Consider the following 62,821-nt stretch of genomic DNA (forward strand, 5'->3'; position numbering starts at 1 on the left):
TGGCCAAGACAAACCTAAAGAAATGTTCAACATCCTTAGTCATCAGTGAAATGCAAATCAAAACAACCCTGAGATTAACCTCACAACACTCAGAATGGGTAAGATCAAAACTCAGGTGACAGCAGATGCTGACAAGGATGTGGAGAAAGAGCAACACTCCTCTATTGTTGGTGGGATTGCAAGCTAGTACAACTACTCTGGAAATCAATCTGGCAGTTCCTCATAAAATTGGACATAGTACTACCGTGGACCCTGCTATACCACTCCTGGACATATACCCAAAAGACGTTCCGATGTATACAAGGACACATGCTCCAGTATGTTCATAGCAGCCTTACTTATAATATACCCTCACTGGATATTTATAGTATGTACTCACCGATGAGTGGATATTGCCCAAAAGCTCAGAATACCCACAATACAATTCAGAGACCACATGAAGCTGAAGAAGGGAGACCAAACTGTGGGTACTTCAGTTCTTCTTAGAAGGGAAATAAGAATACTCACTGGAGAAAATATGGAGAGAAAGTATAGAGCAGAGACTGATAGAAAGGTCATCCACAGACTTCACCCCCTGGAGATCCATCCAATATACAGCCACCAAACCCATAATATTGTGGATGCCAAGAAGTGCATGCTGATAGGAGCCTGACATAACTGTCCCCTGAGAGACTCTACCAGAGTCTTACAAACACAGAGGCAGATGCTTGCAGCCAACCATTGAACTGATAACCAGGTCCCCAATGGAGGAATTAGAAAAAGGACTGAAGGAAATGAAGGAGTTTGCAACACCATAAGAAGAACAATCACAACCAAACAGACCTTCCAGAGCTCCCAGGGACTAAACGACCATCCCAAGAGTACACAGGGATGGACGTATGGCTCTCCATGTAGCAGAGGATGGTCCTGTTGGGTATCAATGGTAGGAGAGGTCCTTGGTGATCTCAAGGCTGGATGACTCAGTGTAGGGGAATGTCAGGGCAAGAAGGTGGGAGAGAGTGGGGCTGTGAGCAACCTCATGGAAGAAGGGGGAGATAGTGGGTTTCTGGAAGGGAAACAAAGAAAGGGAATTATTTTTGAAATGTAAATAAAAATATCCAATAAAATTAATAGTAATCATACTTCAGATATCTGAGAGGCAAAGCAAAGGGATTTGCTGATGGACTTGGAATTGATAAACTACAGAGAAAGACTGAAATCTAGGTTCACTGACAGATACTCAGGAGCAGCAAAAAAAAATGGTAGAACTATTTCAACAATGGGATGTGAAAGAGAGAAAGGAAAATTGAAATAAATCCCGAGTTCTGCCTCAAAACATTTTAACCTGATAAATACTCAAATGAATGTCCTTCGTGGGTAGAAATATAATTAGGGATCCATGAGAGTCTAGTTTGGAAGCATATTAAGAGAAAATGGTCTTTTAAACACAAGGATTATATACAATATTCTGGTTAACAGGAGCGATGAAAAACTAGACTCCAGGATCTAGAGCCAAAAAGGTGAAGCCTGGCATGAAAGATAAAAGAATCCAGGCTGAAGAGGCAGGGGAAGTCTTGGCAGAAACTATAGTCAGACAAAAAATAATGAGAGATGTTATTTTTGAAAGACATGTGATGGGTTAGAACTTCTTTCTCACTTAACCTCTACTAAAACCAACTGGAGATGGCAGATGGAACATAAAATTATAACCTACAACTAAGATTTATATTTCAATACACACTCCCATTAAAGCGTAAATATCACAAAGTGTTTATTTAAAATTAATGAATAAAACCTGGACTAGCGAGGTGAACTACTTTCCATACAGTATGGTGATCTCATGTCAGAATCTGATGAACTATGTAAAGGGGGACACAGTAGCATGCGTCTGAAATTCTAGATGGGAGGCAATGACAGGAGGATTTTTAGAAGTTTGGGGGCCAACTAGCCTGGCATGTAAAGCAGCAAACAGCAAGGAGACTCTTCCTTAAACAACATCAGAACATGAGGGGCAACACCTGTATACACTGTGTGGCATGTGTACATCCAAACATGTACAAACGACCATGCTCACATGCACACAGCACACACACACACACACACACACACACACACACACACACACACACACACACACACACACAAGAATAAAGCCTAAGAGAAATCAAGAAGCAAGAGAAGTTAAAGAAAGATGAATGTGTTTGGTCCTAAGGATTTGTCCCTCCCCCTAAACTGCCTCAGTTTCCCCCAATGCTAGCTTAATCAGGCCAGAAGAATTACGACTTACTACTTAAGAACTGAACTCATTACTCCACCAATTATTTTTGGACACTGAACATTAAACATCTAGGGCTAAGAATATCTTTGAGCCTCAGACAGAGAGACGAATTGAGCATTTTCTTAACCTTTAAAACGTGTCAAGATCGTAAATCAAAATACACCAAATTGCCTTCAGAGAAAAGAGCAATTGTTTAGTACAAATACCTTGGCAATTCTGCAGGTAAGAGGTCATTTTCTTCAAAGAACGTTCAGAATGGTATGGTTCCTTCAATGTGTTGTACAAAAAAGAAAAAAAAATCTCCCATTCATACTGAACAGCTGACAATTTGAGGTCTTAGAAAAGCAAGATAAAAATGGAACCAGAAAAAGGTTATTTAAGAAATTCTCAACAAGATTTACTGAGCTCTTAAAAAAGATAAAAGTAACCGTGTAGCGTTTGAAAACTTTGTCTTGCATTTAAAGTGATTAGATTTCTTTTCAAGCTACTGACTGTTCAGGCACTGTCACCTCAGCACCTCTGAAACTCTTGGAGACTGACTATAAACATATGCCAGAAGGCCCCTTATTTAGCCTGAATAATTCTATGTCTGTTATTTCTTTTGAATCATAGGTTTCCTGATTCGGTTTTCTTATGAAATTCCCACAACCTAGAGTCTCCTGGGAAGAGGGAACCTTAACTGAAAAATTGTTTCTATGAGATTGGCTTGTAGACTTGTTTGTGGGACATTGCCTTGGTGCTAGAGAGCCCAGCCCACAGTGGGTGGCACCGTTCCTAAGCAGGTCGATCTTGATTGCTTAAGATATGTGGTAAGGTAGGTAGTCCATAGTGTCTGCTTCAGTTATTACTCTGAGTTCTCTCAAGAATGGTTGTAACTTAGAAGTGTAAGCAGAAATAACCCCTTTCCTCCCTTTAGTTGCTTTTAGTCAAAGATTTTAATTCTGGTTATGATTGTTATTATTGTTATTTATCATTATTGTTATTATTATTAATTAATGCCACAGAAAAGCAAGCTTAAACCAAAGGTCATGAATAAAACACAGTTAAACTACAAAGATATTTTTTGAGTAATAGAAGGTCACAGTCAAGCACAGATAATTCTATACTGATCTAACAGCTTCCATGTATGCACAAGGCAGTTGAAAGGCACTGAAATTTCTGATAGACAGATGAAAGAGTCAGATGCAAATACTTACACCAAATCGATAGACAGAAGCTGGAGGCCCCTGTGGTTGAATTAGGGAAAGGCTGGAAGAAGCTGAGGAGAAGGGTGACCCCATAGGAAGACCAGCAGTCTTAACTAACCTGGACTCCCGAGATCTCTCAAACACTGAGTCACCAACCAGGCACATACACCAGTTGATATGAGGCCTCAAACACATATATAGCAAAGGACTTCCTGGTCTGGCTTAAGTGACAGAAGATACACCTAACCCTTGAGAGACTTAAAGCCCAGGGAGTGGGGTGGGCTGGTGGGGTGGTGCTGGGAGGTTGGAACAGCCTCTTGGAGACCGGAGGAGGAATGGGATGTGGAACAGTGAGGGTGGTCTAGGAGGGACATAACAACTGGATTGTAAAAAACGTTTAAAGAATAATAATAAATATAAATACAAAATAGAAAGAATAATTACCATTAACTTAAAATGTTAAAAAAACAAAAAGTTTTTGCTTGGAAATGGCCTTAGTTGATTGAAGAGTCAAATCCAACTGTTGTTTCATCAGCCTCTATTAACAGTTTTTACTACTACCACGTGTGTATGTCTTTCTGACGTGTGCTCAGAGGGTAGGACAAAATCCTTTTTGTTTCTTCTCATGTCTATCATATATCAGTCTGTCTTCTGTCTGCCTTTCTCTCTATCTAATCTTGTTTTTTTGTTTTGTTTTGTTTTGTTCTTTACATCACAAGTAGTTCATGAAGGTCCAGCTTTCTTCACCTTCAGGTATTCTTCAATAAATTTTGCTACAATTTTATTTTAAGACATAAAGAAGCAAGCAACAAGAATATCGCCTTTAAGAGGGAAAATCTTTTGAAGTAAAAGAAAAGACAAGGGAAGATGAAAGATAAAAGATAAACCCTGTAAATGTGACTGCATTGGTCCATCAATAGGAGAGGGGAGGAGAGAGAAGAGAGAGAGAGAGAGAGAGAGAGAGAGAGAGAGAGAGAGAGAGAGAGAGAGAGAGAGCGCACCGAGTGACAATTTTTCCACTTGGTTTTATTATGAAATCACAATCTCATCCCAGGCAGCTTTTGCATGTAGCTGCAGGGCAAAAGACCTTCTCCCTCAGTAAAGGCCAGTTGCTATTGAATACATTGAAACTGCAGTTACCTCAGAACACAGAAAGAGGTATATCAGGCATCAGGCTCATTACCATGTGGAGAAAAGCACAGTTATTGTGCTTCTGAAAACAAGGCAAGATTAAATACTTCTCCAGTAAAGTCTGGCGTTACCTACCATAAGCATCGCTTTCAGCAGGTACCTGTGTTGTAAGCTGATGTGACTATAACATAAGGTGATTTGCTTCTGGCTCGGGACGCTTGTACAAGATTTCCCAGCTAATTTAGTCAGGGTTTTATCAGAGCTCTGGTCTGAGAGAAGAATGAAGCTGTTTCTAGTGAAGTGTTTTACATTAAGGGTTAAATTTACTTCGTACTGTCTTCAGCGGGAATCTGGAAACTGTGAGATTAAATGTATGCGTAAGTAAGCCTGAAATCCAAGAGAGTTATGAAAAGAGGGAAAAGAATAATGTTAGCAAATCTTTATTTTTCAAAATCTAGACTGTCAAAGCAAGAGATACCAGAAGCTAAGGGATTGGAGTATAGCTCAGGTAGACACGTTTCTGTGACTAAAGCTATAGCCAGATAACAATAAGGACCAGAGTTCCCATCTCCAGCACCTCATCAAGGTAGGGTGCACGTGGCTTGGAAGATGAATATAGGATTACCAGAGCAAGCTGGTCAGTGAAAATAGACACATAATTGAACTCTGGGTTTCTTTCTTTTTCTTTTCTTTCCTTTTTTCTTTTCTTTTCTTTCTTTTTTTTTTTGAGAGCTCTGCCTCAGTGAATAACTTGGGGTGGTTGTGACATAGGATGATTCTTCATACCCACGTTGAGCTTCCATGTCCATACCACACACACACCTGTACTCATACACATACACCTGTACACACACACACACACACACACACACACACACACACACACACACACACACACAGGAAAAAGTAAAAGGAAAGAATGTGTTACATAAATACACCCATTTTCTGTGTCATTTAAGTGTGCACATACATTCTAAGAATAGTTGGATGGACTTTGCAAAGTATCTTGCGTGTTTGTACATACTCGTATATGTACAAATGTGTGCATGCACACATGTTAACATGCATATGTAGGGGTCACAGATCAACACTGCTGTCTCCCTCAGTCACTTTAACTTCACTTTTAACACAGGGTCTCTCACTGACTCTCCAGTTCATCAATTTGTCTAGACTGCCTGGTCAGAAAGCTCAAAGAAGCTGTCTGTTTGGGTTGCTTTGGCACTGTGATCACAGACATGAGTTGCCATGCCCAGACTTTTGTGTAGTCCTGGGCTCTGGTGCTCATGTTTCCACAGCTCAATCCCCAAGCCTGTGTGCTAGCATCTTCACAGTCTAACACTTCTGCGTTCCATCAATAGTTAAAAACTTTGAAGCATTCAAGCATACTTGTATTGATGAAAGGGCTTGCAATAACAAAAACACCACTGGAACAAGAAAACCAATTCTAATTTGTGTTTTGGTATACGTGCCTCTGTGATACAAGTCATAGATAATGGCCGGGCTAGACTGCAGCAAAGCATACCTCCCATATACAAGAGCTTATAACAGTACAAGTTTATTTCTTGCCCATTTATCACATCACATGAGGGCTGGCTACACCTCTGCTCTGAGCATAATTTATTCCAAGGCTATAGCCATTTTTGGTATCCATTCATCAGTTAAAGAGCATTTAGGTTGCCTTGATATCCTAGTTTTTTTGTGAATTCGGAGCCAATGAATGTGGTTGAGCAAGTGTCTGTGGAGAATGTCAAATCCTTTGAGCATATGTCAAGGAGTAGTAGAGCTGAGCCGTATGATAGATTTATTTTTAGCTTGTGATGAGTCTCCACAGTGATTTCCACAGTGCCGGTACTACTTTGTAATCCCACTAACAGTGAATGGGTGTCCCCTTTCCCAGCATCCTCTCTGTCACTTGGTTTTGGCTGTTTTGTTTAGCTTTGCAATCCTGACTAGAATACAAGGCCATCTCAAAGTTGTCTTGATTTGCATAATTGATAGGTTCAGTAAACATTATAAAAATATTTGCTAGCCCTTCTTTTCTTCGTTAGAGAGCTTTCTGTTCATATCCCAGGCCCAGTTTTTGAATGAATCATTGGTTTTGTTTCATTTTTGACTCTGTTACTTTGAGTTGCTATTATTCCAGATATTTCCTGTTAGATGTAGAGCTGGCAAGATACTCTCCCATTCTCTGGGCTTCCTCTTTACTCAATTGGTTGTTTCTTTAGCTATACAGAAGAGTTTTAGCTTTAGGAAGTTCCACTTATCAATTGTTGGCCTTCATTCGTAGACAAATAGAGTCCTATTCAGAAAGTCCTTTGCTATATCTTTTTTTTTTTTATTTTTTTTTATTAACTTGAGTATTTCTTATATACATTTCGAGTGTTATTCCCTTTCCCGGTTTCCGGGCAAACATCCCCCTCCCCCCTCCCCTTCCTTATGGGTGTTCCCCTCCCAACCCTCCCCCCATTGCCGCCCTCCCCCCATAGACTAGTTCACTGGGGGTTCAGTCTTAGCAGGACCCAGGGCTTCCCCTTCCACTGGTGCTCTTACTAGGATATTCATTGCTACCTATGAGGTCAGAGTCCAGGGTCAGTCCATGTATAGTCTTTAGGTAGTGGCTTAGTCCCTGGAAGCTCTGGTTGCTTGGCATTGTTGTACTTTTGGGGTCTCGAGCCCCTTCAAGCTCTTCCAGTTCTTTCTCTGATTCCTTCAATAGGGGACCTATTCTCAGTTCAGTGGTTTGCTGCTGGCATTCGCCTCTATATTTGCTGTATTCTGGCTGTGTCTCTCAGGAGCGATCTACATCCGGCTCCTGTCGGTCTGCACTTCTTTGCTTCATCCATCTTGTCTAATTGGGTGGCTGTATATGTATGGGCCACATGTGGGGCAGTCTCTGAATGGGTGTTCCTTCAGTCTCTGTTTTAATCTTTGCCTCTCCCTTCCCTGCCAAGGGTATTCTTTTTCCTCATTTAAAGAAGGAGTGAAGCATTCACATTTTGATCATCCGTCTTGAGTTTCGTTTGTTCTAGGGATCTAGGGTAATTCAAGCATTTGGGCTAATAGCCACTTATCAATGAGTGCATACCATGTATGTCTTTCTGTGATTGGGTTAGCTCACTCAGGATGATATTTTCCAGTTCCAACCATTTGCCTACGAATTTCATAAACTCGTTGTTTTTGATAGCTGAGTAATATTCCATTGTGTAGATGTACCACATTTTCTGTATCCATTCCTCTGTTGAGGGGCATCTGGGTTCTTTCCATTTTCTGGCTATTATAAATAAGGCTGCGATGAACATAGTGGAGCACGTGTCTCTTTTATATGTTGAGGCATCTTTTGGGTATATGCCCAAGAGAGGTATAGCTGGATCCTCAGGCAGTTCAATGTCCAATTTTCTGAGGAACCTCCACACTGATTTCCAGAACGGTTTTACCAGTCTGCAATCCCATCAACAATGGAGGAGTGTTCCTCTTTCTCCACATCCTCGCCAGCATCTGCTGTCACCTGAGTTTTTGATCTTAGCCAATCGCACTGGTGTGAGGTGAAATCTCAGGGTTGTTTTGATTTGCATTTCCCTTATGACTAAAGATGTTGAACATTTCTTTAGGTGTTTCTCAGCCATTCGGCATTCCTCAGCTGTGAATTCTTTGTTTAGCTCTGAACCCCATTTTTTAATAGGGTTATTTGTTTCCCTGCGGTCTAACTTCTTGAGTTCTTTGTATATTTTGGAAATAAGGCCTCTATCTGTTGTAGGATTGGTAAAGATCTTTTCCCAATCTGTTGGTTGCCGTTTTGTCCTAACCACAGTGTCCTTTATCATGTAGATATTGCCTATGTTTGTTTGTTTGTTTGTTTGTTTTCTATCAGTGTCAGTGTTTCTGGTTTCACATTTAGGCCTCTGATTCATTTGGAGTTATTTTTTGTATAAATGACAGATATGGATCTAATTTCACTGTTCTGTGTGTGAACATTCAGTTTTCCCAGCACTTTTGGTTTGATATCTTTGTTAAATAGTAGATGGCTGAACTTAAATGTAATGTTTGGGTCTTCAGTTTTTTTTCATTGGTCCCCATGCAATGTTTGTGCCATGACCATATTGTTTTTATTACTATGGCTCTGTGATATACCTTGAGATCTGGAATTGTAAACCCTCCAGCACTGATGTGTTATCTCAGGACTATTTGCACCACATGGCTATATGACTCTTATGACAGTACTGTTTTGGGAATAATAACTTGGGATTTCGAATGCTGTTGCATTGAACGTATAAATGGGTTTTGATAGAATGATAATTTTACAATATTGATTCTACCAATCCATAAGCATAGGATGCCTTTCTGATTTCTAGTGTCTTTCTGTGTTTTTTTCTTCAGAGGTTTAAAGTTTTCATTGTATAGGTCCTTCACTTCCTCAAGTAGATTTATTCCTAGATTTGTTTTTGAGGCTTTTGTGAATGGGAATGTGTCAATGGTTATTTTTTCTGTATTTTTGTTACTGGTGTCTAGGCTGGTTCTGTATCCTGCCGTATTGCTGAATTTGTTTATTATATCTAGAAGTTTCCTGGTAGAATTTTTGAGATCTCTAATGAATATGATGTCATCTATAAACATGGATAGTTTAACTTCTTTTTTCCCCTCCTTTGTATAACTTTAATTCACTTCCCTTGCCTTATTGCTACAGCTAGTGCTTTGTGAACAATATTGAGAAGGATCAGAGCTATTGGGTAGCACTGTAGCATTCCTGATTCCAGTAGGGTTGTCTCAAGCTTTTTTTGAGTTAGGATGATTCTGAAGGTGGGTTCCTCGTATCTTATTTTTATTATTTTGAGGTGTGTTCCCGGTACTGCTCATCTCTCTAGAACTTCTATCAAGAAGTCATGCTGGATTCTGTCAAAGGCTTTTTCTGCCTCGGTTGAGATAATCATATAGTTTTTGTCATTAAATCCATTTATGTGTCTATAACACTGTGTGATTTATTGACTTCTGTATGTTGTATCTTCAAGATAAATCCAACTTACACACAGTAGATAATCTTTTTGATGCCTGTCTATATTCTGTTTTCAAGTACCCGGTTAAACACTTTTTAATTGATGTTCATGAGGTACATCGCCCTGAGGTTTCCTTGTTTGTGTGTTTGTTTGAGGTTTTTTTTGTTTGTTTGTTTTTGTTTTAATGTGCCAATACCTGGTTTAAGTATTGGAGTGATACTGGGTTCATAGAAGGCATCTAGGAAGGGAAGTACTCCTGGTTTTTGTTTGTTTTGTTTAACAGCTTAAGAAGGTTTGACTATAGTTAGTTTGGTAGAATTATCTGGAGTTGGATATTTGTTTTAATTGGTAGGCTTTTTGACACTATTTTAATGTCTTCTTTAGTTATAGGTCTGTTTAGGTTGCTGACCTCTTGATTTAAGCTTGGTATATTAGCTTATTGGATGAATATAGAAATTTATCCATTCCTCTTAGGTTTTCCAACTTAAAGGAGTATTGTTTGTAAACTAGCTCCTTTTAATACCTGGATTTATTTGATGCCTGTTTTAATCTTTCCATTGTTCATTTATGACTCAGTTTGAATCCTCTCAGTTGGTTTTTTTTTTTCTTTTCTTTTTTAGTTCATTGAGCCAACATTCTGACGATCTTGTTTACCTTCTGGAAGAAGCAGCTCTTAGGTTGGTTGACTCTTTGTATTGTTTTCTTTGTTTCTATGTCATAGATTTCTGCTCTGATTTTTATTGCCTCTTGTCATTGACTTGGTTTGGATTTGGTTTGTTCTTTTCCCAGTTCTTTTTTAATTAGTCATTTTATTTATTTACATTCCAATTGTTGCCGCCCATCTTGGTCCCTACTCCATGAGTTCTTCACACTGTCCCCCTCCTCTTTGCTCCTGAGAGGGTTGTGCGCCACCCACTCACTCCCACCTCACCCCCATCCCCTTCCTTGGGGCATTAAGTTTCTAGAGGATTACGGACTTCCTTTCCCACTGAGGCCAGACAAAGCAGTCCTCTGCTACATATGTAGCTGGGGGCCACAGATGAGCACATGTATGCTCCTTGGTTGGCAGCTTAATTCCTGGGAGTTCTAAGAGGTCTGAGTTAATTGATGCTGTTGTTCTTCTTAAGGGCTTGCCACTTACTTCAGCTCCCTCAGCCTCTCCACTAGCTCTTCCATGGGGGTTCCTGACCACAGTCCAATGGTTGGCTATAGGTATCTGCATCTGTCTCAGTCAGCTGCTGGTAGAGCCTCTCAGAGGACAGTCATGGTAGGCTCCTGTCTGCCAGCACAATAAGGCATCAGTAATAGTGTCAGAGTTTGCTGTCTGCAGATGGGATGGATCCCATGATGGGGCAGTCTCTGAGTGGCCTTTCTTTCAGTCTCTGCTCCATTTTTGTCCCTGTATTTCTTTTAGACAGGAACATTTCTGGGTCAAAAATTTTGAACTTGGTGTGCAACCTCATAACTCAAATGGGGGCTATGTCTATCTACTGGAAGTGGTCTCTTTAGGTTTCATCTCCCCACTGTTGGACATTTCAGCTAAGATTATCCCCATCAGAGGCTCTCACACCTTTGGTGTCTGGGACTTTCTAGAGATTCCCCAATGGTGCATATTTCTATTCTTTCTCTTGGCCTTCTGGGCTTCCCTGCTGTCTCCACCATTCCTGATCCTGCCCCCATTCTTCACTCCCCCCTCCCCTCTCTTACCCAGGTTTCTCCTTCCATCTGTCTCCTATGTTATTTTGTTCTCCCTTATAAGTGAGAGCCACACTTGGACCTTCTTTCTTGTTAAGCTTCATATGGTCTGTGAGTTGTATCATGGGTAATCTGAAATTTTGGCTAAAATCCACTTACCAGTGAGTATATACCATGTGTGTCCTTTTGGGTCTGGGTTACCTCACTCAGCATATTTTCTCCTTCTATCCATTTGTCTGAAAAATTCCTGATGTCCTTGATTTTAATAGGTGTGTAGTATTCCATTGTGTAAATGAATCACATTTTCTGTATCCATTATTCAGTTAATGAACATCTGGGCTGTTTCAAGCTTCTGGCTATTATAGTTGAGACTGCTGTGAACATAGTACATCATATGTCCTTATGATATGGTGGGCCATCTTTTGGTTATATACCCAGAAGGGGTATAGCTCAGTCTTCCAGTAGAACTATTTTCAATTTTCTGAGGAACTTCTTGATTGATTTCTAGAGTGGCTGTATAAATTTGCAATCCCACCAACAATGGAGGGGTGTTCCTCTTTCTCCACATTCTTGCCAGCATCTAATATCACAAGAGTTTTTGATCATAGACATTTGAGTTGCATCATTAAATCAATTCTTTGTATTCTTTCTTTCCAACTCTGTCTCTGTCTCGCTCCCTCTCTCTCTCCCTCCCTCTGTGTGTGTTGCAGTCAATGTATGTTTGCTGAATTTATGCATATGTATGTGTGTTTGGGTTTATTTATTTACTTACTTACTTACATGCTAAATATTACCCCCTCTCCAGTCCCTGCTCACAGAATTCCTCAGCTTATCCTCTCTTACATTTGCCTCAGTGAGAGTGCCTTGCTCTGGATATCCTCATTGACTCCTGAGAACCTCCCCCATCCCAGGTATCTGGGACTTCCTGGACATTGCCCCCATCCCCACACAGCCAACAGCTGCATGTTTCCTTTCATTTTCCTGAACTTCAGGGCCTCTCTCCTGTCTCTCCCCATACCTGATCTTCCCCTACCCTGTCCCACCACAGTCCCTCCTTCTCTCTGCTTCCCATGACAATTTTGTTTCCCCTTCTACATGCAACAGTCATTAGTATTCTGTTTAGGAAGTTTTCCTCTGTGCCAATGTGTTCTGGGATATTTCCCACTTTCTCTTCCATTAGATTCAGTGTAACCAGTTTTATGTTGGAGATTTTGACCCAATCGGACTTGAGCTTTGTGCAGGGTGATAGATATAGATCTATTTGCCTTTTTCAACATGAGAATATCCTCTTAGACCAGCACCATTTGTTAAAGATGCTTTACTTTTTTTATTGTATGGTTCCAGCTTCTTTCAGTTTGCTTAAACAGTGGATTAGGTTGATAGATTTTTTTTGTATATTGAACCATCCCTGCATCCTTGGGATGAAACCTACTTGATTGTGCTAAATAATATTTTTGATATGTTCTTGGATTACATTCGGGAGAATTTTATTGATTATTTTCTCATTGATGTTCATAAGTGAAATTGGTCTTAAGTTGTCTTCTTGGGGAAGTCTTGGCATGGTTAAGTATCAGGGTTAACTATGGCCTCATAGAATGAATTAGGTAGTGTTCCTACTGTTTCTATTTTGTGGAATACTTTGAGGAATGTTGAATTCTGCACTTAAATTATCTGGCTTTATTTTGTTGTTGTTGTTTTGTTTTGTTGTTGTTTTGTTTTTGTTTTTGGTTGGCAGGTTTTTAATGATTGCTTCTTTGTCCTAAAGGTTAGGGGACTATTTAGATATTTTACCTGATCTTGACTTAACTTTGGTATATGTTACCTGCCTATAAAGACATCCATTTATTTTAGATCTTCGAGTTTTGTGAGTATAGGCTTTTGAAGGAATATCTAAAGATTTTTTAATTTCCTAAGTTTCTGTTTTTATGTCTCCCTTTTTATTTATGATTTTGTTAATTTGGATACTACCTCTGTACCCTTCAGTTATTTTGGCAAAGAGTTTGTCTATCGTGTTGGTTTTCTCAAGAACTAGCTCTTAGTTTTGGTGATTCTTTGTACTGTTCTCTGTTTCTAATTGATTAATTTCAGCTCCACGTTTGACTATTTTCTGGGGTCTACTCCTCATGGGTGTGTTTGCTTCTTTTTGTTCTAGAGCTTTCAGATGTGCTATTAAGTTGCTATTGTAGATCTCTCCAATTTCTTTATGAATGTATGTAGTGCTAAAAATTTTACTCTTACCACTGCTTTCATTGAATCCCATAAGTCTGGGTATGTTATACCTACATTTTCTTTGAATCCTAGAAAGTCTTCAATTGCTTTCTTTCTTCCCTAAGTGATCAATCAGTAGAAAGTTGTTCAGTTTCCATGAGTGTGTGGCCATTGTGTCATTTCTGCTGTTGTTGAAGTCCAGGCTTAATTCATGGTGATCTAATAGATTGCAATGGGTGTTTATAATCTTCTTGTACCTGTTGAGATTTGTTTTGTATATAAATACATGCTCACTTTTGGAGAAGATTCTGTGTGGTGCTAAGAAGGTATTCTTTGGTTTGGGAGAGAAAGTTCTATAGATATCTGTGAAATCCATTTGGTACATAATATCTCTTAGTTTCATTCTGTCTTTGTTTAGTTTCTGTTTTGATGACCTGACCATTTGTGAGAGTCTAGTGTTGAAGTCTCCCTCTATTATTGTATGGTTTTTTAAATATGTGTTCAAAGCTTATTAAAATTTCCTTTAGAAATGTTATAAGTGTCAGTGCCCTTGCATTTGGAGAAATGAGACTTCATCTTGTTAGATTGAGGTGGGGGAGTAGAAACTGCCCTTCCCCATCTCCTTTGATTGCTTTGATTTAAAGTCTATTTCATTAGATATTATTATGCCTACTCCAACTTGTTGCTCTTTCCAAACAGCTCTTGTTTTATTAGCTCTTTACTGTGAGGCAGTGATTGTCTTTGTTGCTGAGGTGTGTTTTTTGTAGGCAGCAAAGTGGTGGATACTGCTATGTATCCAGTCTGTTAGCCTGTGTCTTTTTATTGGTGAATTGAGTTCATTGATATAGAGAGATATTAATGATCAATGGTTGTTAGGTTGTTATTTCTTATCTGTTATTTTGTTCGTAGAAGTGGTAGTGTGTATGTATGTGTGTGTGTTTGTGTGTTTGTATATGTGTGTGTGTGTGTGTTCGTATATGTGTGTGTTTCTCTTCTTTTGGTTTTTCTGAGGGATGATTAATTTCTTGTGTTTTCTTCTTTTTTTTTTAAATCTTTATTAACTTGAGTATTTCTTATTTACATTTCAATTGTTATTCCCCTTCCCAGTTTCCCGGTCAACATCCCCCTAACCCCCCTCCCCTTCTATATGGGTGTTCCCTTCCCCATCCTCCCCCGCATTACCACCCTCCCCCCAACAATCACATTCACTGGGGGTTCAGTCTTGGCAGGACCAAGGGCTTCCCCTTCCACTGGTGCTCTTACTCGGCTATTCATTGCTACCTATGCAGTTGGAGCTCAGAGTCAGTCCATGTATAGTCTTTGGGTAGTGGCTCAGTCCCTGTAAGCTCTCGTTGGTTGGCCCTCCTAGAATTCTCCATATGGCTCAGTTAGTAGAAAGATATTGTTTAAATTTGCTTTTGTCATGGAATATCTTGGTATCTCCATCTATGGTGATTGGGAATTTTGCTGTGTATAATAGTGTAGGCTGACCTCTGTGGTCTCTTAGGGTCTGCAAATTATATGTCCAAGTTGTTCTAGTTCTTAAAATCTCTATTAAGAAGTTAGGTGTAATTCTGATAGGTTTGTCTTTGTATGTTACTTGGCCTTTTTCCCTTGCAGCTTTTAAAAGTCTTTCTTTGTTCTGTACATTTAGTGATTTGATTATTATGTGACAGAAGAATTTTCTTTTGTGGTCCCATCTACTTGGTGCTCTGTAGGTTTCTTGTACATTTATGGCCATTTCTTTATGTTAAGGAAGTTTTTCTCTATGCTTTTGTTCTAGATGTTTCCTGGCCCTTTGAACTGGGAATGTTCACCCTATTATTATTATGTTTCTATTATTATTATGTTTGTTCTTTTCATTGTATCTCAAATTTCCTGGATATTTTGGGGTTAAGAACTTTTTACATTTTGCATTTTCTTTGAACAATGTATCAATATCTTCTATGGTATCTTCTACATCTGAGATTCTCTCTGCCATCTCTTGTATTCTGCTGGTGATGCTAGCTTCTGTAATTCCTATTCTCATTCACAGGTTTTCCATCTCCAGGGTTGCCTCCATTTGTGTTTTCTTTATTGCTTCTATTTCCTTTTTTAAGTCTTGGAATACTTGTCCATTCATTTACTTTACCTGTTTTGTATTTTCTTGTATTCTTAAGGGATTTAATTGTTTGATCTTTAATAGCTTCTACGTGTTTGACTGTTTTTATGTATTTCTTCAAGGAAATTATTTATATCCTCTTTAAATGTTTCTATCATCTTCATGCAAAGGGATTTAAAGTCACAATCTTGCTCTTCATGTGTGTTAGGATGTCCATGGCTTACTGTAGTAGGAGAGCTGGTTCTGGTGGTGCCAGATTATATTGGCTTCTGTTCATTATGTTCTTGCCTTTAACCATCTAGTTGTCTCTGATGTTGGCTGGCATGGGTCCTGTGAAGCAAGTCTCCTGAGAGGTGGGGAGAGCTGTGGGGTCAGAGGGCAATGTGCCAATCTGAGTGCAGATGGAGGTACAGAGAGCAAGAAAGATGGAGCTCTGACAGGGCAGGGCAGAGCCCATATCTACTGGTCTCTGTAGGGTCCCAGCAGACAGGGATATTGGGTTGGGGGGTCTCATCTATGTTCCTGGTAGAGATTGTCTCCTGGGAGACAGGTGGGCCTATGAGCTAAGGGCTCTCTCTCCCTCTCTCCCTCTCTTGGTCTCCCTCTCCTTCTCTCCCTCTCCTTCTCTCCCTCTCCCTCTCCCCCTCCCCCTCTCCTCCCCCTCTCCTCTCCTCTCTCTCTCTCTCTCTCTCTCTTAACCATAGGCAACTACAAATGTAAATTTTCTTCATAATACTAATTTCAGTGTGACCCAGATGTTTTGTTATGTTGTATTTCTTGTTTTCATTTAGTTTGAGGAGGTAATTTAATCTCCATGGGTTTGTGTATTTACTAGAGATTTCTTTGCTGTCAACTTTTTTATTGCATTATGGTCAGATATAGTACATGGAGTTATTTAAATGCCTTTGAACTTGTAAAGTTTCATTTTGTATCCCAGGATGTGGTTCACTTTAGAGAAGCTTATGTGTGCTCTTGAGTAGAATGGTTTTGTGACATATGCTGTTAAGTCTGAAAAATTATGTCAATTAATTCTGATATTACTTTTTATTTTTCTGTCTGAATGACCTGTCTATTAGGGAAAGTGGGATATTGAAACCCCATACTATTATTAGACTGATGTTAATCTTTGCCTTAAAATGCAGCAGTACATTTTGTATGAAACTGAGTTATAATAGGATTTGATCTATATATGTTTTTGATAATAATGTATTTTAACCAAGAACTCTTCCCTTGAATAGAATAAAGTATCCTTTTTATCTCTCTTGATTAATCTTTGATTGAACCTGTTTTTTCAGATATTAGAATTTCAATGCCTTCTTGCTTCCTGGTCCTATTTGATTACAGTACTTTTCTCCATCCTTTTACTCTAAGGTAATACCTATCTTCAAAGGTCATATGTGTTTTTTATAAACAATAGAAGGATGTCTTTTGATCCATTCATTCAACTTGTATGTTTTGATCAGAGAATTAAAATCACTAATTTTTAAAGTTATTGTTAGAATGTGTGTGTTTATCAAGGTCTTTGTGTTATTGATTTTGGGTGTCGTTATTTGAGTTCACAGTGGTACTTTGTGTTTTCGTAATTATGGCTTCATGTTTCTTTCTACAGTCCCTTGGCTACTCCATTTTTCTCTTCAATCCAAAAGCATTGCTTTCTGAATTTTCCTTATGTTTGGTTTGTTGAATATAAAGTGTTTAAGAATGTTTATATTATGGAATGTTTTTCTTCACCTTCATCTATGATGAATAGTTTTTCTGTACTGGTTAGTCTAGGTTGGTCATCATTGTCATTTGGGGCTTGAAATGTTTTGCCCCTGGCCCTTCTGGATTTTAAAATTTCCACTAAGAAGTCAGCTATTATTCTGATGGGTTTTCTTTATATGTGACTTATGATTTTCCTCTTGTAGCTTTCAATACACTTTCTTTTTCTGGTGTACTTAGTGTTTTCATTATGATACACAGTAGAAATTTTCTTTTCTGGTCTCATCTACTTGGTCTTTTGTGCATTTCATGAATGTGCGTGGGTATCTGTTTTATTAATTTTGGGAACTTTCTTTTTACCCCTGTTGAAGATCTTGTCTATGCCCTTGGGCAGGGATTGTTCTCTCTCATCTGTTATTGTAATACAAAGTTTGACATTTCTTTCATGGTGGCTCACATTTTCTTTATGTTCCTTTTCTGTGTGTGTGTGTGTGTGTGTGTGTGTGTGTGTGTGTGTGTGTGTGTGTTTCACATATGTTGATTATTTTATTTAGATTCTCATGTTTACCTGTGAGTCCTTATATTCTATCTTCTGCTTGATTCATTCTATTTGTGGAGATGTCCTTTGGATTTTCTGCTTGTGTTACTATGTGTCTCAGTTCCATCTCCATTTCATCTCGCATCCTCTTCAATGTTTCTATCTCCTTATTGAATCCCATTCTCAAATGCAGGACTGTTTTCATAATTTCCATCAGCCTTTAGTTTGTGTTTTCTTATGTATCACTTAAATATTTGTTATCTTCAAGTTCTTGTTTCTCTTAAATTCACAGAGACACTTCTTTGAGTCTTCTTTGAACTCCCAGAATTACTTGATGAAGTTTATGATTGCTCTTTTAAATTCTGTGTCCTGGAGTTCATTCAGGTAATTTCCATTAGTAAACATTTCTAAAGGATTGCTGAGGGTTTGGGAGGAGTCTATTTTTAGCTTTCATATTGTTAAATTTTAGAAGGAGGTCTACATATGTAGACTACTTTGTTAGTTCTGTGACTGATATGGACAGAGCAGGTTGGAGCATCAGAGAAGCTGTTCATGGGGGAGGTGGTTAGGTCTAGGGATTGGATATGGATTAATTGCATTGAAATTGGGGGACATGGCTAATGAGCAAGATGTGAATCATGGATCAAGCTTAGAGTGTGGGGTAGATCTGAGTATTGGGGAAGATATAGGCAGGATCAGGCATTCTGATATGGCTAGACCCGAAGAAGGATGTGCAGGATCTGGCAGGGTAGAAAGGTGGGATATGCCATGGATGAGGTCTGTCAATCATGCTTAGGCAGAAGCCTAAATGTTGGTCATGATGCAACGATGCAAGTAAGTGGTGGCCAGAGTAGGCCAGGGCATTGGCTATGAGACCAGGCTAGACCTGGGGAGTGTGCTCGGAAGGGAGACTTGGAAGGACTCATCTGACTAGACCCTGGAGAAGGACATCCATACGCTGATTTTTAAAGCAGATCACATGACTGGCTAGACCAACCTGAAAAGAGCAAATTTTTAGTCCCTCACCAAATGAGAGGTAGATAATCTTTTATTGTTGTTCTCTCATATATTAGTGCCTGAACACAGTTTCCCTTCCCTTCATTCCCCCCATCCTCCTTCCCACTTACCTCTCCACCGGATCTACTCCTCTTCCATTTCCCTTAAAAAAATTAGGCCTCTGAGGAATATTAATGGGATATGGCATACAAAATTACAATAATATTAGGTACAAACTCTCACACCAAGGCTGGGCAAGGCAAAAAAAAAAACCTTCTACAACTAGAAAGTTTGGTCTTTGAGTTATGCATCCACATTTCCTTCTCTTATGTCCGTCTAATGAATCTGTTCTTCTTGAAAAAAATGAAAGCATAAGCTATATTATTGCAATTTGGAGTTCAAATTCTAGGACTTCATAAAAGTATCTAGAGTCCACTCCAAACATGATCCCTCTCAATTTGCAAACTTATAAACTAAAATGAACAGTGACGTGTTCCTCAGGCAACCAAAAGGCAACAGCTGATGAACAGGATAGAATGTGTGCCATAAGAAATCCCACAGTAGAAGAACTGACAGCATCATCAGTCATGAGTTGAATGACATATAACCCAGGTATTCCTTGATTTCATTATGAATCCGAGAATGACTTTGAACTCGTCATCCTCCTGCCTCCACTTTCCAAGTGCTGGATTACAAGCATGGTTTATCATACTTGGTCCATGGAAAGCTGAGGCTCAAACCCTGTCCTTAATGAATTTCAGGCAAGCACCTTCCAACTGAGACATTTCTGTTGCTGATACTTCTTGGGCATTGAACTTGGGTCTTAGTTCTTAAATCATGCTGTCCAGTGTCCTTCCCTGAGGCTGGAAAATGATGCCCATGGTTCTGTTCTCTAGGAAGCCCTTCAATAACCCTTATCCTTGATTCTGTGTAAAGAGAACATTGATGCCTATAAATAAGAAATACCCAATTTAATAAAGATGAAAAAAAAGATGGGAAAGCTTCCCCCAGTAAGATGGCAGCCCTCATAATCATATTCTACACAGTCACAGCAGCATATTATTTATCAACTAGAAGACTGTGTTGATGGGAGCCTATGTGTTTCTGTATTCTTCAGTTTCTGTGCATGCGTTTCTGCATGATTGAACATTACTATGTGCAATTAGCCTTTCTGTGCATATGTTTATATTTGTAACTGAGTATGTACAAAAAATAACACTCTCAAAATATAAATTTCCTTTAGATTCTCTTCACCCATTCAACCACAAGTTCAGAAAGTTCCGAGGCCATTTTCCAGACTGGGTTTACTCCTCCCTTTAGACTTATTTTCAGCTGAGGACCTTTTAGTTTCTCACACCCTTTTTTGTTCCAATGAAAGTAATTACTAGCTATCAAATCAGCAGAAACCGATGACCTCACTCCCAACTTGTTCTCTGCCTCTCCTGTATTAATTGTTCCTTTCTACCCAATTTCTTTTTTTGTATAATCTTTTCAGTAGCTATAAATGAGAAACACACCCTTTAAAAATGACAATGAAAATAATTGCAGCTAGTTGATTGGTTTTGATCTTCAAATTCTTAATTGTATCTAATTCAATCTAATATTGAAGTGATTTTTTCCCCTGATGAGACAGGTGTTTGTGGTAGGCAGGTCTCTTATATCCCAGCCTGTCTTTTAACTCACTATGTATCTCAGGGTGACATTTAAACTGTGATTCTCCTGCCTCCATTTTCCAAGAGCTGGAATTACAGATGCCATCATGCCTGTTCTGTGCGATACTGAGGCTCAAACCTAGGCATTTATGTATTTCAGACAGACACTCTACCAACTTAAATATTTCTCCTGTCTAGTACTTCCTATTGGTCTTGGAATTTAGGCCTATCTTTCTACATTCATATTAAACTCAACATATTAGAATTTTTATAGGTGATGTTGCAAATTTACACATCACATGCGTGGTGCATACACATAGGACTAATTAAATCAAATTATGTTTCTGTGTTAAAAACATCTCTGAAACATGAGAACATAGAAACATGACATATTTGTCTTTCCTTTATGGAAAGAACTCCTTATTGACTTTTTCACTAAAAAATCAACCTTGAGTTGGAATTTTCTATTGATTTTTCACATTAGTGTGAATTGCTCTGTTGCTAAACACAACTCTGTTCTGATCATTCACCCTCCCCCAGGTTAAAATCCACTCACTCACTGAAACCAACCAAAACTGAGTATCTGGGTCTTATTTTAAATCTTAAACTAAACCCACAGTGGTGTATTTCTTTGAAAATAGTCCATCCAGGTATTGAAAAACCATAGAAAATGTAAGTCTACACATCTAGAAAGAGATGCATGTGTGAATTCGTTTCTCTTGTCGGGAGATATTGGGGATAAATCAGTTTAGCTGAGGAATGGAAGCGTACTCACTCACTGTCCACATAACATACAGGGTCAAGTAAGCAATCTCAAAATGGCAATTAATGCAATTATCTTCCTAAACTTCTGGCCCTCTCATGCCTCAGTTGGGTGCTATTTTTATTTTATTATCATTCTAATATTAGTTCCTTTTTTAGCGATGAAGCCACTGATGAGTTATCTATGTTCCAGTAAATACTCCCTGACTCATCTTCACAAAAGCAATCCGATTAAACTCAGTAGATGAAGAAATGAAAAGACTTTAAAGCAGAAGGAACTGGGTGGAAGGACGCAAAATCCCAGGGATTCAGCAGGAAATAGAGGGGGTTGGAAGAAAGCAAGAAAAGGGGGGATCAAATAATCAAAATCTAATACTTGCATGTATGAAATTTTCAAAGAATTATAAAACAAATTGTGGGCAAGGAAGCCGACTCAGTTAATTAAGTTATGGTTTAATAAACACAATAATATGAATTCAAATCCTAGATTCCAGAAAAAAAAACACGCAAGGTGGTTCTTACTTCTAATTCTAATTGGGGTGTGGGGGTTAGTGGAAACAGGAAGATCCCTCGATCTCATTGGCTACCTAGCCTAGCCTACCTGGTGAGTTCTGGGCCAATAAAAGACCCTGGCTCAAAAGACAAAGTTAGACATTGCCTGAGGAGCAACAACTAACCAAATAGTTCTCTGACCTCCACATATCTTGGGCATACAGAAACACACATGTTCACACACACACACACACACACACACACACACTCACACACACATACACACGAAAACAATGATTATTCTAATAAATTCTACAAACCATAATGCTATATTAGTGTTTCAATATAATATATTTTAAGATATAATATCAAATAAAGTACTGTATTTTGGGGGTTGGGGATTTAGCTCAGTGGTAGAGCGCTTGCCTAGCAAGCGCAAGGCCCTGGGTTCGGTCCCCAGCTCCGAAAAAAAGAAAAAAGAAAATAAAAGTACTGTATTTTGTAATTGCTATCTATATCAACTGAAATTAATTGTCTACTTATGTAAAACACTATACAGTTTTTCTCAGAATACATTTAAGTTGAAAAAAGAAGTCAAGTAAGACATCTGGAAAAATGAAAATTTGTGTGGCACAGAAAGTAGCAGGGTTTGAGTTACTTAGAACATATCTCAGACTTAGTGGTACTCAGTTTACCTCCCTGATGACAGTTGAAATTTTGTGCAAATACTTAGTTATAACAGTACAAAAAATTTAGTAATCAGCAAACAGGATACTGGCAAACAGGATACTGTAAATTCAGCAACGTGAATAATATTTCTACCCTGAGAGAATGTTCTAGAGCACATTGCTCTTGCTGAGGACCCTAGTATAGTTCCCAATATCGACAGCAGGCAGGTCCCAACTGCAAGTAATTCCAACCATAAGGAATCTTACATCCCTTTCTTGTCTTTGAGGACAGTGTAACTCATCTGTACCTCCTGCCACACTCATACACACACACACACACACACACACACACACACAATTTTAAAATAACCTCAAAAAATGCCCCACTAGTCAAAGAAGTAAATCATTTGTTTCATTTTGTTTTGTAAACATTTAAAAAGCAAAACTCATATATTTTAACTAAATAATCAAAAACAGTTTTCCAAATGTGTAATTATCAGTCGGATTATTCTATAGGATATGCGTCCATCCCATCTGTGTCAGAGCTAGTCACACTTCTCACTGTTTTCACTACAAATTAGTTTGGGTTCCTCTAAACGTTTTACAGAATATCATCTACTATACACTTCTTCAGGTGTACATGTGAATACAGGTCAGTCATTGTGTTGTCTGGTGTGTGTCTCTCTGTCTGTTTATCTATCAGTTGGTCTGTCTGTCTGTAGAGGTCAGAGGACTCCTTTGGATGTCATCCCTCAGGCATTATCTACCTCCTCTTAGAGTTTCTCCTTGCCTGGAAGGTTGCCAACTAGGCTAGATTGGCTGGACAGGGAGCCCCAGCGACTCATCTGTCTCAATCTCTCCAGTGATTAATTTAGAAACAGAAACCACCATGCTTGCCTCTTAAAAGGAAAAAAAAAGGTGGGTTCTGGAGATCAAACTGTGGTCCTCATACTTTCAAGGTAACACTTTATTAACTGAATTATCTCCCTGGAATCTATAGAGTCTTTCATAATTATCTTTGTTTACATTTTATCAGTGATCTTCATCCATAATACTTCAATGATACAGTAACCCATTTTATAGCTAAATCAAACTCTTTTTATAAATACATCATAAATTGTCATTTGAATGGCAGTGGACAGGATGGCCTCTTTAAATATTGTACTGCTATAAACATCTCAGCATGCATCTTCCTGGATGCTGTTTTTATTGAGTATATTTCCTGGGATCAAAAGAGGTATTGGATATGTTCATTTTGGCAAGCCTTACAGTGCATTTCCTAGAATGACGTCTCTATTTCTATCCCTGTCATACATGTTTAAGACCTCTCTGGCACTGCTCCTCATTTGGTATTCTAAGTTTGTTTTATGGGTTTTTGCATTGGTTTGGGGAGGAGGTTGAGTGAACATCTTTAATTCTAAACTTGCCTATCTTGTTGTTATTTACTCATAAACTGCAAGGTCTTTAGAGGAATTTGATGTTGATTCTTTGGCATAATGTTGGTAGAGTGTGTGTTCATGTTCATGTGTTTTGGTTCATGAGTGTGCAGATATGCATGACAAGCCTGGGCATGGAGGCCTAAGGTTGGCAATGGTTCTCAGACTCAGTCGTGCTCCATTTTCTTTATTAAGATATGGTCTCTCACTGAGCCCAGAGCTCTTCTCTTCCAGTTAGTCTTGCTAGCCAGCTTACTCAAGGTATGCCTCTCACCTATACCTCCCATCCTCCCATCTCTGCCTCCTGAGTGCTGAGATGACAGATGGCCACCACACCTCCCTGGCTTTTATATGAGTATGTGGACTCAATTATTCACACTTGATCCTATAGTTCTTTATCCACAGAGCCATCTTTATCTACACAGCCTCAATAGTTGTGGATTTTTTATGTCTAGAACCCAACCTTAACAAAATAGAGAGGCTTATATTATATCTTATTTTAAAACGTCAAAGAGTTGCCTTGATCAGAACACTGTGTCACTAAGGGCAGCTTCAATCTCAGTCTCAATCTCAGTTTTGAGTTTGTTTTGTTTATAGACATATAAGCACAAAGATATTTGTGGACAGAATTGCCTGGCACTGGAAAGACTAGTCAGTGATTAAGAGTATTTGCTGCTCTTGCAGAATATATGGGTTCAATTTCCAGTATCCATATTGGGTGGTTTATAAACTATCCTAAACTCCCAATTTCACAGAATCTGACAACCTCTTCTTGCCTCCTCATAACCCGCATGAATGTGTGTGTTTCCATAAACAGAGACACAGAGACATAAAAATAAAAAATAAGTTATACATGGCAGCATACAACTCTAATCCCAAAACTCTGAGAGGCAGAAGCGGGCTGATCCCAGAGTTAGAGGCCATCCTGGTGTACAAAATGAGTTCCAAGATACACAGAGAAACCCTGTCTAAAAAAAAAACTAAATAAATGCATACTTAAAAAAACTTTCAAATGCCTATTTATCTTCAACAAATATTAATTTTCTAAGTGTGTCTAAGAGAGTCCATGTTGGACTATATTGTCATCTCATCAGAAATTACTTTGTTTCTTAAGTTACATTCAAAGTGTTAAAATATTATTTTAAATTATATGTAGTTAATGTAGCTATTGTTGGAGTCCAGGAGTCACTTGTAAACCACACAAACATTGATATCACTCAGAAGGGAATAGTTTATTGAGCATATGCCCCAAGACTGATTGATCAGAGCCATGATCCTTATTCGGGAACTGAACTGTGACATTGAGTTAAGATCCTACAGGGTTTATAATCCTAAAATCCTGAAATATCTGTGCCAAGTTGTTCCACCAATCAGGATTTAGACACAGGGGATTTTTCTTAGGGACCTGTGTTTGTTGTACATTAATTCTATTCCTCTTAGTTGGGCTATTCAACTATGGCAGTGAAATTTCCTTATCTAATATTCATGTCATGTCTACAAGGATGGGACTTGTCTAACATTCATGTCTTAACCAGGATGTTATATGTACATGTCTTTTTCTGCCAAGTAGGATATCAGTTCTCAGGGAGGTCTTGGGAACTTAAACTTTACTAGACCACTACTCAAAATGAAAAGTCTTATTCCAAATAGTTTCTTAAATTGGTGCAGGTGTCTCTCTTATGCTGAAGTCCATCCCAGGGGCAGCTTATAAAAGCAATTGCCATAAAAGCTTATACATAGGTGCAGGAAGTGCTGTTGGGTGATTGGTTCTGGTCCATGCTTATTGTGGGTAACTACACAAAACAATTCTACTGACTTCTATCATGATTGGTTTCCAAGGGCATAGAACATAAGAGGATATGTAATCATTTTTTTGCATGAGAAAATTCCCTAGTAACAGCAGAAACAACATATGAGAGGTTTTCCTTATAATATGAGTAATAGCACAAAATGACAGACTAGCCATGTAACCTAACCTAGGCCTTAGCATTCCCTCTAGGTCTTAATATTTAACCTAGATCTTAACAGTAATTTATGCATTAATATAGATATATACATTATAGAACAGTGATAGATAAAAATTTTTACAAAATGCTTCATAAAATAGTATGTGCATGTGATAGAGTTGAGAACACTTCAGTCAGTAACAACTCTACCTCTGACTGTCAATCTTTATGACAAAGAGGTGGATGGGGGAAGCACATATTCCCAACGCATTACTAGGGACAAAAGTCCACTGGTAACTTGCAGTACTGTTTTCTGACCTCAGTTGTCCTCTGCCACACTACTCACAGCTCTTCCAAGCTAATTCAAACATGCATGACACTACATTAAGACACTTTAACAGTCCCTCCACACCTAGGAATAATTCCCTGGCTGGTGCCCTGCATGCCCTTCTGGAAGCACCAGGAAAAACTGGTTCTTGAGAACTTTTACCTCAGAGTCTACCTCTGTCTCTACATGGAGTCCCTTCTGCCATCTGCAGAGCCTGCAGTGACAGGTGACATCTTACTTGCTGTTTGGACTCTTTTGTTCATCTCTATATAAGGACCTTTGTAGTTACATGGAACACCAAGTTCCTCCTCAGTGATCTGACTGGAAATAACTCTTTTAACACTCATGGGTATGCTGCTGAAATGATGTCACTTTAGAAATTACACTTTGTAAGTATAGATGCATGCTCTATCATGCCAGGACTGCAGCTGTGAAGTGAGAGCTAAGGGAAGCTTGAAGACCTGTATACTCTCTTTGTGATGACGTGGCTAGAAATGACTTGGCCATACACTGGGGACAGAGGTATAGGGAGGAAGGGGAAGGGCAGAGGGATAGGAAGAACTATTAATAGATACTTAATCTTACTGAATGTGTATACCCATATTAAGGTTGTTTAATGTCACGTGGACAGTGTTGCTATAGTTCTCAGTACCCCAAGTCCTGGAGATGATGCTATCAACCTGATCATCATGAGTTGTGATGCCCATTCAGGCACTTGTATATCAAAATGAAATGTTAGAAAACTAGAGAAAGGCTGAAAAATCTTCCTCAAAAGGGACACCCAGATGTTTCAGCATTACCAGTATGGTGGTTCAGCTATAGATGCAGATTGATGATCCAGAGTCATGATTTTTCTTAATACATAAAGTCTTCTTGACACAGAATAAAATTAACCAACAACTTCCAAATTTATAGGAACTTTGTGTGTGTGTGTGTGTGTGTGTGCGTGAGAGAGAGAGAGAGAGAGAAAGAGAGAGAGATGTATGTGTATATGTGTATGCTGTGCATATTTGTGTGTTTGTGTGTATGCATGTGTGTATGATATGTATGTGTTTGTGTGTATGTGTGAGTGTGTGTTATGGGATTATTTGCATGTGTAAATGGGGTTGCTTGTTTATTGCTTGTGTGTAGAAATCTGAACAACACTTCAGGTATCAGCCTTCACTTTCCACCTGGTTTAACACAAAGCCCCTCATTGTTTGCTGTTGTCTAATGCCTCGATAAGTGGCCCTCAAGCTCCCAGTGTTCTCCTGTTTCTGCCTTCATCTTTCTGTAGGAGTGCTGGGATCAGAGGCTCCTGCTGACACATTCATGATTTCTTGGCATCTGAACTCAGATCTTCATGCTTGCATGTCAAGAGCATTACCCACTGAGCCATCTCCCCAAATGTTTTTATGCTTAATTTAAGAGAAAAAGAGTTGAATTCCCCCAAAGAAAAGAAGACACATAACAGATATTTCTTGCCAGGAACAAGAATAAAAATATCATCAGTCAAGTATATAAAAATTTATGCAGAATGCAAAATCAAGAACTACAGTGCTAGATTACAGAATTAAAACCTAAAGTACCCTGATACCCAAAGCTCTGAACCAGCAGTTCTCAAACATGGCTGCACATTATTACCAGCTGGGGAGCTTTGAAACACCAGCCGAGCCTGGGCCCTACCTTCAGAACTTCTAATTTAATTAGCCTGGGTCATGACCCAGGCATCAATAGTTTTAAGAGCTCTCCAGGTGATTCTAAAGTGTAGTCAAGGTTAAGACCTATGCCTCAACTCATGTCTAAGTTCACTCTAATAAAGGTTTCGATGTCGTGGTTGTCAGAAGTGATAAGACGATGGCAGAGATCAAAGTAACACGATGCAGAACCTAAGTACTGTGATGAAAGGGAAAAAGGAAGATTCGGAGAAAAATGTGACTCAGTACCGCAAACCCCAGTAATGGATGATTGCATATGTTTTCACTTCCCTTACTTTGGGCTAAAGCACAAAATAAAAGTGACATCAGAAACCTCCTACTGCTTTATGAACAATAGGAAGAGAGACAAAATGGAGGTACTTGAATATGCATGGGAAATTAGAACCATATTGACAAAGAAAGTAGCAATAGTTGCCTCCAGAGCACGAGATGAGAGGTGTACATATTTTATTTCATGTATATTATGGGATGCTATTATTCAAATGGTTTTAAAATATCCCTTAAGGATATAGCTGTGGTAGTAGAGCTCTTGCCTAGTATATATGGAGCCCTGGGTTCAATGCCAGCATCTCCTAAAGAGGGGATAGGGATCCACATCTGTAATCTTAGCATTCATGCGGTGGCAGGCAGAAGATCAGAAATCCAAGGTCATTCTCTACCACAGAGCAAGTTTGTGGCCAGCAGGGAATACAGGAGACCCTGTTTCAAACAATGATAATAATCCAGGTGATAGGAAGGGTGACTGTGAAATGCTACCTGCTGGGAATGACATGACCGTTGCATTCGTGAACTTTATTATTCAGAACAGGCAGCTGCAGTTGCCTCCACTGAGCCTACATGAAACTAGATCTATCAGCATTCAGTTGTAGACAGAAGTAGTCATTAGATTATACTACTCCCTGGGGAACTATTGGTTAGTGATGGATTCTGGAGGATGGAGCATTGACTTCAATTGTACCTACTGGTGAGCCCAACATGCTCCTATGTATGCTCTTAAACCCATGCTCACATTGACATCATTAAATTCAGTGGGTCATGAAACAAAAAAAAAGACATGAACTTGGACCAAGGAGCTGTAGGAAAGAGGGAGAGTTGACTGGGATGGGAGAGATATAAGAAAGAGTTTAAAAGTAACCACAATGCATTATATACAGGAATGAAATTTTCAGAAAATAAGTTTAATAAATAACAAATATTTAATGGCGGTGAATTCAAATGGGGGCCATTGTCTTTATCCCTTGTTTCCTATTATTGTGTCATCTGTTTTCACTTCTTCAAGTTCAAATAATGTGTTAATTTTAAATAATCCCATTTATTGCTCATTCACTGTCCCCACATGCATTGAGTTATACTGAATAAAAAAAAATCAGCTCCAATACTTTGATGTGACATAGGACTGAGGGCTTACTGAAGGCCATACTGCTGTATAACACAATGGCATAAAAACTGCAAACCAGGAGCATGCCATGTGCGATACAGTGATGGGCTGCCAAGAGTATCTGTTGTACTACGTGTCTAGAGCAAGAGAACAGGCTAGAAAGAAGCCATGGCTGCTGTGAAGTAAAAAAGAAAAAAATTAAATATACATTAGCTTGTAAGTCTTCCTCCTTTGATAGCTGTTGTTGTAAAAATATAAAAAATAAAAACAGTTTCTTTTATCCCCACTAGGTCTACACCGCAGTGCCCCAAGATATCTGCTGGATATCTCGCCAGAAGCACACATTCCAATTCAGTGGTGGCCCAGACCAGCTGCCCCACACTCCCTTACACTTAAATCTGCACATGAAAGAACACACAACACAATAACCTTCCGCCCAGTTGATAATATATAATTGCCCACCTAAACATACAAAGCCCAATACACACCCACCCCTTAAAAACATCTGTAACAACCTGTAAAGGTACAGCGTGGAATCTTAATGTCACTCACTATATTCTCCTACCACTGCTTCTCTCGGTCTCCCTCCAGTCTCTTCCTCCTTTCCAGTCTCCTCTTCCTTCAAACTTCTCTCCCGCCCATCCTTCCTTCTCCTCCAATGACAGGCCTCCTTCTATCCTGCACCTCACCTTTATTTTACAAATTCAATGGGGAGAAGGTTCTGGTGAAGTCACCTGATTCCTGAGTACTGACTAGGCTGCTGTCCTTGAGGCAGTGGAATTAGCATCAACATACAGATAACTCCAGGGCAAACCACAACAGATAGCTTTCCTGGAGTAGTCAAGCTCTATAGAAATCTAGCCCTCAATTCTACTGATAAGTTCACCTTTGATGTTCTTTTTAACACATTGCCCTGTTAAAGAGGTAGGGGAGGGAGGGCACGAGAGGAAGAGATCACCTTTGAGTCTCTGACTCAAGCCCCTACACTCATGCTCCTCCAATCAAGATTGTCCTTTCCTCAAACTATCTGCCAGCAGGCAAACACTTTTCATTTTGTTTAGAGTTAAAAACCACCATTCGAGAGAATATGAATACATGGGATCTGTGGCTAATTTTATTATGTTTTATCATAACCTCAGACTCTACACTTCACCTACAAATGGAGAATGCTTTCAAAGACAAATTACAACATTTTAATCTCCCTCTGACTTTATAGATATACTATTTAGTCAATAGTATCCTTTACAATGATAGCCAACATATTCCCAACTTAATTAAACTTAAATCTCATCTTATGAAACCAACAATCAAAAAACAAATGATCAAGACTTGCATTTAATTCAAGCATCTAATTCCACCAGATATAAACACTGTTTTGTTTGTGTATTTCAACAAATCAATTTTTCTCAGCTGTCCAATTGGCCTGGAGAGGTAAAGCCCCAGACATTATATTGTTCTCATGACCATGCTAAAATTTGGTGTTGTGTTCCAAACACTAAATGACCTTGTTAAACGTACCTTGAGGGTTTTATAGGTACCTACTCAGTTCTGTCTGGATGCATAAAACAATGTCATAAATAACTTTGCAAGAAGACATAGGCTAGGTTAGATCCTTAGTTTATATTCAACCAGTAAAGTATAAAGAAAAAAATCAAGTTGGCTATTTCAGGAACTCTTTCCCTGGGGAGATGAAAATAAATATCCATTGTCCATTATAGACCTCCAATAACAAAGCACACTACAATCACACCAAAGTCTAGCTTGGGCAATCAACAAGTTGACAGGACTTACTTACAGAGTAGGGCAGGGGGTTCTTACATGTTCTTGGATAACCCTAAAGCACCACTAAGTCTTGCCCTACACAGGATGACACCTTACCCACAGCTGCCAAGATGTACCCCCACTTCAGTTTGCCTTCCACAGTCTATATACTCCAGAAGCTTCAAAGACCACAAAGCCATGGGTAATTAGGGCAGCACTACAAAGAGCCCACAGCAGGTGCAGGAGAGAGCAAAGGACTCTTAGGTGATGACCCTTTCTGACTCCCTCCTAGTAGTGTGTAATTTCAAGTCAAGAAGCTGGATCTCAATGGCCTCTTGCATAGTCACAGATGCTCTCATGAGGATGGTGTTCTACAACATGTGTCAAATAAGAAATCTTCATCTTTTTTAAATTTATTTTTAGAATGGTAGCCTATGACTTAGACGAAAGAGTATGCAATCATCATCACAGTGACTTGACTACAGTGTTGACAGGTTATTAAACAATGATCAATATGGGGAAATCAGTTGTTTTCTTGGCAAAGTAAGGTCCTCTTAAACTTGAAAATCATGAGGGAAAAAGAAAAACCCACACTTGTACAATAAAAGCAGCCTGTTTTTAGGGGTGCACCAGGGACTGGTCAGCTATCTATCTCACCCTAAGCCAGAATTCTAGAGAAGAGCCCCGGCTGACCTCTTGAAGTTCCTTTTATAGAAGAGAGGAAGTGTTCACAGGGACAAGAGTTGGCTGTTACACAGTTAGAAAGATACAATGAAAGGAAAAGAAAAAGGGAAAGGATTGAATCATGTGAATGGGGTCACAAGTTTAGTGTAGGTGGAAAAACATGCTTTGCAGTTTACACCAGATCTAAATAACAGTAATTAATCCTCAATTACAAATTGAAACCTTGACTTGCAAGGACTTAACATAGAAACAACAGGAACTTAGCCTTAGCTGTCTTAACTTCAGATAGAACCCTTAACCTGCAAGATACATGGTTTCTGTTTTAGTCTCCCATAAGCTTGCAAGTTATATTGTTCCTGATTTGGGCTCCCAGTCCCAGTGAATCTGTACTCACGCATGTTAACAAAACTGTGCATTGAACTGTTTTACAAGGGCAGTTGTTATCAACCAAATGGTTTTAGTTTCCAGAATTTTATTAGAAATGATCATCATAGCCAAAGGAGAAAGAGCTAATGTGGGATCAAAGGAGAGAATCTCATCGTGATTTACAACTTATATTTTCTGATCAGACTTACAAATCCAGCTAAAGTGTTTAATCAATATGGAGCACTTAAAATGATGTCAGCTGTGGAAAGAAAGCTTTTACCTGAAAGAAGGGCTTAAGCTAACTTCCTATTAAAATTCAAATTCAAATTTAAAAACACTTATTTCTTTTTAGCATCTATTTCTCTAAATTAAATCTAAGCTTAAGACGGAGGATCAACTCTGACCTGCTCCTTGAACTTTCATTGAAATGGTTGCATAAAATAAGGAATAAATAATCAAAAATAGCTGCCTCAGTATTCCCAAGATGATTTGTGGGGCTCTGAATGGCCAGTTCAAGGACCTCTGTCTCTGCATTCAGAAATCTGTAATTCACTTGGGGGTCACCAATGGATGCTGGGAATGTTTCCGTCATATTCCAGGTGTACAGTCAGAATCATGAGAGTCTTGCTTTTCTATGCTTATATTTGAAAATTAAACCTATTTAATTCAGAAAGAGAAAGCTAAAGAAGTTTTCTATCTAATTTACTAACACGATGCAGGGTGGAATTAGAGTAGACAGTAAGTCACCAAACCACCACTCTCTGCGGTCATTAACCAAGACCTCTAGTCCCAACTGCAAAAGGCACAGCTTTGAATGTTGAGTTGCAAGCATATTCTATTGATGACAATAGAATATAGATAGAATATAGATGTGACAATTCTATAGATATTTACAATGAGGATTTAGTTACCGAGAACATGTCAATCACCAATTCCCCAGATGTCAACCAAGGACCAACTTCGAAAACAAAGACCTTGAATGAAAAAAAGAAAGAAAGAAAAAAGAAAGAGAATAACAGAAAGAAAAGGAAAGAAATAGTAATGGACATGATTGCTCCCAGGTAAGGTGGAAAAGACAGTTTATTGAAGATAAAGTGAATGGCAGGAACATCTGGCAGAGTACAGAGTACATGTGGCCCTGAGCCCTATGAGGAGAGGGGTTGGGGGAAGGGAAGAGAGAAAAATTAGCTTCAGCAGCCAAGACAACCAAGGTCAAAGAGAAGCAGGTAACAAAAATGGCTGTGTTATGTAGAGTAGAGCCTCGGAGGAAGGGCAGCCCAGCCACTAAGCTAGAGATTTGGGGGAGGGGAGGTAGATCATAGAGTTTACCAGCCATGCCCTGTAACAAATAAATACTGAGATATGCTTGGAGAACCTGGAAACACCTCAGCCATTTGTCCCAGGGTTTGAGAGGTGGCCTCTGGCTGCTGTTTATTCTCTCGTACGCATTGTCCTTACAATGTCCTAGTGTAGATAGCTATCTATATTCAATTTTCTCTCCCCTTCCTCCTCCTCTTCCTTCTCCTTCTCCTTTTCTTCTTCACTCCTCTTACTACAGGAAAATTTGGGATTCATCCCACACTGAATTTTTGTAGCTGTATCAAACTAAGATTAAACCATTAACATGGATGTATTTGAGAAGAGTAACTGAAATTTGGACATACAAATCTGGGCTGGAGAGATGACTGTCAAAAAAGCTAGGGTCACAACCAAAAATATAAGAATATTACACTTTTGTCCTTTACTACTATGACAAAATGGAATGCTTTAGAAATGTCTAAAATAGAAAAGAAGGCATAAAATATAATATCACTTTGCATTTTTCTGTTATCATTTAATTGTCAATTGTTTTGTTTCTGTTTCAGTACATGTGCAGGAGTACACATGAAGGTGTACATGTGCAGGAGTACATATGCAGATATACATGTTTGTATGCACATATGCAGGTATACATGTGCAGGGTACAAATGAAGGTGTATACATGAATGTGTACATGTGTAGAAGTACATGGTCAAGCATACATGTGTAGGAGTACATGTTCAGATGTACATATGCAGATGTACATGTGCAGGTATACATGTGCATGCACATGTGTACATGTACAAGTATGTGAAGGCCAAAAGCTCAAATCAGATGTCCTCCTTTACTATACCTTCATTTTGAAACAGGCTTTCTCTCTAAAACCAAAGATCATCAATTAGCTGGCCAAGCTGGCCAATGAGCTCCAGAAATCTTTCTATCTCTATCTCTAGTGCTGGATTACAGACACATGCGACTGTCCTTGACATTTACATGAGTGGGAGCATCTGAACTCAGTCCTCTTCCCTGAGTAATAGCTATGTTATCCATTGATACATCTCCCCAGTCCAAATAGTACAATAGTACATTTTATGTTGTAACAGTAAATATTGTTTCTTGAAATCTTACTTGACTGCATTATGTGTGTTCTCTCCTCTCTCTCTCTCTCTCTCTCTCTCTCTCTCTCTCTCTCTCTCTCTCTCCCCGTGTGTGTGTGTGTGTGTGTGTGTGTGTGTGTGTGTGTGTGTATGCACACATGTGCACGCTATGTAAGAATTACAGTGTAATTTGTACTTGGTCATTTTTCAATCCATTTGAGAAACATCACTCCAGAGAAGTCATAACAAATGATTCTTCTGTCAAATAGAAGTTTATGGTTTTCACAGTCAGCTTAACCTGAAGTCACAGACACAGCAAGAAGCAGCAATGTCCACTAACCACCCTGCTGTGACTCCCACTAAGATCCCAGGACCCATGAAAGACTCAGCATGTGCAATTTCCAGGTTACTCCCAGACCTGCTCCAGTTCTCAGCAGGCACCTTCACTTTATTACCTGCCGTTGACCTGCCCAGTGGTTCCAATTCATAAAGACTGACCCCAAATTTGTAAATCCATCTTTGTGGATACTCACACCTGTGCAGTAGTTTTCGGGAACATTCTGGCAATGTTGATTCCATTATCTGGCTAGGTGGTGCCATTGGAAATTTAGGAGACATATGCCAAATCAAATTTCCTAACAGGAGACCCAATGGACATTGATTTTTCAGATGAGACCTCATACTACCAAACCCAGCTAGGGGTAGATTGTTGGCCTCAGAAACAAGAGCTACTAGCAAGTCAGAGGTTTCTTATAGGAACCAGAGCAGTAACAAAATTGCTTGCCAAACGTTCTAGTTTTGTTTCTATTTCTATGATAAACCATTGACTAAAACCTACTTGGGATGTTTTTGGTTTACGGGATACATTTCATCATCTAGAGAAGACAAGGCAGGATCTCAAGTCAGGAATGTTGAGGCAGGAACTGAGGTACAGGCCTTGGAGGAAGTTGCTTACTGACTTGATTTCCTTGGCTTTTCAGTTACCTTTCTTATAGAGCTGGGAATGACCTGTCTAAGGTTGGCAGTGGTCTAGATACTACCATATCATTCCACAGTGAAAAATACCCACAAAATATGTGTATAGGCCAATTCTATGAACACAGTTTCTCAGTTGAGCATCCCTCTTCCTAGGTATGCCTGGGTTTGTGTCAACTTGATAAAAGCTATAGCCCTGAGAATCCCGGTATTCTCCTCATGACTTGTTTCTTGGGAACTCTTGAGAAATACTGAACACTCAACTTCCAAACCAAAGCTAAGGTCCCGATGAAGGGTTCTACCCTGTGTTGTGTGGCTGAGATTGTGCTTTGTAAATTGAAGACTACCTTAAAAGACTTTACAAAGCAAGTATCTTCTTAGTCTCCCCTTACTATTTAATTGAACTAATACTTATTTACTGATACTATGGGATATCTGTAGAAAACCTTGAAGTAGGCACAAAATACCACAAGACCAAGTTCTCAGCACAAGAAGTGTTACTTGACTGCTCAAGAGGGAGAGAAAGCAGGGTTAAGAGATAAAGACAGGAGGTAGAGGAAGAGGAAAAAGGGGAAGGAGTCAAGAGACAGGGGATAAAATGGGAAACGGAGAAAGTTAAGGGGTACTTGTCCTAGAAGAACAAACCACTGCTTCTCGATAGAAAGCAGACAGACCTGGACCTGGCAAATGCAGGTTTATAAGGGTAAAGTGGGAAATCCCAGGTTAGGTTGAGATGGTTAATTTTGATTGGACATGTTAATTAGTTGAGCCAAATGGGGCTTTTGATTGCTGAACTTCAAGAGCTGGACCTTGGTACTCAGCCTCAGGAGGAAGAAGTGGACAAATGAGGTAATAAAGCTTGGTGGCCAGGCTTGGGAATGTAATCTAATGGTTTTTAACAAATCAGAGGGAATGGGGAAAGAGCAAGGCCTGACAGAGGCACATGTTCAAGTGGGCCAGTGTCCTTTCTTGTCTTGTTATAATATACAATGGGGATGGATACATCAACTGTAAAAGGTAGTAACATTCAATACCCCATGTACTCATCATTTTCACAGTGTGATTATTTTAAGTTTACACCTTTAACAATTTTAAGATATGGTATACATTGTTAACTACAGTCACCATGTTATACAGTAGATCAATAAACTATATTCCTTTCCAAATTGCCAGTTGACCAGCATCTACCTGTTTTCACTCAATCTCCACTAAAAGTACTCAGTGGTCAGATGTGTAATTTGAATTCAGATGTAAAGTATAAAGATATTTCAAGTATTCATGCTATTGTTACAGAAAAATTCCAGTGGTGATTTTGCTCTCTATTTTTAGCTATAGCAGATTTTAGAGTCCTAACATACAGGTGAGGCCTTTAGGTGTTTATATTTTTGTGCTGGGTTTGATCTCATTAATGTCTTTCCAGATTCATCTATGTAATTAAAGCAGATAGAATTTCCTTCTCTTTGAGGTTGAATAATATTTCATGATATGTATATACATATTATACATGTTTGTACAAGTACATGGGTCAAATTTTCTTTATCCATTGATACTGTTCTTAGGTAAGCGCTCTCTCACTCTCTCTCTCTCTCTCTCTCTCTCTCTCTCTCTCACACACACACACACACACACACACACACACACACACACACACACACCCCTTCTCCTCTGAGCTGGTGAGGGCCTCTTAGGTTTCGCTCCACCCTGGTACATCAAGTATCTGTGAGACTAGGTGCATTCTCTCTCCCTGAGGTCAAAGAAGGTAGCCCTGCTAAAGAACATATTTCATGGACAGGCAATGGGTCTAGGCATAACCCTTGCTCCAGTTGTTCAGGACCCACATGAAGACAAAGATGAACATCTGCCTATGTTCAAAGAGGTCTCAGTCCAGCCCATGTATGCGCCTTGGTTTGGTGTTTTCAGTCTCTGAGACCCCCGAGGATCCAGGTTAGTTGACTCTGTTGGTCTTCCTGTGGAGTTCCTATCCCCTTCGGGGCTGCAATCTTCAGGGCTGGAATTCCAGGCTGAATTCCCTGTATTCTTCATAAGGATCCCCAAGCTTAATTCACTGTTTGCGTCTGAGCATCTGCATCTGTCTGAGTTAGCTGCTGGGTGGAATCTCTCAGAAGACAGTCATGCTAGCTAGACTCCTTTCTGTAAGCATAACAGAGTATCATTAATAATGTCAGGGATTGGCACTGGTCCATGGGATGGGTCTCAAGTTGGACTGATTATTGGTTGGCCATTTCCTTACCTAGGTCCTCCTTTTAAAATCATATTAGGGATTGGCCTGATATTCTATCCTATATTGGCTTTCAATGCTATGTTATTATTATCTTCCTGTATAGGTATAATTACCTTTATATAAGCATGCCTTCCCCAACTTAGCATAGAAGTACAAATCCGCATCTGTTTCCTTCACCTGCTTTGCTTCCTGACTCCCTATATCCTTCACTTACCTTAATATGTCAGCATGGATCTAATTCAAAACTGAAAAAGAAGCTGGGGAGAGACTACACATAGTAGAGTGTTGCCACACAAGCATGAGGACCTGAAATTAATCCCTAGAATCTGTGTAAATGTCAGGACATGGTAACACACATTTGCAATGCAGTGCTAGAGAGCCTGAGACAGTGGATCTCTGAGCCTTGATAGCTGGGTAGCCTGGTCTACTTGGTGAGTTATAGGCCAAAGGGAGACAATGTCGCAACAAAATCAGGTAGTGTGTGCTTAAGGAGCATTGGTTGAGGTTGATTGACCTCTGACCTCCACAAGTGTGGGCAAATAAGTACATGTTTATCCAACTATGCACAACACACACACACACACACACACACACACACACACACACACACACACACCATAGATGGTTAAAATCACAGAGTTGAAACTGGGAGATAACTTAGTTAAGAGTTTTGGTATCAGCTCCATTTCTTACCCTGAACTTATAGCTTCCCGTTGCTGTACCAGCTCAATAATTGGGTTTGCTGCTCATTTTACTGACACAAAATTATTGAAAGCCCAGAACTCTGTCTGGAAAGAGGCCTGGGAGACATTATAACAACCCCCTACTCACAGAAATGCCTCCATTAACAGTGAATTTACTTTTTTTACAGCACTTAAAGTTCAAAAACTCCAGGTGTGTAATGTTTAAATGCCACAATTGAAAGATACTTGAGGCGGCTAAACTTTAATGTTAGACAGTAATCACCTCTACTTCAATGCCCCCAAATGCCCCTCTGGTCCCCCCAAACTGGAGGGGTTTGCTTGTGCTAGGAAGGCTGAAAACTACCTCCTTTATCCCCACCTTATCCTTGGGAACTTTGTAGTTCCAACGGCACCACTGATTGTTTTGTTGGATTTCCACAGCTCTCCCTGTTTTCTCTGCTCCTTCAGGGAAGGAGGCTTACCTCCTCCATCCTTACCCACACAGATTCAGCAATAAATATTTATTTCCACATTATGCTGGTCCTGTGTTTGTTTTTGAGACAAGTCACCATGTAAGTGCCTGGCCAGAAACTCTGGAACTCTCTCTGCCTCTGGAACCGGGCTGGCCTTGGATTCACTGAGATCTGCCTCCTCAGAGCAATAAATGAAAGGGATGTACCACTACCATGTACCATATACCATGGCAAAATTTTCAAATTGTATGAAATTCTCTCTTTCTCCTGTCTTCCTTCTTCCTTCTTTCTCTTTCCTTCCTTCCTTCCTTCCTTCCTCCCTCCCTCCCTCCCTCCCTCCCTTCCTTCCTCCCTTCCTTCCTTCTCATTTTGAGACAAGGTCTCACATATGCAAGGCTACTGTCAAACTTCAAATGTAGCCAAGGTAGGTCATGCCTTACTGATCCTCCTGCCTTTACTTCTTGGGTGCTGAGATTATAAGCATACACCACCTCTCCGAGTTCATGTGCTGCTGAGAAACTAAACCCAGGCTTTAAGTAAGCTAGGCAAGTACTCTACCAACTGAGATAGAGGCCCAACCCAAAACATATTTTATTGATGTTTACATAGGGGCCTTTGATGCTGTGTGACACCAAATACCCAAAATCTCTCAAGTAATAGACTCCAAAAAGAAATGTCAATTAAATCCATTACTGAACCTGGATGAATATGTGAGTGAGCAAATGGCAGGTAAAACAAAGTGTTTCAAGTGTTTTTGTGTCTTTTAGGGTCTCATTTCAGTGTATAAAGTTTTCCCTTGTTACTGTAGTGTGGCAAGCCACAATCAGGACCATAAACTGCTCCACCCTGACAGTTCCACATGGTGTTACTCTATGTCTGTGGCTTCCATGGTAACGAGAGAAGACTCAACGAATGAAAAGAGTGGCAGCCAGATGTGATTGAAAACAGCTGGACAATCAGGAAAGTAGAGAGATTGTGCTTCTAGCATCTGACTGGCAACAGCCCACTTGAGCCTGTAATTCTGTGAGGATAGCACACTGGTCTTCTCTAAATCTGCTCACTGTTGAGTAGGTGAGTGTCAATGTCAGAAGTTTCCAATAGTCACTTACTATTACCTGTTTTTTTTCTTTTCTTCTTTCTTTCTTGTCTTTAATGCTGTTGATTGTGGTATTTGGTTGATTGGTTTGGTTTGGTTTTAGGTGTTTGTTTGTTTTTGTTTGTTTTAGGTAGGGTCTCCCCATGTAGCCTGGCTGGCATGGAACTTCTATGTAGACCAGGCTAGGCCAATCTCACTGAGATCTACCTGTCTCTGCCTGAGATTAAAAGTACACACCATCACACCTGGCAGTTTTATGTTCTTGATTAGATATGAGAACACTGCAGACAGGTTTGTTCCAGTGTTTAAAACTAAATAATAAATATTAATTGTAAGGAGGCAATGCAGGTGAGGGAAAGGAGGTGAAAAAGACTGAAAGGAAGAGGAAAGGAGGGAAGAGGAAAGGAGGAGAGGGGAGGAAGAGAAGGGAAGGAGTGAGGAAGTAAAGAGAAGGGAAGGAAGGAGGAGGGGAAGATACCGGGAGGGGAGGGGGAAAGGAAGGAAGGGAAGGGAAAGGAAGGGAAGGGAAGAGAGATCTAACATTTTCTTGCCGTAAGTTTTCTTGATGGATTTTGTCCTATAGTGACAGTTACTCACAATGCTAATCATAATCCAATTAACTGTCACGTGTAAAAATGACAAAATCATTTGTTCTTTTTCAATGGTCTTTGATCTGATCAATCATTCTTGCTGCTTATCAAATTGACATTAGTACACTTGACTTAAGATAGATTTAATGGAATAGATTATTGAGTTTGTTTGCATACTCATTTTATATGCTCTAGAAGCCCACAGAAGAAGGAATAGACGAAGTGTGGATGCTCCAGTTGAGATTGCTTCAGAGCTATCTGGGGTAATGTTCAGACACACACTGCTGAATCTCACCCCAGATTTCTACTTGGAATGAAACCTAAACATTGTATTCTTAACTGGTTTCCAGGTGAGTCTGAAGCTTACACTGTAAAACCACTTTTAAATTTCCTGTCTTGGTTTTGTTTTTGTTTCCTTGTGTGTGTGTGTGTGTGTGTGTGTGTGTGTGTGTGTGTGTGTGTGTGTGTGTTTACATACTCATTTTCCTAATGCATATTAGTGCATGTGGATACTAATGTATGTGTCTGCATGGGCATCTAGAGGCTAGAGGACAACAGAAGTTTTCTTCTTCTCTCATTTTCTATCTTATTTTTTGAGGCAGAGGTTCACACTGAACCTGAAGCTCACTGAGTTTGTTGAGCTGACTGGCCATGTACCCCTAAGGCTCCTTCTGCCTTTCCCTGCTCAGCACTGGCATTACAAGCACACTGCATGTGGTTTATAATAGGTGCTGGTGATCCAAACTCAGGCTTTCATGTTCATACAGCAGACACTTTACCCATTGAGCCATCTCCCCAGCCCTGTGCCTTGCAGAGCCACTGAAGGCAAGCTCGGGCTTCATGAACACCAATAGATTACACTCAGTACAACTAGAAGAATTTGTAGAGTTGAATTTGTCCAACAAGAGAAACTCTATGTTCTATGCACAGAGGAAGTCTTCTAGGGCCTTCAGAGGAGACAACCACTTCTTAGGAGTTCTAAAATAAACAATCAAGAACTGGGAAAACTGTTCAGTCAGTAAAGTGTTTATCACACACACATAAGAATATGAGTTCAAGCCTTATAACCAATGTAACAATGCATGGCAGAGCCTCTCCATAATCTCAGCATAGGAAGGAAGATGCAGATGGATTCCTGAGGCTTGCAGAAAAATTTAGATAGCTTTTCATGGGTCACAGTGAAATTTTCTCAAAAAACAAGGTAGACAGCTCCTGGGAAACAAGCCACAAGGTTGATTTCTAGCATCCACAAGAATACATGTACACATGACCTGCATACACATATGAACATGCACATACCCTAACACACACACACACACACACACACACACACACACACACACACGAAATATCAAGTGAAAAGACCTCTGAAGTTTGACATGTCTAGACTACTTCAAGATCCTCAATGAATGCATGAATGAATAAATGAATGAATGAGTGAATGAGACTCAGAAAATAAAACATGCTTCCTGTAGCCAGTTTATCCCCTGGTCCACATCCCTTTATTAACTCAAGCTTGATCTTCCTTTGTAGTTGTTGTCTTTAATGTACTTCAAAAACCAAAGCTCTGTGTTCTTTGCATGGGATGAGGGATGAGAGGGCCAGGGAGCTGAAGCAGGGTGGGAGAAAGAGAACTATGTTCGGGAGATACTTGCTTTTATCCATCCATCACATACTTCAAATAAGTGGAGGGCTTAAAAAGGTCTTTACTCTCTCTGGTATGCATTCTGACCAACAGAGAATAAAAAATTTAAATGAGAGAAAATCAATTATTGATCAGCATTCTTTCTTCATGGACACTTGCGTGCAATTATGTGATGGGACAGCGTGCTTAGATTTCAGCAGTATACATCACGCAGATGAATTTTGTCTTTGTGGAAATAAAACTATAAAGTTTCCAGATCTGTTTTAACACTTTCCCCTCAGGAAAGGGATTACACCATGAGCCAAGTTGCATCACAACAAAATCTTATCTTGAAATTGTTTCTTTTGTTTGAAGATAGCAAAACTTTTTCAAGAATACTGTGTGGGGGGGGGTGCACGCGCATGCGTGTGTGTGTGTGTGTGTGTGTGTGTGTGTGTGTGTGTGTGTGTAAACATGGGGATGTATGTGCACATGTGTGCATGGATGTGTGGAACAGTTGTCAATGTCAAGTGTCTGTGTTTAGTGCTCATCAGTTTCTGAGGCAGAGTCTCTCACCAAACTTGAAGTTCGACGACTTGACTACACTGGCTGCCCGATATGCTCCAGGGTTATCCCTGTTTCTGTACCAGCACCCCCAACCCCAGCACTGAGATGACAAGCTCTGCTCTTCTTTGTTTTCCCTATGGCTTCTGGAATGGAATTTAGGTCCTCATGCTTGTGCAGTAAGTACTTTACTGATTGAACATCTTCCCAACCATTGCTTCGCTTTTTCTTTTCATACCAAATATAGGATATTAGTAACATGTTTCAGACATTGCTGGTGTGTCGACTTTCCTTTTTGAGTCCTTCTGAACCATGTGCACAAGTGTACTCTGTTTCAGGAGAGTGGTGGTAAATGCATCCTCACAGCACCCCGGGATTGCTGTGGAGTGTCCTAGATTCTAAACAATGACAAAAAGTGCATTAACCACAAGATCGAGATGCCTAATCAATTTACAGCCACATGGAAGGGCTCAGACTGATGGGTAATAAGCAACTTGACTTTGTGACCAACAAATCATGTTAGGCCCATTCACTCGCCTCCTCTCACAGAGCAGCAGGCCTTGCATGCAGGGAGGAGGGGACAGACATAATATATTTTGACTTCAGGAAGGCTTCTGACTCTGTTCCACATGACATGGTCATCAACAAGGTGGGAAAATATGGCTTGCTGTCAGAGATGGATTAAATTGATTAGAGAGGTGGCTAATTGGGAAGAAAAGCAAAGTCACTCGTTGCCCAGATACACAAGTGCCAAGGCAATATGCTACTGATTTGCATCTGGTTAAAGACAAGGGCAAACCTATATAGCAAGGCAAACCAGAATACAGTTATACGAAGAAATTCTTGCCTGTCAATGGAATAGCTCATTACTTTTAATGGCTTTTGTCCCGAGTCTCTGGGCATTAGCAAGTATGTGAATGATGGTTCTCTATACTCCTATACACATAAAAAAGTAATCACTTTAGATTAAAGCTTTGTATTTCCAAAAATGCTGTTAAAATGCAAAAATATGACTCTGTGTAATATTTTCTATTAAGCATTAACAGTAAGTCCTTATGCAGGATAAATTTGGCAGGACTTTCAAGATGTGACAGAATGGGCACAAGAAATATAAGAGCTTGTTTTCAAGGGGAAGAAATGCAAGGATGTTAGATGACAAAGGCAGAAGCCTCAGGGACTTCTGATCATGACTTATAATCAGAGGGACCTGACTTTAATTTCCTCTCTTAATTCAGTTTCTGGAGCAAGACAACCAATACTTTGATCTAATGGAATAAGTTGGAGGATCTGTCATAGAAGTTTGGTCCAAAATATGGGGAAAGGGTTCAGCTCGTGTGTGAGTATGAAGACCTGAGTTTGATCCCCAGAACCTACATTAAAAAGTAGGGGAGGGTGGTTTGTGCTCATGATTCTGATGTTGATCGGGCCAACCTGCCCAGTCTACTCAGTGAGTGCCAATCAGTGAGAGACCCCATCTCAGAGAATAAGGTGGAGGCACCTTGAGAAATAATAGCCAAGGTAGACATGTGGCCTCCACCTGCAAGCATGCATATTTGCATGATATGTATGTATACCTGCACACACACACACACACACACACACACACACACACACACACACACACACACACAAACTAAAAGTGAAAATTAATCTTTAAAAGAATTTGGTCAAAGATTAATGACTCATTTATTCCAAGATATTTCTCAATAACAAAGTCTCTGCTAGTCACAACTTCTGCAAAAGTCAGAGCATAAAAGGAGAACACATCTGTGAGAAATATTGTCAATCCATTCTAATCTCTTCTATCTGCAACCTCACGATCTCATTCCTGACTGTGCACCCTCTTCCCTTTCTCTGGGATTTTCCCCTGGTATGATTCTACGTGATGGATTTCTCTCCTTTAATCATGAGCAAGTGATTCTAAGTAATTAAACATAGAAAAAATATTCTGCTGTTTCAGAGATTGGTTCATTCTAAGTGCCAAAGGTATTGTACACATGAACAATTTGTCTGTACTTGACAGTGAGGCAATGATGACCTTCTACTTGGTAAAGTAGAAGACACAGAAAACAAGCAGAGGAGTGACAACTGTTTTAGCCGTTCAATGAGTCACTGGGCCTGTCCCCAGGGTGCACACAGCAGTAAGTAGTCATTAAAAAAAAGAGAGAGAGAAACCAAGAAAAATCATGACTTGAAGATTCAACTGGCTCAATTTTACAAAATTCAAAAATCCAAGGAGTCGATTGTTGCATGACAAACTTTTCTTGGGTAGATACAACACGCATCTTTACTCACTTCAGAAAGGGAACCTGCAACAAGCCAAAGTAAAGACTAAACCAAAGTGCAGCTTGGTGAACCAATGAATTTTCCCTGTGGCCTATCAGGACCATGAGTGAGGGTGACTTACAAGGAGTAGCTATGACTCCAAAGAGCTGTATCACTAAAAAGTCCACCCCAATACAAGTGAAGGCTATCAAAAACTGTAAGCCTGGATCTCTTTGCACAGGGATCAGGATGCTAACTCTTCCAGAATCTCCATATAACCTGGCTGGTCATGGTCTCCTCCCCTAGTAGTTGTTTACAGCATTTTGTATTCCTGGGGAGAAGCTCAGAGAATTTGTCAAGTTTCTGCTCTCCCAAACTTGTGATCTTTTGTTTACCTCTCAGATGTCCTAAGTATTTCATCATCCCTGCCACCACCATTGACTGTCTGTTTGAATTCCAAGAAACCACCATGTAACATTAATAAACCAATTAACATCAACTACCTAGCAATCAAGCAAACCCACTAGCAATATATAACCACAAACACCCATCAAATTGAATAAAATAAGTCTAGCACTGGTGACCATGTAAAGCATCATCAACTGAAGAGCTGGAGAGATGGCTCAACATGTTGCTCTTTCAGAGAACGAGAGTTCAGTTCTCAACACACACACACACACACACACACACACACACACACACACACACAAGCTCACAGAAGCTCCCAACTACCTGTCACTCCAACTCTTTGACCTCCACAGTCAGTGTACTTCCTTATGCACTTACAAATACAGGTGTAAACACACCGACATTTAAATAATTTTTAAAAATAAAAATAAATTTTAAAAAATGCATTACTAGCTGAAGTGCAAAATAGGCAGATACTATGACTCACCAATTCACAGTCAAGTAAACAGCAAAAAGAAAATACACACTCATAGACATGTTAAGACATAGATAATATTTCCATATTAGCATATGGTATTATGTCCTAAACCAGAGCAAAGACTTGTTAGTAGCAAAATATGCTATGTTGATAAAATGCACCAAAGAAATAAAGCCTAAAGAAATTTGCATCAATTTAGACAAATTCTGTAAATGTATATTGACTGAAATAAGCATGACAGGAAATAACGCATGTATTCCATAAATCTATATTAAGTTCACAAGATGCAAAGCTAATCGGCAGTGTGAAGCAATCTAGGTGCTGCTAAAATAAGAAAGCAAAGCAGTGAGGTTATTACCATAAACCTCACTGGTTACCTCCACCACCTGGAGAGAGAGAGATTCCACTGATCCACAAGGAATGTTCTAGAAGTTTCTAGAGTGTCTTCTAGCCTTCTGTTCTCAGCCCACCTGCTAGTTTGTGGGTTTCATTTCCATAACACTGGTTGTTTTTATTTTATACATTTTCCTTGGTGTTAAATATCAAGATTAAAAACTATACAAAATAGCAACTTATGTATCTCAACCAGGACTCCTCAAACGAACTTCAAATCTCACCAGATCATTGGTGACAGTTTTCAGATAGTTTTCTCCTAAAAATCCCATCGAAATACTGGAATGATATTCATTTTCTGATTTTCTCTGTTTCTTGACTTGCAAATATTCACTGAAATGTTGACTGGAAGAATAATGGCTGTGAATATGAAGAAAATATGTTATATGCATAAAAATTTCATAAATTGAAGCATTTTTATCAATCAATACATGGAAACAATATAAAATATTAATTGACTGCTTATTGTATGACAAGCTCCATTAAAGACACTCAGTTCCAAAATAATGAAACAAATAAAAGGAAATATTTTAAACTCACTCACTGAAGTTATATTCATGCTTAAACATAAGGAATTACTTTAGCAATTACGACTTATGATTTCATATATATATATATTTTATATATATATATATATATATATATATATATAAAATAGGCCTAGAAAAGCCTAAATCCAGCATTCAAATAGCATCATACCCACTCTCTCACCATAAAGGTGCATTTTAGCCTAATTCTTTTAGAGTCCCCATTCATAAATTATAGTACATAACAGTTTGATTTATAGCCACATTCCTTCAGTGTGTACTACAAGAGGAAAGAAAAACTATCCTTCCCCTTTCTATATATATTAAGAGAAAACAGAAGAAAAATCCCAGGAAGGATCTCTGGTTGGTCACTTGAGAGTCATGATTTCATTAGAGAGCCAATGACTGCAGACAAGATAGTAGTGAACCATGACAGGTACGAGCTGGCCCTTCTACCCAGTGCTTCAGAACCACTGGTCCTAACGTCAATAGCTCTGTTCTAATGGTGTGGAGTGGTGAAAGGAGTTTTCAAAAGTATATGTTGAAATTGGAAATGAGGGGTGTGGAGAGATGGCTCAGCAGTTAATGGCAATTTCTGCTCTTGCAAAGGACCCAGGTTTGATTCCTAACACACACAAAGCAGGTCCCACCTACCTGTATTTCCAGTTCCATAGACTCTTGTGCCTTCTTGGGTCCTTGATGGACACCTGTGCTCATGTACACATTCCCACACATGGACACAGACGTAGTATTGTTTGAACAAAACCTGTTGACATTTTCTGTATTAACGCCAGCACTCTTCCCCGTCTTAGCCAAGTACAGCATCATCTTACTAATCAGTAGCCAGATATGGCACAGAGACGAACAAGCTATCATTTTGAGACAGGCATAAAAGAAAAGAGGAGAAAATAGAGCAGAAAATAAATAAGACATAGCAGGACACAAGTATAGAAACAATTATTTCAACCGAAGCATCAAGGACCATTTCAGAAGCCCCTCATCCTCAGAGCTGCTTGTCAACCCATCCCTAGAAGGATCAAGGGGAAGAACCGTTTTCAAAATCAAAAATAAAATAAACCCAAGGACCAAAAAAGAGGGCTTGTCCCTGAAGTTCTAGGTGTGCTGGATCTGTATGAGACTAGGGCCTGGACCTTCGTTCACCTAAAATCACTAAGCATGTTGGTGCACACTTATAAACACAGCCCTGGGGGAAACAGAGACAAGAGGATGCTTGTGGCTCACTAGTCAGTCAACCTGACCTGTGAGTCTCAGAGCAGTGAGAGACTCTGTCTCAGAAAAGTAAGTGGAAAGTGCCTCAGGAATGACACCAGATGTTAACCTCTGGCCTCCACAAACAAGACCACACAATGTGAATGTGTATGTGTACACACACACACACACACACACACACACACACACACACACAATCTGACAGAACATAAAGGTCATCCTGGCTTCTTAAGACAATATCACTAGAGCTAGTGATGACAAACCTGTGAGAGCTCTGACAAAGGAAGGCAATCGCAAGACTGTGTCAGGAAGCAGACTGAGCCTTAAAAGCCCTTATCTTCTTAGCCTGAATTAAAGGCTGCTTTTCTTAACCAAGCCAAAGTAGAGGACTTTATAAAAGAGTCAATAAAAGACAAGGACATGGGCAATGAAACACCTGGAGGATAGAGGAGGAAGACAGGGAGGGCCTCTGAGCTTATGCTATGTCCTCTAATCAAACTTTCAGAAGTCCCTATTTTGGGTTTATGAAGAGCTAAATGGCTCTCACACCATAAGGTCCCACTTGCTTGCTGGTTCATCCTGAGCATCTGAAGTGCCATTACTAGAATATTTCCATTGGGTTCAGGGAATTAGAATGATTGTGGTTATCTGGTTCAAATAGTGTTTCAACTTTCATTCCTTCATAATCGAGGTCTAGTTCCTGTCTGTGTTAGAGTTCTCCTCATGCATGCTCTGATAGACACTTCCAAGATTAATGACATTGCTATGATGAAAATTTCGAGTGCCCACATTCTGACATTAGCTGTGGGACCGTGAAAGACAGCCTGATTCCTGGTTGAACTAAGGTTAGAAACCCTGGTGACCCTGAAGGAACAGTAGGCACTTCACCTGATTCCCAGGCATCAGGTCCCTGTCACTAGCCAAAGCCCTCCATAGACTTGTGGCCATCAGTCACATAAGGGAAACACCCCAAGCCCCTCCACAGGTAAAGGATGTAACCTGTGGTCAAGGGCTCAAGACAGATCTCCATTTTAATGAGGTACCTAAAGGCCTGGAAGCTTAGTCAATAAGCTTCCTTTCCCAGACACTACTCCCTGCAAAAGGTATTTAATCTCAGACCCACCATGAGAAAGGGGGTACAATTTCATCCACTTTCTGCCATGACAATAAATGTCTTAAAACCATGAACTGACCTTCACTTATAGAGCTGTTGTCTAATCTCCTGTAGAAGGCCTTTCTATGCTCCCAGCCACAATTACCACCAAGCCAAGCTCAAGCTCACTCCCAAGCCCAAGCCCACCTCCAACAAGGCAAGGATTCTGCCTGTGGGGCCAGATCTACATCTTTTCCCCCTTGGCCCGGGGCTTGATATAGCCTGCAGGCCCCCAGTCCATTCTCAGCCTTTCTGAGGCAACCAACAGTGCCTGGTATCCAAGAGCCTAAGAACCTGATGGCCCCAGTCTCCTTGCAGTCCCAGGGAGCCCCCAGCCAGCTCTGGCTGTGTCCAGCACCCATCCTGCCTCTCACAGCAGAGCTAGCCCTGTAGCAGAGCAGACGCTGGACCTCACTAACCCTACAGTTAGCCCTCCAAGGACAGCCCCAGGGTGTTGGACTCCCGAGACAGCCTTCCTTCCCTTTGGACCTGTGACTTCTCTAGCCACTGCCAACCAATTCACAGATTCTTTCTGGGGCTAAGGAGTTGACTCAGTCAGTAAAGTGATGATCTGGGTTCAATACCCAGACCCATGTAGAAGTTAGGTGTGAAAAATACATACAAGTAACAGTTTATGGATTGAACAGATTATATTTAGGTATATGTGCAGACACAAACACGTATAAGCACGTAATAACAAAAAGAGACCATGAACTTGAAGGAGAAAGGGAGGGGTATATGAAAGTGTTTAGAGGTAGGAAAGGGAAGGGAGAAATGTAATTAAAATACAATCTAAAAGTTGAACACAAAATAGAAAGTCAGGTGTGGGCACACATCTATAACCCCACCACATAACTCTTTGGGTTATGAGACTGTTTTTATCACTCATATTTCTTAACCTCCTCACAATTTCTTAGACAATAAAATGCTTTCTATAGTGGTTTCATTAATGATTAACTGATCACATTATCAATAAATAACCCTATCCTTACCTGCATAGCTTATGGAATGATGTAACTGGGGAAATAGAGGAAAAAGATACTGCAAACACACACACAGAAAAGCTGGGATCAGGTGGGCCACATTGTCTTAGTCAGGGTTCTCTACAGGTACAGAACTGATAGAAAATATGCATACATACATACATACATACATACATACATACATACATACACACATATTTATGTATGTGATATATACACATATTTGTATGTAAATATACACCTAATGTATATATACCTATATCTATATGTATATATGTATATGTATGCATACATACACACACATGCACACACACACACACACACACACACACACACATTTATATTATTAGACAGGCCGTGGTCCAGCTAGTCCAACAATGGCTGTCTACCAATGGAAAGTTCAATAATTCAATAGTTCTTTAGTCCACAAGGCTGGATGTTTATGTTGGTCGTCAGTATATGCTGGATCCCAAAGAAATAGGCTCTAATGTCAGTGAAGGAATTGACTTGCTGGTGAGAGCAATGGCCAGCAGGCAGAGAGTTTCCTTCCTATACAGTTTGTCACCAGAAGGTATGACCCAGATCAAAGGTAAATCTTCCCATCTCAAAAGATTCAGATTAAAAGTGTGTCTTCAACTGGAAGAGCTTGAAGGGGCTCGAGACCCCATATGTACAACAATGTCAAGCAACCAGAGCTTCCAGGGACTAAGCCACTACCTAAAGACTATACATGGACTGACCCTGGACTCTGACCCCATAGGTAGCAATGAATATCCTAGTAAGAGCACCAGTGGAAGGGGAAGCCCTGGGTCCTGCTAAGACTGAACCCCCAGTGAACATGATTGTTGGGGGGAGGGCGACAAGTGGGGGAGGATGGTGAGGGGAACACCCATAAAGAAGGGGAGAGGGGAAGGGGATGTTTGCCCGGAAACCAGGAAAGGGAATAACACTCGAAATGTATATAAGAAATACTCAAGTTAATATTAAAAAAAAGTGTGTCTTCAAATGATTTGGTTAAGAAAAATGTCCTCCACGGGTGCACCCAGATACTTGAGTTTTGGTTGATTCTAGATACAGTCAAGTTGACAATCAAGAGTAGATATCACACATCTCTCTGATGTATATGCCCCAGCAGCATCCCAGAAACTCAGAACATTTATTACATACAGTAGCAATGACGCGGAGGCATGTCAGTTTACCTGAGAAGGTCATCTCTGTAAGGAGTAGTCTCAGTTCGGAGGATGACGCTTCGGTTCTTACTTCCTGAACACATGGTTACAGTTAAAGGTCAAACATTCATCAACATCCACAGTCATAGCAGAGTAAGACTTTGCCATTCTTCAGAACATAACCCATAGGAATGGCAAGGCCTTCCATGGCATTGGGGCTCTTGACATGGCCATGTATGTTCACGCCAACAGTATACATTCTCTCAGGACAGCACCTCATAATTCCATCACCATCTTTCTAATAGCTGTTACATGGGGGAAAAGATCCGTCACAAATCCGGCAATCCATAGCTATGCATGAAAATAATTTGGAATGGTAAAAGGGTCAGATTCCTCTAAATTCAAAAATTGGTTTGCCCTTTAAATTCACCAAGCTTTGTCTCCTATGTATGAATGGGGCATGATACCTTTGTTAGGTTACTGTAGGAATTAAGTAAAGCATGTTTATAATCACAATGAGCTTGCATGTTTAAAAAAATAAAAAAGTGTGTGTGTGCATGGTGTGCATGTGTATGTGTGTGTGTTTGTTTATGTGTCTTGTGTGTGTGTTTGTATGAGAAGGAGTTGTTTCAACGTATGGTTTTAAATGATGACTAATATTGATTAGAATAAGGTCATGGAGACAAACTACTGGCCATGCTTGTGAAGAAGGGTCTAGATTAAGTTAATTAATGTTGGAAGACCATCCTAAAAGTGGTAAGCACCACTCCAGCCATGGACTCCAGTCTGTGATTGGGAAATAAACAAACACAGAAGAAAGTGATCTGAGAACCAGCATCATATCTCTGCTTCCTAACCAAGGATGAACTGTACCGGCAGCCTCCTACTCCTATAGCAATAACATCCCTGCCGTGATTATGATTGGTGGTACCTTGAATTATGATCCAAGATAAGCCCTTCCTTCCTTCCTTAAGGTACTTTTGTCAGGTGTTCTTATGATAATGAGCAAAGCAACTAATTCAGTTGGATGGGGACTATCTGCTTCATATGTTGTAGGCTGGACCTCAGCCACCAATCTCTGCTCATGTCTACAGATTGTATCTTCAGGGTTTGTTGTTAGTTCAGTAAGCTCTTTGCTAGGCTTTTGCCCTACAGATCCCATAAAAAATTTTAAAAAGCTACTGTAGGTCTGTCTATAGCCCTGCCTGTCATGGCTAATGACTGCTTTGTGGAGGATTGTTGCCCAGAGAAAATGCAGGAATCCCTGTTTCAGCCAGGAAATTGCTTGGCAAGACCCTATCTCTTAGCCTCCAAAAATTTAGGATTCGTACAGTCTCCCCAGCTTCTTCCTTTCCCCCAACAGGAATTTTTTTTATGTTTGAAAAATCCTAATAGCTCCCAAAGCCCATTTCTCTCAAATGATCTAACCTTGAGTTTTCTGATTCCCCTGATGCTCTTATCATTAAAAAGAACCCTAATGTTAGGAAAACATTTTATTTCATCATTCTACTTGGTCTTGTTCTTGAGGTTGATTGGGCTGGAGTGAGAGCAACTGTGATGCAGATAGCAGGAAAGTGCAGGAGAGCACTTGGCAAAACTCTGCAAGCATCCTGGGGCATCCTGCTGTTGTTTCTGCAGCAGGTAGGACAGTGCACTTCTGATCTCTAATCCTTTTCTGGCTCTCACTACTTTTCTATTCCTTGAGAAGAATACCCAAGACTATGTACCTGATTTTTATAAGACTTAATCCAAATAAAAATGAAGGGCTGCTGGGGTTCAGACTTGGTTGGTAGAGTGCTTGCTAAGCACACATGAATCCCTGAGTTCAATCCCAGACACACATCAACTGGGCCTGGCAGCATGCGTCTCTCATCCTAACACTTGAGAGGTTGTCAGAAAGATCAGGAGTTAAAGGTCCTCCTTCGTTACATACAGAGTTTAAAGTCAGCCTGGGCTATATGAGCCTGTCTCAAAGGTTTGTTTGTTTGTCTGTTTGTTTGTTTTTAATAAAAATTAGGAAAACAGCATTTATAGGAAAGAAACATGGTCTGTGGACAGAGTTATCCTTCCAAGTACTTGTCTTCCTTCCATTTTCCTATATTCTCGTTCCTCTTGATTCATCTCAGAAAGGCATTTGTTTTCTTTGTCTTATACATAAGTACATATACACCATCCTTAAATATATTGGAGCCCTTTTGTTACCTCTTTTCTTGCAAACCACACACTTTAGTCATTGAGCACATACCCATATCCAAGTTTATGGTATTAGTGGTTGAATATACTTGAGGATATTGCTTTTTGAATCTGGATGGGGGCATCATGTCTTTGTATGTATATGAGTTTGTGTGTGTGTGTGTGTGTGTGTGTGTGTGTGTGTGTGTGTGTATGCATGAGCATGTGTGCATCCATCCCTCTGACGATTTGTCTATTTGTCTGTCTCACATGTCTATACTGACTTGAAACTCACTGTGCAACTACCAGTGATCTTTAACTTCTGCTCTTCCTGCCTCCTCTCTGCTTCGTGAGTGCTGCGAATACAGGTGAGAGCGGCCATGGAACTTCATGCATACTAGGAAAGCACTCTGAACAACTAACCACACTTCCAGCCATAGTCTTCAAACACCAAATATTGGCCAACATGTTAGGAAAAGGAATATAGTAAACACGCTCAATGCAATGGAAGATACTGCCTATGCCTATGCCTGTGAGGGATTTTCTTGCATATACATTTAATTTTACATGTTCATGGGCTTTGCTGTAGTATTTCAACATATGTATACGATGTCAATCAAAATGATTGACATGTTCACTACCTTAAATAAGTATAATTTCTTTTTGTTTGTGTCTTAGCTAATATTCTATTGTTTAGATAAGCACCATGATCAAAAGTAACTTGGGGAAGAAAGAGTTTGTTTTATCTTACAGCTTATAGCCATCATCCAGGAAAGTCATCACAGAAATTCAAGGCAAGAATTTGGAAGCAGGAATTGATGCAGAGGCCATGGAAGAGTGCAGCTCATTGGATTGCCCACCCTATTTTCTTATAGCACTCAGGACCACTTACCTAGAGGCAGCACTACCCACAATGGGATGGGCTCTCCCATATCAATTACTAATAAAGGAAATGCACCACAGGCTTGTCCACAGGCCAATCTGGTGGGGGCATTTTCTCAATTGAGGGTCCCTCTTCCAATGATGTTAGCTTTCATCTAGAAGACATAAAACTAGACAACAAAGTTGGAAACATTCAAAAGTATCTCCAATGACTACAAATACATAATTAATAAACATAAGCAAAAGTTTGTATTTTGAGATGGAAAGTGTTTATTAGGATCTTAACTGGACCTAATAAAATATGCATATATTTTATGTCGTTTTTAAGGTGTTAATGTTTCATAGATGCACATCACACACACATACACACACACACACACACACACCCACATACATATACACAGTGAAAATTTAAGTCAATTATTGCAAACATTTCAAACCCTTTATCTTCCCAAAGGGAAATACAGCTGTATACATGAGGTAGACTTAGATTCACTTTCTTAGATACGTAAATGCTCCATTATTTCAAAAATAAAAGTTTAATGAAAAAGTTCTAGCACCACAATCTGGGGAGATGGTCCAGCTGATAAAGTGCTGTGCTTAAGGACTCAAGTCCCTTCCTCAGACCCCACCAAACAAAAAAAAAAGTGAGACATGGTGTCAATGACTTGCAGTCTTAGGGCTGAGGAGGCAGAAACAAGCAGATTCCGGATCTTATTGGCTTGGCTGAATATATGAATTCCAGGTAGAGGTAAAAGATCATACCTCCAAAAATAAGTTGCTGATAGCCAAGGTTGACTTCTGACCTCCACAGATATATGCATACACATATAACTGCACACATATGAACATGTATGCACATTCACATGCACATGTAAAAAAAAGAAGGCACACAAAAGAAGGCACACAAAAAAAATGCTTTAAAGGCATCAAAGGAAGCTAGAGATAAATAACGAATAAAAATAGTGTCAGCCCTCAGACTGTGGATGTGAAAGATGAAAGATGGACCCAGATGACAGTGACTTTGTCAGTGACAGCCCTGTGATGACTCTATTTAATCTGCTTAGTAGGCAATGAGACTGTGCTCCAAAAACTGGGTCTCTTGGCAACAGGGACCTGACAGTACTTTTCCTCTCCAGCTTATTGGGTCAATGCCTCTTGCTGGGAAGCCAAGAGTGGCAGCAATGGAGCTGATGCCCAGTGCAAATGCCAGCCAGTCCACCAAGGCCAACATTAAGGGCATCCCAGCACAACGGGAGCTCCAAGGCTGTGTCTTGCACTTGGCAAAATTGCATGTGTCAACACTACAGGGGACTGCTGAACTCCAAGCCCATACAGATTTTAATTTGCACCAGTTGTTTTATTAAGCTCATCATATCCAACTTATGAGAACAGACCCATAGGGTGTCCAGCCTTCCATCTCGCAGTACCTTCTGCACATATCATCACTTTTTCCCCCTTTATCTGTATCTAGGACAGAAGTCTCTGGGTATAGTGTTTTCCAAAATATAATGGGTTTCTGGTCAAGCTGACTATGAGGTGGCCTCATGACATGCCACATCTTTAGCAAGTTCCGAGGTGACCTCAATACTGTTGATCTCCGCAGTCCACTCTTAGTAAAAAAAAAAAAAAAGTTTAATTAAATACATGTATAAAATGTCTGAAAACTCAGCTTATCTATCCATATAACATTGCAAAACATACCTTAAACAGTGTGTAAATATAGCTCAGGTTCAACCTGGGACATCCTACAAGACTACCTATTCAAGTCAATGATTAGCATGGTTGTCAGTCAAGACTAATTGATCATCTTTTCTGTTCCCACTATGTGGGATGAAGACAATTACTAGTTATTGCTTCAGCCTTTGTTGGATTTATTTTTGACTCACTGAGAGGCAGGAAGATACTCAAAAATGTACCATGAACTACTAGGAATGCTTTGTCTATAAATAGAGTACTCAACTAGGCGCAGCCCTCTGTAACTGCACTGGATCCTTATTCCTTTTTGCTTGTTGATATGATACTAAGTTCCAGGGCAAGCCTTGAGTAAAATTCACCATGCAGTAAATCACAGCCATTCTTTCTACATTAGTTCCTCTTATGGATGCTTAGCTAAAGAAAATACACCTAGTTGATAAGCCATGGCAATACAGATACTTAGTTTATATACGTCATTTGGCGCGTTAACGCTGCACACTTCAGGTGTCTTTGAAAACCACTTTCAGATATTCAATTTTTTTCCTTTCAAGAGTAAAATCAAGTGACGTCCAAGTTGCAAGGACACCCAACTAATGGTATTCAGTGTATAGGTCGGTTTTTATTCTGTTTTGTTTTTCTTTCCTTATCTTAGTAAACAATGGGTACTTACTCTTTGTAATTTAGAAATTTTTATGAGAAAATTCCTTCAATTTTAGTCCAAGAGAAACAATCCTACAAGCTGAACACTTGGGTCAGAAGTCCTGCTAGAGGAGAGCAGATTGTAGTTGAAATTTCTCTCTCCCATCATGGACAATTAAGTAAAACAATCAGTGTAATCTTCAGTGAAAAGCTAACTAGAAGGCTGGCAAGATGGCTCAGTGAGCAAAGGAGCCTGTGACCAAGCAAGGTAGCCTGATTTGATCCCTGGGACCCAGAGGGTGTAAGGAGAGAATTAACTCCTTCAAGTTGTTCTCTGACCTCCACACATGTGCCATGGATCTTGGAAGGGACCTGGGAGTATCCTGGCTACCTCTGCACAGTATCTCCCCACATCTTCTTCCTTCAAGAATCCTCTCCTTTCTCCTGTGGGACTGCAATGTCACTGATAAACAGGGACACAATGGCTGTAAATGTAAATACTGGATGCTATCACAATGTCAACCAATTTTCACATTCACCGCAACTATATGAAATTAACCCTGCAGATTTTGTTTGCTTAAGTAATTAGCTTAGTTTCTGTTTGGTTTGGTTTCAGTGAAAGAATAAGAGAACTGATGAAGTACATTTTAGTGTTCACCAGAAAAACAAAAACAAAACAAAACCAGACAATCCATGAAAGGCTAATAAGATTCGAAACTGAAATAGGAGATTGTTTTAGTATCATTTAGCATTAAAATGCTACAACTGAGTTTACTTCTTATAAATTTAGATGGACAGATTCAACGAAAAGAAAGGAAGAAAAATCTGAGAAACCACCAATCAGATTTGTCTGGATTTAATAAGCTTCAGCTGTGGCATTTCTAATGAGCAGGAAAGAGAATGGATAGTTACAAATAAAGACAATTTTGTTCACTAATTAGAAAAACAGAAGGAAATCTCAGTTCACTTCCTACTCCAGATGGATAAAAATTTAAGTACAAACAACATAAATATACAAGAAACTACAATGATTTTTTTATCAAAACTAAGGAGAAAAAGAAAGGAGAAATAAAAAGGAAAGGAAAGAAGGAAGGGAGGGAGGGAGGGAGGGAGACAACCAATCTAAATGCAGAGTTATGGAGTCCCAATTGATATACCTACATCCAGTGTACTTAAGGCTTGGGATCATTGCAGAAGAGGGGGCAGGAAAACTGTAAGAGCCAGAGAATGTGGGGGTTTTGTGGGACTTTGTCTCCTACATAGTGATGTCAGAATCTATAGCAGTAATGTCTCACTAACAGGAGCTGAACATGAACCTACCAAACTGGATGGGGAAAATCCTACAGGCCTCAACTCTACACAAGTAGCTACAGGCAACTGAATAAAGCTGGGAGCAGGGTGGGTCGTTTTGTCTAGTGAAGAATGAACCAGTTGGTTGTGCACTGCCAAATGGTCAGTATAGACTCAGCGGGTTATATTTGGGAATATATATATATGCCTGTGTGCATGCAGGAATAATTAATGAAAGAAGAAGCCATGAGTTTGAAGGACAGGGAGGGGTTTCTGGGAGAGTCAGAAGAGGGGAAAGATAAGGAAGCTATGTCGTGATTAAATTACAATCTCAAAAATAAGCAGCATTTTTAATTGAAAAAGAAATTAATTTTACTAAATTAATTTAAAATATCTGAACATTAAAAGATAAAAGCATATGAGTGATGCTGGAGGATGCCTTTAATCCTAGCACTCAGGCTTGTGAAGCAGGTGGATGGCTGCGAATGTGAGCAGAGTCTGCAACAAGCGAGCCAAGAGATGGGTGGTCTCTGTATGGGGCTACCCATAGAGGCAGGGAGACCGCTGCAGACCGAGAGTGGCCGGAGCTACAGTGCTACGTAACACAACAGATCTCTGAGTTAGAGGCCAGCCTGGTCAACAGAACAAGTTCCAGGACAGCTAGGGTTACATAGAGAAAACCGGTCTCAAAATAAATAAATAAATAAAAAGTCAAAACAACCCTGGCAGCCATTTTTGAAAAGAGTAGATCGGGTGCTTGTAAAATATTGAGCAAAGGTTTAATTTCCTCAGTATCTGCATTTCTTCAAAAATCAATAAAATAAGCATTAAAACTCCAATAAAAGTAAAATAGACCTTAATCATAAGACAAAAAAGCAGAAATTTAAATGTGTAATAAATATTCCATCTCTGTAATAAGCCAATGAAAAATGTAAAGGAAAATTATCATTCTCTATGTATTAACAAAATTTTAATTTTAAATTACATCTATTTATTTTGTGCATGGGTAAGGTTACATGTATACTACAGCATTCATGGGGAAAACAGAACAACTTGCAGGAGCCAATTCTCAGTTTCCACCATGTGGGTCCATATGTCAAGCTCAGATAGCCAGGCATGGTGGCAAGAGGTGGCATCTTCTTGACTTAGCATTTAATTTTAAAACTAAGATTTTTAAGAAAAATTACTCAGTATTAGGGAGGATGAAACAATTAAGTACCTAGGAATGTTGTGGAATCTTGCTATGTAATTCAGAAAGGTTTGAAACTCTCTTTGTAGTCCAGGCAGGCCTGTTTCACATGATCCTCCTGCCTCAGATTTCTGAGTGTTGGAATTATAAGAAAGCATCTTCGTCCTTGATCCTAACAACCTTCATAGTTTGAGAGCAGGAACACCTTTCCTGTCAATCAAAATTGTAATGTATTATTAAAAGTTTTAAGAACTCATACATTCTAAAGCAGTGACACTTTTAAAATTTGTCTTCATTGAGATGGGAAGATGGTTTACTGGCTAAGAGCACATACTGTTCTTGGAGAAGATTGGAGTTCAGATTCTAGAACTTACAACTACCTGCAATTCTGAACCTAGAACTGCGTGGAGCTCCAGCTCTGGAGACTGTAATGCCCCCTTCTGGCCTTCATAAACACTGCACGCATGTGGCACACACAGGCACATGCAAACACACACATAACACACCACAGACACAATTTTTAAAATAAAATAAAATATTTTAAAGACTTATTCTTGACAATCAAAAGCTCTGACCTTCGAATGACTGGGACAGAGCATGACCTCTTTCCATTAGCAGAAGGAACGATGTTCTCTCGTGAAGTTTTAAAAAAGAAAACCAAAAACACCATTGCTGAAACTTCCATTATCCAAATCTCCTTCATTAAAACTTGTACCTCCTGCTCAGCCATAGGCGAGACATCTATATTAGAGAGAGAGAACACTGCAGGAGAAGGCTTAGGAAGAATGTACGAGGCAGTGGATATGAAAGACTAAATGTTACCACTGACATGCCATGGCTATCGTGTGAACACATGGCAGCTATGGGAATCTTCAAAAGATGAAATCAGCTAAAGTTTTCAGAATGGAGTGGGGAGGAGCTTGTAACCCTCCATCACATGAAGGAGTTATGAGATGGAGTTATGAGTAGCTAACTGCCCTGTAGTCCATAACACTGCCAAACTGTAAAACTCTGAGGTCCCTGTTCCCAGTGTGAAACACATCCTTGGTGCGAGGTCGACAATGGAAGAGAATTCAAGATTTGTCAGAACTCACAAAAGCCACAAGTATTTTTTTTCTTCTCCATTCTTTAACTATGATGTTTTGGCACACAGCCTCCTGTCTCCTACATTTCTTCTGCAATAGGGCTCTCTTACACTGACAGGTACCATTGTACTATAGCAAGAGAAGGTACCTAGTAGAAAGAGGACTCAAGGAATAGACAAGGCGGGGAATGGGTATCTGTCCCCTTTACCTCCTGTTCACACAAGGAAGCCTTTTATTCTTCAGTCTTCTGACATTAAGTCAGACACTTGACCACATTTTAAGATTTATAAGTAGCTTTTCTCAAAGGCTGGTAAGGATAGTAGGTAAGTGTGTGTTGCAGAAGCCCAAAGACCTGAGTTTCACACTCAGTACCCATTGGCATTTGTTTGTTTCTTCATTTTTTTTTAATGAAAATGATATTGCTGTGATCCAAGAGTGGGCAGGTGTAGACAGTAGGATCCTTGGGACTTGCAGGCCAACCAGCCTAGCCAAATCAGTGAGAAATCACTGAAATCCTGAGTCCATGAGTCTTTTTCTCAAAAAATAAGGTGGAGAGCTACTGAGAAAGACAGCTGACCTCTGGCCTCCACATGCTTTTGTACAAGTGAATGCGTGCGCGCGCACACACACACACACACACACACACACACACACACACACACACACTCTAGCTTTTCTCTTTCCTGTCTTCTCCCTATATAATTTCCTCTGGGAGTTTCTTTTCCTCCTTCCTCTCTCTCATTCTCTCCCCATCTTATATCATGTCATCAGGCTGATTCCTCCCTTCTTTTAGAAAATTATTTCCAGTGGCCCATGAAGATTCACAGTACCTTTATCCTAGTGAGCACTGTTCTCCCCAGCCCTGACCCATATGCTATCAGGTATTTCAACACCAAACAAGCGAAACACACACACAGTCCCCCTCTTAGACAGAGCTCACAAGAACCTGTTGGTATTTCTGTTAATTTTCCCTGGAAACTTTTGTTTTGGTGGTAATACTTACATACTTCATTTTTAAATTATCTATTTATTTGATTTTAGTTTTTACATCCTGACCAAAGTCTCTCTGCCACCTCTCCTCCCAGCCCCTCCCCCATAGCACATTTCCCCGCCCCCATCCATCATTCCTTCTTTTCTCCTCAGGTCTCCCATGGATGTCAACCAGCCTTGGCATATCAAGATGCAGTGACACTAGGTACCTCCTCTCAAAAGCAAGCAACAGAGTCCCAGAGCCTCTTTCCCAATGTTAGGAATCTCATAAGAAGAATAGTTTTTAAAAACAATGACATCGTGACATTTGCTGACAAATACATGGAACTAGAAAAGATCATTGTGAGCGAGGTAAGCCAGACCCAGGAAAACAAACATGATACGTACTTACTTAAAAGTGGATTGACCAGTCCTACATCTGATAGAGGGCCAATATCCAATATATACAAAGAACTCATGAAGTTAGACTCCAGATAATCAAATAACTCTATTAAAAATGGGGTACAGAGCTAAACAAACAATTCTCAACTAAGGAATATTGAATGGCTGAGAAGCACCTAAAGAAATGTTCAAGATCCTTAGTCTTCAGGGAGATGCAAATCAAAACAACCCTGAGACTCTACCTCACACCACTCAGAATAGCTAAGATCAAAAACTCAGGTGACAACAGATGCTGGTAAGCATGTAGAGAAAGAGAAACACTCCTCCATTGTTGCTGTGATTGCAAGCTGGCACAACCACTCTGGAAGTCAGTCCAAAGGTTCCTCAGAAAATTGGACATTTTACTACCCAAGTACCCAGCTATACTACTCCCAGGCATAAACCCAAATGGTGCTCCAAAATATAACAAGGACATATGCTCTACTATGTCTATAGCAGCCTTATTTATAATAGCCAGAAGCTGGAAAGAACCCAGATGTATTTCAACAGAGAAATGGATACAGAAAATGTGGTGCATTTATACAATGGAATACTACTCAGCTATTAAAACCAATGACTTCATGAAATTCATAGACGAATGGATGGAACTAAAAAATATCATCCTGAGTGAGGTAACTCAATCACAAAAGAATACACATGGTAAGCACTCACTGATAATTGGATATTAGCCCAAAAGCTCAGAATACCCAAGATACAATCCACAGGCCACATAAAGTTCAAGCAGAAGGAAGACCAGCATGCAGATGCTTCAGTCCTTCTTAGAAGGAGGAACAAAAATATCCATAAGAGGAAAGATGGAGACAAAATTTGGAACAGAGACTGAAAGAAAGGCTATCCAGAGACTGACCCACCAGGGGATCCAGCCAAAACACATACAGCCACCAAATCCAGACAATATTGCTGATGCCAAGAAGTGCATGCTGACAGGAGCCTGATATAGCTGTCTCCTGAGAGGCTCTGCCAGAGCATGACAAATACAGAGGTGAATGCTCCCAGACAACCATTGAACTGAGAACGGGGTTCCCAATGGAGGAGTTAGAGAAAGGACTGATGGAGCTGAAGGAGTTTGCAACCCCATAAGAACAACAATACCAACCAACCAGAGCTTCCAGGGACTAAACCACCATCCAAAGAATACACATGGACAGAACTATGGCTCCAGCTGCATATGTAGCCGAGGATGGCCTTGTTGGGCACCAGTGGGAGGAGAAGCC

At 39.8% G+C, this 62,821-nt stretch overlaps 1 long non-coding RNA gene across 2 annotated transcripts; it reads right to left on the reverse strand.

Moving 5' to 3' along the window:
- Positions 1-35,665: 35,665 nt before the first annotated feature.
- Positions 35,666-59,439, reverse strand: LOC120096236 (uncharacterized). 2 transcript variants are annotated; one of them, XR_005492419.2, is made up of 7 exons: positions 59,122-59,439; positions 55,706-55,887; positions 54,286-54,445; positions 51,252-51,315; positions 47,341-47,555; positions 46,384-46,519; positions 35,666-37,494 (listed from the first exon to the last, which is right to left on the reverse strand). It is a non-coding gene; the product is annotated as an uncharacterized LOC120096236 (long non-coding RNA). The 2 variants fall into 2 exon arrangements; XR_005492418.2 differs by having other exon boundaries at positions 51,252-51,526; positions 59,122-59,415.
- Positions 59,440-62,821: the final 3,382 nt, after the last annotated feature.

Source organism: Rattus norvegicus, chromosome 13, assembly GCF_036323735.1.
Source record: "Rattus norvegicus strain BN/NHsdMcwi chromosome 13, GRCr8, whole genome shotgun sequence".
Taxonomy (NCBI): domain Eukaryota; kingdom Metazoa; phylum Chordata; class Mammalia; order Rodentia; family Muridae; genus Rattus; species Rattus norvegicus.